The sequence below is a fragment of the Notolepis coatsorum genome, assembly GCF_963971535.1.
Source record: "Notolepis coatsorum genome assembly, chromosome: 6".
Lineage (NCBI taxonomy): Eukaryota > Metazoa > Chordata > Actinopteri > Aulopiformes > Paralepididae > Notolepis > Notolepis coatsorum.
In genome coordinates, this window is record NC_140170.1 from 177,252,823 (window position 1) to 177,324,911 (window position 72,089).

Consider the following 72,089-nt stretch of genomic DNA (forward strand, 5'->3'; position numbering starts at 1 on the left):
GCAAGAAAAGGGCTATTCTTAGGATGCACTCGCGCACACACACACACAAACATTTAGTCTTAAAGGTAGAATCTGTAATGTCGTCCAACAGTGACCTCTATAGGCAACAGATTCGTTTTTGTTTAATCGTTTTTGATCTCAGTGGGTATAGATTAGAGCAGTGGTTCCCAAAGTCAGGAGCCACTGAATTTAGAAGCAGGCCAGGACAGTGTTTCTAGTTGTATTCTAAAATGTGACTATATGGTTTTATATTAACTTAATAAATAAACAAAAACGAAAAATCGACTTATTTCAACGAACATTTCAAACTAAATAACAGATTATGCACATAAAACGCTGAAAACAACCGAGGCAACAATAGTGTTTTAATGAGGCTATTATTATTATCATTATTATTTTGCAACAAGTTAGCCCTCTCATAAATAGCACATATAAATGAATAACTAACTTGAACTAACTTAATAGGATTGAAGTGATATTTGGCTTAAAAAATCGGTCGACTGGCAAAAAAAAAACTGACGCCTTATTTTCTGGGTCCCGGCCTGAAAAGTTTGGGAACCCCTGGATTAGAGGTCAATAATTATATATACAGTAAGAATATATATATACAGCATTATTATTGTACATGCTTTCATACAGAGCTATGGGTTATATGCAGGTGTATCCATATTATGCGGTAAATATAAATGTATATATATGGTATATACAGCACTATTGTACATGCTATCATACAGAGTTATATGGGTAGACTATAGTATGAGGTAGCTAGTTAGGATTATTATGATTACAGTGTAGTTTGTAGACATTGAAAGCAGTAGGTATGTATCAATTGAGTTTAGGCAACAGAGTTCAAAGTTCAATAGGGGAGGAGTTGCTACTTCTGGCCTCAGGCTCTACCAAGAGAGGTCTGGAGAGATTCACAGTATAATATGTTACTAAACTAAAAGGTAAAAGCAAACAAACAAAAGTAAATTATAAAAAATAAATACATAATGCTTATTTTGTATTATTTAAAAGTGCTATAGATAACAGTTTTGAAATACTTTCAACTTACCTTTAAAACATTCACAGAGCTTTTAGAAAGGTGTAAAATAAAAGTGTTGCTTTGCTCCAAAATGAATGTTTACATGTTGCAGGCACATATCCCCTTCCTACTTCCCATTTCCCCCACGTCGAATGCCTCTAGTGGCTGAATGTTATCTATAGCAGTGGTTCTCAACAGGGGTGCCGCAGAGAGCTGCCAGGGGTTCCTTGAGATTAAAAAAAAATATATATATATTCTTTTTGGATTACAGAAAATTATCACTAAAGTGCTATCTGTTGCAGCTGCACTGTTTTCCATGAAAATACCATATTTGGATAAGTTTGACCATTTCTCAAAATCTGAAAATCATTATTTAATAAAACACAGAAAAGGATCACCAAGTTACGCTGGATAAAAAAAACTTTACAGACAACATTGAGACAAAGCTTCCTGACACATCTCCATCCAAACTCTTGTTAGAACTCATTGAAATCTCAGGTGATACCACCTGGAGAGCTCGTTTCAGAGTGTGGTGCTGAGTACCAAGTATCTCATGATGCAGCAGTTAAGGTGTTGATACCATTCAGCACCACATATCTGTGTGAAGCTGGCTTTTCATCCATGACAGCTCTGAAAACAAAATATAGGGCCAAGTTGAGCCTTGAGGATGACATGCGTGTTGCCTTGTCAAAGATCTCCCCACGTATTGACCGTATTATGAGCCAGCAGCAGCAGACCTCGCATTGAGCTAGAAATGTCCACTGAGTGAACGATTTTTTTTTAGAGATAGCACTTTAGTGATCCTTTTCTGTATTTAAAAAAATACATGATTTTCTGTTTTTGAGAAATGGTCAAACTTATCCAAATATGCTATTTTTATGGAGAACAGTGCAGCTGCAACAGATAGCACTTTAGTGATCCTTTTCTGTATTTAAAAAAAAATACATGATTTTCAGTTTTTGAGAAATGGTCACACTTATCCAAATATGCAATTTTTATGGAAAAGTGTGCAGCTGCAACAGATAGCACTTTAGTGATCATTTTCTGTAATTTTATTTAAAGAAATATTCTATTTGATTTACTACTACAAGCAGTGTAATGTAATGTCAACAGTACTAAGCCATTTAGACCTGAAACACCTGTTAATAATGCATTATATAGCCTGCATATACACACAAATGTGTTTCCCGGTTTCTTAAATAAACATTATTTTGAAAGCAAGCACTTTTGTCATCATTGTAGCAAAAAAGACAGGACCGGAAAAGTCTTTATCGTATGTAGGGGTGCCCTGGAATATTTTATTGAACACAGGGGTGCCTTGGCAGCAGAAAGGTTGAGAACCCCTGATTATAGTACCTTTAAACTACTGCCTCAATTTAAACTAAACATATTTACTTTTTAAAGATTGTAAAACGTATAAAACATTATGTAATAATACAGAATATTTGGCCTACATCCCATCCAGCTCTAGTAATAAACATTATCCCCTCCCTCTCTCTCTCTCTCTCTCTCTCTCTCTCTCTCTCTCTCTCTCTCTCTCTCTCTCTCTCTCTCTCTCTCTCTCTCTCTCTCTCTCTCTCTCTCTCTCTCTCTCTCTCTCTCTCTCAGTAAACAGTCTACTTTTCTCTCTAGTGAACTTGTTCCTCCTGCCCTCAACTGAAATCATCCGGAAACCAACTGACGCTGACGTTAGACATAACCTAACCTTACCTGAGACTACACTGTAAAACTATCACCTAACCCTACCTGAAACTACACTGTAAAACTATCACCTAACCTAACCCACCTGAGACTACACTGTAAAACTATCACCTAACCTTACCTGAGACTACACTGTAAAACTATCACCTAACCCTACCTGAGACTACACTGTAAAACTATCACCTAACCTTACCTGAGACTACACTGTAAAACATCACCTAACCTTACCTGAGACTACACTGTAAAACTATCACCTAACCTTACCTGAGACTACACTGTAAAACTATCACCTAACCTTACCTGAGACTACACTGTAAAACTATCACCTAACCTTACCTGAGACTACACTGTAAAACTATCACCTAACCTAACTGTAACTGAGGGGTACAATTCCCTGACTGTATTGATAAGTATGGTATCATTAAACCACTACCGCTTTATGTACTTTAATTACTGGCCATACAGTACACGATATATGAATATGATGAACACTTCCCACAATGAAATCGGTTCCACACAAAGGTATAATCAAGTATTTAATGGAGCAAAAGGTACATAATATACTTTACATTATTCTTTGAATGCACTTGTAAGGCAAAGGAATGTGCGTAGGCAAATCAACACTGAATGTCCATTCTCTGGTTACGCAGGAGGTAATTATACAACCTGAATCTTAGGGAATTATATCTATGGTACACTAGTAATATAGCGGGAGATACTGGAAGGGTCCCCCTGGTTGTAAGCCAGCAGGGGTAGAAGATCTGTCGGTAGTAGAAAGTCTGGTCAACGATGACTAAGGAGACTCCAGGTACAGGAGCCGGTGCAATAGCCTCTTGATCCACAGACGAATACAGCTGTTCTCCGTAGACTGTAGCTCCACAGTGAAGAAAGCTAGTCGGCCTCAGGCTCTCTGAGGCGCCGACTCGACTTGACTCCTCGCGGGGTAAATCCAACACGTGCAGGCGTCGGCGATTATCCGCTCCATAAATCACAGGACCAAAGCAAATATATTCCAGCCGCAAAGGGCTATGTAGTCGTCGGGTAGATTAATCCAGTGTACAGGTCCATACGGTTCTCGTCTAGGTCTCCTCGGGTGAAAGCGCCATGTGGTCAGCCCAGCCTGGATAAGAACTCTAGCTAATACGAGGAAGCGTTGGAGATGCTGGTCACTGTAGAACTTTAACCGCACGATACACTATACACAAATAGACTATTATTGACTTAATAGAAATATGTCGCACTCGACGGTATAGCGCCAAACTCTGACAATTCAGTTATTAATTCGCACGCGGTCTCAATGCTCTATTCTGGGGCCAAACAGGCCATACTTCACCGCACGTTGTATCGTGGGTGAGGCTTCAACTTATTGGTAACTCACTAAGGGGCTTCTGTATTCACCTGCGCCGTATTTATACGCACGGTGAACAAACTAGTGCCAATCTCATTTCTGTCGCGTATCCCTGGGCAAGGCCGAGCATGTCCAGACATGTCTTGACGGTGACTTTGAACCTGACTCCGGAGGCCGGTCCCTGGCGCCGGTGGACCGCTGTCCAATAGGAGAATGAAATATTATGGTCTGGGCTAAAGGGATATTCCGTGTATATGTACAAGGAATATACAAGGGATATCAAACGATATACAAATACTATGCAATATATATCAATAAATAAATATATATATTCGGTTTAATCTGATCCTTTGTAACACTAACCCTACCTGAGACTACACTGTAAAACTCATCACCTAACCCTACCTGAGACTACACTGTAAAACTATCACCTAACCCTACCTGAAACTACACTGTAAAACTATAACCTAACCCTACCTGAAACTAAACTGTAAAACTATAACCGAACCTAACCCACCTGAGACTACACTGTAAAACTATCACCTAACCCTACCTGAGACTACACTGTAAAACTATAACCTAACCCTACCTGAGACTACACTGTAAAACTATCACCTAACCTAACCCACCTGAGACTACACTGTAAAACTATCACCTAACCCTACCTGAAACTACACTGTAAAACTATCATCTAACCTAACCCACCTGAGACTACACTGTAAAACTATAACCTAACCCTACCTGAAACTACACTGTAAAACTATAACCTAACCCTACCTGAAACTACCAACGTAATAAACCTCAACCTCTACTGTCTTTATGAATCTACAAAACACTCCAACTTACCAACATAATAAACCTCAACCTCTACTGTCTTTATGAATACCAACGTAATAAACCTCAACCTCTACTGTCTTTATGAAAGTACAAAACACTCCACCAACGTAATAAACCTCAACCTCTGTCATGAATGTATAAAACACTCCACCAACTCCAGTTACAGTATATGGGTTATCGTCTGAGATAGATTAGATGTTTTTCAAATGTATTGTCATCATACAGCACAAGTACAGTACGACGAGAAAAAAAAATCTAGAGTGCAAATGGAACAGTAAAGTGCATAACAATATACAATGTACAAGTTGAAGATTCTCATGGTCCACTAACATCAACAATATCATTGCCAAAATTAGTAGAGCCATTTCCATCATCAGAAGGTGCAGTCAGAGATAACAATCAAACAAGTAATACCATTAGTCTTATCCCACCTAGATTACTGCTCAGCAATCTGCTCTAGTGCTTTATAACTAGAGCTCAGTGAGATCCAGCTCACTCAGAATAGAGCTGCATGTCTTGCTCGTCCCTGCTCAGTGGGGGCCAGTGTGGAAGGGATGAGGGTAGAGGAGAGACTGACATACAGCCTGGTCTAATGGATGAGGGTAGAGGAGAGACTGACATACAGCCTGGTCTAATGGATGAGGGTAGAGGAGAGACTGACATACAGCTTGGTATAATGGATGAGGGTAGGAGAGAGACTGACATACAGCCTGGTCTAATGGATGAGGGTAGGAGAGAGACTGACATACAGCCTGGTCTAATGGATGAGGGTAGAAGAGAGACTGACATACAGCCTGGTCTAATGGATGAGGGTAGAAGAGAGACTGACATACAGCCTGGTCTAATGGATGAGGGTAGAAGAGAGACTGACATACAGCCTGGTCTAATGGATGAGGGTAGAAGAGAGACTGACATACAGCCTGGTCTAATGGATGAGGGTAGGAGAGAGACTGACATACAGCCTGGTCTAATGGATGAGGGTAGAAGAGAGACTGACATACAGCCTGGTCTAATGGATGAGGGTAGAAGAGAGACTGACATACAGCCTGGTCTAACGAACAATAAACACTATGCAACAACCATCAAATGCACACGCACACACTCACTTTAAACAAACAACTCACTGCAGCACCCACTTTACACACTTTAGAACACCTAAACACACTTTACACTTTATATTTATTGGTAAAGGATTTGCACTACAACTCGTACACCTTACTGTAAATTGTACCTAAATTGTACCTCATCCCATTTCTGCTCTGCACTATAGTATTGTATATTAGTACATTGCATAGTATATTGTATATTGTATGGTAACTCAGTTACTTCTATTCTGCATCGAACATTGTACATATGTCTATACTGAACACTGTGACCTCTATTTTTACTTCTATTTTACATGCTATACTATTTTATTTCATACTTATCTTGTCTAACACAGTCTCTGGAGCGTAACAGTAAGAAGCATTTTGTATAAAAGTATTCTGTACTTCTGTATGACAACTATTAAAGAAACTTGAAACTTGAAACTAATGGATGAGGGTAGAAGAGAGACTGACATACAGTACAGCCTGATTCAATATATAAGAAACACCTGTGCCTTAAGATAACCTACATACTTGTATACACAGATAAGACTACACAAATGATAGACATCATTATCATACAAGACATTTACTAAATGCTTCATGTTACCCAACCAATGCTTTAAAGAAAACTGTAATGTACAGAACTATGTCAAATTGGAACAGACTATACCACTGTTTAACCCAGATTACAAATAAGATCAGTTTTAAAAAGAAATTAAGAAATATATGATGTGATATTCTCTGAGGTAATGGCTGACTATAATTGTGGTGCTTGACTATACGTTAAAATATTATTCGTATATTATTATTATTTTTTCATTTAATTTCAATTGTTTTAATTGATAAGTGTAACTCCGTGAATCTACATCATGTGATGGTTATATTTATTTATTGGACCCCAGGATGAATAGTTGTTTCTAAGGCAACGACTAATGGGGATCCTAAATAAACATAAACATACACATAAACATAAACAAGTGATTAAGTGATATGTATAACAAGCTACTGAGTAACACATGCTAAACTGATGTATGTACAGTTTAATTATGTTTTACAAGAATAGCAGCCCAAAGTTATAGATTTGATATACGGTATATATTTTATATACGGTATATATACAGTATGATAGTATTATTGTACATGGCTATCATATGTTGAGTATAGTCAACATATGTCAGAGTTTGTACATTATGGGCAAGAGAGCCTAGACTGGGTGTAGGCAGTGGGAGTGGGAGGGTACTCAACTGTTATAATAGTCTATGTTTGATTAGTTCTCCTATGGGGTGGGGGGGAATCCCAGAGAGACTAGAAAAAACTTGTTCCAACTACACAACAAAACACACACACTAGGACTACACTCAACACACCCACTGTATATCTCGACCTGTCATTGGTTGCCCCTCCCCTATCCCGCCTCGGCCAACCATAACCCTCTCCTTTGGGGCAGGAACTCTCTTAGCCAATGAGAGTCGAGAAGAGAGTTTGATTGGCACCCCCGGCTCATGAATAATGAATCAGACGGAGCAGTCTGGTGGAATAAAATGAGTTAGAATCATCGCGTCCCTCCCTCTCTGCCCCTGTTCTTTAGCCAGGCTACACAACAAAACAACACAAGATGTCTGAGAAACTTCCCTTCAAAGTCGGTCAGTATTATGTTATATTCGTATTTCGTACATCGTGCATGCTTCTTCTAAGTGTGTTCATATCTGTATAACGGGGTATGGTTTGAGTAAGCTAACGTTTTTATTTAACGCGTGTAGTGTTGTTACCGGTAAAACAAGTCTCGTTTGTCTGTTGTATATTACTACTAGTAATACTAGCTACATTATATATGTGGACATATATATGTAGTTTATTCTCGTTTCAGTTGGTTGCAGGTGATTTCATACTTGCTTAACGGTTTTTACTCGAGAGTTTGTAATCAACATTTCAGAATGAATCGACAATGTAAGCCTCGCTCTCTCTCTCTCCCAGCACGAGCATGGGTTTTCATTCGGAAAGACGTCAAACTTGCGACACGCTGGTCTTTGTAGTCTTTTCTAGGGAGCGCGGTCAGCCGCGGTTAACGGCCGAGGCTTGTTTTGAAAACTACAATTCCCACAGAACCTCTCGCCGCCAGATTTGTGTTTTTTTGAGTGACAGGCGCAGACTGTTAATAATCCATAGTGTACTACTGCCGGCTGCCGCCGAGAGCTGCACCACGTGGTGCACTAAACCCTGCTAACCTTACCGTGGTGTTCTTTTGACATGTTTAGGAATTGAAAGGCTTTAGTTTAAAGTTGTTTGATCAATTCATTCTGAGCTGTGTAGCATTAATCCTGTTTAAGTCTGGTTAGCTACCGGGGTAATAATACATTAAAAAGAACAGTCTGTTCCCAGTAATTAGGCTGGCTAGACTGCTTACTTACTGTCAGTGTTTCTGCAACTTAGTTTTCTCTGTACCTGTGGATCATGATTATAGTAGTGCCAGTATGTTTGTAATGAGTCTGCATCCCAGGAAGATGTTGTTCTCAGTTTGAATCTGGTGAAAACTAATGCATTACGTTTTTGGCTTTATTATTACACTACCTCGGTTGCAATATTGAATATATATATTGATATAATGTTATTCAAGTCGTTTGGAAAGTGCAATGTTTCCAATATTTTCCTTAACTGAGCTATGCAACAGTTGAGACTTTTGCAGAACATGTTGATAATAACTTTACATTAGAGCACCAAATCAATGCAAATACACTGTTCAACAGACGTCCTAGACTCACTCTTGTCTCGTTTAAAAAGGCAACTGCAGTGCATTACATTCAGGAGAGAAAAACAAAAACATTGCAATAGCATCCCTGCTCTGCTAGACCTCCTGTTTAGTTTAATTATAACCACGGTTAAATTTTTGGTACAAATTAACCCAGAAATGTCGGGTTTGTGTTGGAGGTGGTCAGGCAGGCATGTTTAGCCTCCACAAGCTCAGTCTCTGAATAAATTCATAGTCCACTAATACTAATAGTTCCTGATCCTGCTCATTTCTTTATCTGGACAAAATAAAGAATGGTTGACGAGGCCAAACTGGCCAATCACCGATTGATTAATTGATTGAAAACTTTAACAGATTGCAGAATGGGTACAACACAGTACGGCTCAATACACAAAAGCCAAGGTCTCACTCCGTCAGAACATTCAACCTTCTCACGCGTGATCCCGAATGAGAATTGATTGATTGAACATTTTATTAACAGATTGCAGAATGGGTACAATACAGTACGGCTCAATACACACAATTGTTAAGGGGATGCAGACCAGAGAGACTTTCGTCTTGTTTACATCAGGGTCCCCCATTTTCAATTCATCGTAACATTTATGCACGACATGCAGATAAACTGTACTAACTGGGGATCAACCCTAGTGGAGAGACACTGGTTTCCCCACCCACCATCAGCCATGTTCAATGTGAAAAATCATCCACTAACTTCCATCAAGGTCTCTAACTGACTTCTATCAAGGCCTTTAACAGACTTCTGTCTGTCACTGACATATTTCATAATTTAAAAAAAATGTCAGTTGCATTGCCACAGTGAGACATCTGTGAGGAGGAGGGGTTTAGTGGAGAGAGTGATGGTGTAACAGACAGCTGCAGGGTCAAAGTCTATAGCACTACGGTCGGTGTCAGAGTTCAACGAGGGACAGGCCATAAACCCAAGAGTTCACCCACATTATGAATCTGCCAGGATCAGGACACACACATTCTGACAGATCTTGACACTATTTTTAGTTGTGGCCGACATATTTCCAGTGTCGTGTCCAATTTATGAATGACGAACGGGCGTCTTTACCTTTTGTAGTGTGTGACATCATCAAATAACTGTGGTGTCTTTACCTCTTGTAGTGTGACATCATCAAAGAACTGGTGTATTTACCTCTTGTAGTGCGACATCATCAAAGAACTGATGTGGTGTATTTACCTCTTGTAGTGTGACATCATCAAATAACAGTGATGTGGTGTCTTTACCTCTTGTAGTGTGTGACATCATCAAATAACTGATGTGGTGTCTTTACCTCTTGTAGTGTGTGACATTATCAAAGAACTGATGTGGTGTCTGGGACATCGCATGACACTCTAACCAAAAGTCTAGAATGTTTTACCTTTTTTTATTCGAGTGACAATTCCTGCCACTTGTTCTATGACTATTTAGATTCAAATGTATTGTCATTATACAGCACAAGTACTAGGGGTGCACCGATATGAAAATTGGCCACCGATACCGATACCGATTGTTCAACTAACACAATCGGCCGATACTGATACCGATACCGATAATTGTGGCAAAAAATAAGTATTTTTAATTTTTTTTAATTTTTTTTTAATTTTTTTTTTTAATTTTTTTTAATTTTTTTAATGAAACTACTGTATATTTGTATGTGTGTTTGTATTTGTAGGCATCTTTACTTACTTAAAAAAGGAAACATCAAGAAATATGTTTATGGTATCACTGATCCCTCTCCCAGTATCGTCTGGCGGCCTGCAGAGGGATACTATTTTCTCAACCAGAGCTTTCAACCAATGCAATGGAACCATTCTGGCGGCCTGCAGCGGGATACTATTCTCTCAACCAGAGCTTTCAACCAATGCAATGGAACCATTTTGATTGACAGTCGATTCAGCCAATTACGCCACACCGCTAGCACCCACCTCCTGCTTACCACCAAGCGTTTATTCATTTTTCTACTTCGGGGCATGCCGCCATTGATCTGCTTCTGCTTGCGAGAATGCGAGTCAAACTTAGAACCACAACAAGCTAATACGTTAGCTGCCCGGCAGTGCCCGCCGACCAGCGCGCTCCACAGGATGGCCAAACGAGACACAATGATTTTACTGCAACAAATTTTATAATAAAACAAAGCCTTTCTATACATTTGTCTGGTTGAAAACTTTATTAACAGATTGCAGAATGTGTAGTTGGGTACGGAATGAGCAACGGAATGTAACCGAGCTATGCACGGCTTGCTTGCTATCTTCGGGTAAATACTATGCTGATGTAATTGAACGTGTAACTAACTATAATAACATTAATGCCACAAAACGAATGTTTGTGTCATTTTAACAGCAGATACTTTCTTAAATGCCATCCTCCCGACAGAGCGGTGTTGATGGGGAGCTCTGATGGATTCGCTTGGTTGTGTTATTAACATTGAACAGCTAACCGAAAGCTAGGGTTAACTAATGTTAAAGGTAGGGATGTCCGATATTATCGGCCGACCGATATTATCGGCCGATATCGGCAGTAAAATGTGATATCGGAAAATATCGGTATCGGTAAAAAAAAAAAAAAAAACAATAACAATTTTTTTTTTTTTTTTTTTTTAACATTTATTTAACCTTTATTTACCCAGGCAAGCAAGTAAGAACCAATTCTTATTTTATTTATTGTCAAAAGTATGCATGTTGGTTTAAAATGTTCATTTTTACTTTTTTAATGATCATATTTTGCACAGATAATGCTTACATTTAGAAAGCCTTTTGAATGCATCCAGTGAAATTATTAGTTACCTGAAATTATTCCGTTTTTTGGGGGGGAAACCCTGCATATATCGGTATCGGTTGATATCGGTATCGGTATCGGAAATTGGAGTTGGACAATATCGGAATATCGGTATCGGTAAAAAAGCCAATATCGAGCATCCCTAGTTAAAGGTTTAGCCATAACGTTACGTTGGCTAAAGTTGGGGCTATTCTTAATCCAGTAATAATGGCTGCAGACCTGCAAGCAAAGTACAGCAAGTTGGCAAAGGAGTATTCCAACGTAAATCACATTTTCACCAGTAACGTTAGTCTTCTGCCTCCCGGCTATGAACGGACTCGGAGTAATGCCTTGCTGCTATGGGTAATAATAATATGCTGATGTTATTGTCCGTGTAACACTAACTATATAACGTTAATGCCACAAAACGAATGCCTTGTTAATCATAAATAGTAACTTTGATGCAGTAGCTTGTGTGTGTGTGGGGGGGACGCGAGTGAATTTTTTCTTTTGCCTTTTGACGCTACACAAATGGATGGTTAGTTATCGGCGACTGCTATCGGCACATTTGAGCTTATCGGCCGATAGGCCGATAGCAGTCAACAAGGCACTTATCGGCCGATACCGATACCCGACCGATATATCGGTGCACCCCTAACAAGTACTGTACAACAAAAATATTTGGCATCCAACCAGAGTGCAAATGTAACCGTAATATACAATGTACAGGTAATTAAACTGGGTATAAAATATATAAATGAGTAGTACTGAGTTTAGTGTATAAATGGGTGGTATATGGAATGATTATATGCAGCAGGTATATTATTCAGACAAATATGTGTGTATATGTATATAATATGGTCATCATGGCACAGAGTTCAGGGAGATGACAGCTGAGAAGCTGTTCCTGAGTCTGCTTTCTCAAAATGAGAAGTCCAAACCAACCCCCTCCTCCCCCAATATCCTGGAGAACTTCATGCCATAAGGTTTTACGATGCTATGACAACCTAATCTGACATGGTGACCATCGTGAAAGACAAAAATATCATGTAGTCTGATCCCGGCCAACCTCATTTAGCCCATATCGTTATGTTAGATATGTTAATGCTATGTATAAAGACCAATCACATGTTGATGCTATGTATAACAAAACGACCAATCGCGGGGCGGCTATGTGGCGTAGTGGGCAAGACGCTCGCCACGAAATCTGGAGACGCTGGGCTTGCCTGTTCGAGCCCAGCGCTCCACATTTGCTTTCAGTTTAGCTGGTCGTCCGTACTAATACACATTGGCCGTATTAGGGGGTGGGAAACTGATGGGTGGGGATCGGGTGTTGTGGACAGCGACTCCTACAGGTCGGTTGGTGCGCCTGCGGCCCCGCCCTGCGCAGTAGAATCAGGAAGTGTCGGGGGCAGCGTGAGCCTCCCACGCGTTACTCCTCTCCACTGAGAGATCGAGCTGCGCAGGTGAAAAGATGCGACTGCTGTTACCTCAAGTACCGGAGGGGACTTGTGCTATGTATGACTTAGTCCACATTGCAGCCGGCTTGTGGGAGGCAAGAAACAGCGTTCGTGACAGGGGAGGGTTGAATTGGATGATACGAAATTGGGATGGGAGAAAAGATATAGAAAATGGGAGAAAAAGTGGATAAAAAAAAAACTACCAATCGCATGTTGACGCTATGATACAACAAAGACAAACATGTTGAGACGTCCGACACCATGGAGAATGTGGTATTCGTGCACTGGTGTAAAAAAGATTGTATACATTTTATCATTAAAAAGATAAATGATGTGATAGTGTGATATATGTGTATTTGGTAATACCACTCAGCCCTAATGCCATGATGTGATATTTTGACCATATTGCCCAGCCCTAGTTTATCCCATAGCCTAAACTCACTCACTGGTTAATTGAGCGTGCATATGTGTAACTGTTGCCTGAGCCTGTTGTAAGGTTAGGGTAACAGTGGCTCAGGAGGTAGAGCAAGACCTAACAGGCTAGATTTGCAGGCAGCCTCTTGCGGGCCGTAGAAAAGTAAAAAAAGTGCTGTATCTGGGCCGCGAGTTTACGGTCTATTGTTTGTGCCACTGTCCCTGTGCACTGCACACACTGTTGGAACTTTTACGTCATGGATTTGTCTCTGCACCATCACCAAGATGGTCCTGGACAGTCATTGCATTTGGTGAAGCAGCCGGTCAGACTCTAGGTCAGTCAGTTAGTCAGTCGCTCATTGACGCACACATTTACGCTGAGTGAGAAGTCCATCTGTCGCCCATTAAAATATCCTTTAGGTCTGTTGCATCATTCATTCACTCCTGACTTATGGCTAAGTTAATTTCTTACCTCCGGGCTCCAACCATACCAGGGAGTTGGTTGGTTCACTTCATTGTCTGTTAAAAGAAAGTCAATATCATTGCCAGGGTACTGGTTATTCCAGTTGTTCTGATCTGAATGCCAAGGGTGTAGAATTCCTCCTGAGTCTAGGATGTGCCCCACTGAGCCATCATAACTGCAGAGTTCTGACGCCACTAACCTGATCTCCTTCTAACCTAGTAACTGCTGACACTACTAACCTGATCATCTGCTAACCTAGTAACTGCTGACACTACTAACCTGATCTCCTTCTAACCTAGTAACTGCTGACACTACTAACCTGATCATCTGCTAACCTAGTAACTGCTGACACTACTAACCTGATCATCTGCTAACCTAGTAACTGCTGACACTACTAACCTGATCTCCTTCTAACCTAGTAACTGCTGACACCGCTAACGTGATCTCCTGCTAACTCTGTAACGTTGGTGCCAGGTCTGGGCCAGCCCTATGAGTTATCTTCATGTTCTGAATCGGAACCATACTGTCTTCATTAGCCTCAGTGGGTAGAGTCACCTGAGGTCAGGATTGTGTCCCGGTGAACTTGGCTCCCTGATCTAAGTCTGGCTAGTTCTTCAGGACGGGGCCAGTTCAGTCTGGCTAGTTCTTTGGGACGGGGCCAGTTCAGTGCGGTTAGCCTCACTGTGTTTGCAGTCGGCCTGCGGTTTGCTACCTTGGGGGGCGGGATTTGGATGTTATGAGACCTCTGAATCCTCAGGCCAGCGCTGGTTTGGGGTTGGGTAGGGATGCACAGATCATGGCAATGAATGGGAGCCTGACTTTGTGGGCCTATAATATGTTTGCGTGCGCTATTACACAAATATGACTGATTCTAGATCCGTTACCAGGACACTGTCTTCATGACTATATATTTTTATTATTTTTTACTGTTTTCACGGTTTCAATATAATAACATGCCTAAACATAGTCACTATGTGCTTGTTGACCATGTCATGGGTTTAGCAGAGCATGGTACTCTGAGCCTGTGGCAATTAAGACCCTGTTTGCATCCACTATCACAACATGTCCCGCCCCCTATTTCACCCACATGTAGGCTGGATCAAGAGGAAAGGCAATACCTTGGCTTGGTATCACGTTTGACTAGTAATAACCTGTTGGCAGCCATAGCCTGTCGGAGTCAAGGGTTTGAATAGTTTTATTGGGGCTAGTTTTTAATAGTTTCATCAGGGCTAAACGGATAGTTTTTAATAGTTTCATCAGGGCTAAACAGGATAGTTTTTAATAGTTTAATCAGGGCTAAACAGGATCGTTTTTAATAGTTTCATCAAGGCTAGACTGATGGGTTTGAATTAGGGCCCATCTGTTTGTGAAATCCGTTTGATCTTTTCCCATTTTCAGATTTCTCTGATTTTAATATTTTTTTCCTTTTAATAATATAATAAATCAGAAAAAAAATTAAATGTAATTTCTTTCAAAGAGATGTCCTTTAAAGGTTCATGCTTCTCCCCATCTCTGGCTGACATCACCATTGTTATACATGAATAATTCTTTTTTTAAGTTGAAATATCAACATTATCTGGCCATCCTCAGTAAATACTATCAAACTCCTCCGACCTCTCATCTGGTCTTTCCAAAGACCAGAGATGGGACAGGCGCTTGATTTTATGTATAATCTAAGCGAATTCTGTGATAATTCAGAATTCCGTGTTAATATCTAAATTCCGTGAAATCCTCTGACTCCGTGCTCGTGGATTCCATAGGGCCCTAGTTTGAATGGTGCCAGTGTTGAGGGTTTGTAAAGTGCTTTCTTTATAGTAGAAAATCACTATAAATGCAGCCATTCATTCATTAAACACGTTTTCATAGCTTTTTGGATCTGTTCCTGTTTGTATCTTCTCTTATCTGTCTTCTTCCCCTCCTCTGTCCTCTCCCCTTTCTTTCCTCTCCATCCTCTTCTCTCCTCCCTCTCCTCCAGCTGACATCAAAATTTCTGACTAGGATCATTAGGCTACATAGCTGGAATCATATCCCCTAATACCCCCCCCCCCCCTCCTTATTCCTCCATCTGACACATGATCTGATACTGTTGTAGTTTTCTGATGGCTCTGTTTGTATCTGTGTTGTAGCTGACATCAGCCTGGCTGAATGGGGGCGCAAAGCCATCCACATAGCGGAGAATGAGATGCCGGGCCTGATGAAGATGAGGGAGATGTACGGCGAGTCCAAGCCTCTGACTGGAGCTCGCATCGCTGGCTGCCTGCACATGACCCTGCAGACCGCAGTGCTCATCGAGACCCTGACCGTCCTGGGAGCCGAGGTCAGTGTTCTATTAGTGGTCATCATTTTAATGCGTTGATTTTACAAGAGTATCATTTTACTTGTTTGTTTTTTGTTTAGAATTGATGTTTTTAAGTTTAGAAATTTTTTTGGGAGATATTTATCTACTTATTTTACAAGAGTTTATAATTTTATTTAAGTTGATCTATTTCATGAGTTTATAAGTTATGTATTTCTATGTCCGATGTGTGATTTTTGTAGTTTTGTTTTCCCACCAGCAGGATCTTTTTGGCTTTTAACATAAAGAGCTGAGGTTTAGTTTAATCCATAAAGAGTCAGAGCTGAGGTTTAGTTTAATCCATAAAGAGTCAGAGCTGAGGTTTAGTTTAATCCATAAAGAGACCTCGGAGCTGAGGTTTAGTTTAATCCATAAAGAGTCAGAGCTGAGGTTTAGTTTAATCCATAAAGAGTCAGAGCTGAGGTTTAGTTTAATCCATAAAGAGACCTCAGAGCTGAGGTTTAGTTTAATCCATAAAGAGTCAGAGCTGAGGTTTAGTTTAATCCATAAAGAGACCTCAGAGCTGAGGTTTAGTTTAATCCATAAAGAGACAGAGCTGAGGTTTAGTTTAATCCATAAAGAGACCTCAGAGCTGAGGTTTAGTTTAATCCATAAAGAGTCAGAGCTGAGGTTTAGTTTAATCCATAAAGAGACCTCAGAGATGAGGTTTAGTTTAATCCATAAAGAGTCAGAGCTGAGGTTTAGTTTAATCCATAAAGAGTCAGAGCTGAGGTTTAGTTTAATCCATAAAGAGAGCTGAGGTTTAGTTTGATCCATAAAGAGTCCTCAGAGTTTAGGGTTAGTTTAATTTGCACTGAAATAATACAAAAAGGAATACCAGAGTGGCCTCTACAGGGCTGTACGCTAAGCTTTTTCACTAGGGGCACACTTGCCCCTAAATGAGAAATTTAGGGGCAAATAATATTTTTTAGGGGCACATTTTTAAATAACTATTTTACCATTATAGTAGGGCTGGGCGATATGGCCTCTAAATGATATTGCGATATTTTTTGGCCATATCACGATACACAATATATATCGCAATATTTTGACATTTCCTAAAGCACTTAAAAATGCTTGATTTAACCCTTTGATGCATACAGTCACGCCAATATGATGATTATAATAAGTCCCTGCAACATATGTTTGCATTATTAAACCATGAAGATGCTTTAAAAAATAATTTAATGAAAATGTACTAAGAGTAGTCTACTGACACACTAATAAAAAAAATTATTTACATCTAAGACTATTTATATAAAAACTCTTGGGTGCCCTTTTTTTGCACAGTACTGTGTTTTCTATCCACTTTAGCCAAACACACACACACATATATATATATATACTACTGTGAGAAAATAATAATTACACACAAAGGGATAATGGCTTATAGCAGACTTAATGATTTTAGAATATTTCAGATAATGAAATTAAATGTTTATCATCAACTATCCAGTTAGTATTTATACTGTCTGTAACGTTTGGCTACTTTAAATCATTGAATGTAGAGAGAGAGCGAGAGAGAGAGAGGGGGCGAGAACGCACAAGAGAGCCAGCCCCCCCCCCCCCCCCGGGTTTTGTTCTAGGTTCGCGTTTTGATCGTCTAAGCTGCCGTAGGTGATGACGTCACACTCGAATGTAAACAGGAAGAGTCTAACACGGAGATGGAAAGTCACAGTGGTCGATGATATACAGAAACGAATAACTAATAAATATGAAGTTATGTTTAAACTTCTGTTGTCAAGCGTTGTCACTTGTCAATATAACCCACCCCCTTTCCTCACTTTTCCACCGTCCCTGCTTCACTCGGGACCACCAGCTAACGTTAGCCCATTGCTCGTGTCAATTAAATTGCATGTTATTAAATGTCCGCGCTGGTCTGTCTAATGAAATTACAACCGCAACATTATGTCGCCTGTACAGCCCTGGTTGTAGGCTAATGTTAGTGTAGTGAAATGCGAATGAAGGGGTGAAATCACTATTCGCAAGCTTGCGAGTAGATATAATTTTTCATTCGCACCGGCCAAATTAGGGGGGGAATTTGCGACGATCTCGTCGCAGCGTACAGGCCTGCTCTATGTAATGTATGATGTCCCAGTCAGTAAGTAAGTTAACCATCCATCCACCCACTGGCCACCCAGTCAACGGGTGTTTAGTACAGGAAGCAGTCCTGATCCCTGCCTGGGGTCATAGCAGCAGCAGGACCAGATGACCAGGTTTAATTTAGTTTCCCACTGCAGTGTTTGGTTAGATCACACCTGGATGATGCGGGGTTAAAACCTCGTTAATTTCCCACTTCCTGTGTACGTGTAACAGCAAGCAGATTGAGAAGAGGAAGCTTGAGGAACACGGGTTAGAGATAATTTAACAGAAGGAGACCGGTCACCAACATGAGATCAGATGAGGAACCACGTAATGCCAGTTCTGCTAGCACAGAAAATATGCCAAAGTATGCTTTTTATATGAAAATGATGATTATGCATTTATATAGTGCTTTTCACAAGATGCTTTACATTTTGGGATGGAAACGGCACAAAACGACTGGGTCAAAAGCAATAGTGGAAAGGTGGATTTCGAGGGCTTTAAAGGACTGCAGGCTGTTGGTGTTGCAGATGTGGCTGGGGAGGGCATCCCAGAGAGGTAGGAGGGCAGGGCATCCCAGAGAGGTAGGAGGGCAGGGCATCCCAGAGAGAAGTCGGGTTTCCTCCAGAACTGCTGCAAAGATAATCCCTTGAACAGTCTCATATTGGAGGGAGAAGAAGTTTGTTATTTGAAAACAAGAAATAAAAAATAACCATTATGGATTTTTCTTGTTTCTGTTGAAGCGTAACCTCTGTGTAGAAATGCCTAGTTGGGACATATTTTTGAGCCACGACTACGTAGACTATGAACATTTCCTGCAGTGTGTTTAGTGTCTGTTGACATAACCTCGCTCGACACCAAGGCCAGGCTGTTATCAAGTCGGCTGATATGTACCGTGGTCTGTTCGAACTGGTTGTGGCCCGGTATTAACCAGGAGTTCACCGAATGTACCCGACTTCGAACCCCTTTAAAGAGTGAGAGGGCAGTGCATTGTAGGAAGGGAATAGTGTTAAATGAAATTCTTCCCTAAGATGAGATAAGATATTCCTTTATTGATCCCCTTGGGGCAATTCAGGCATCATAGCAGCAAGCAGGGGGGGGGGGGGTACAAGTAGTAGAAAACATGATGCAGGTCATAGAATTATAGTACATTAAAAATAGGCGGTGTAAACAATATAATTTACTCTGGACATGATGGGCAACAAGGTGCAAGATGAGTATGTATGTCCTCAGTTATATTTTGCCTTACAATAAATATAGTTACAATATATATCTAAATATATGCTCTGATGAAGTAAGTATACAGTATACACATAAGGTGCCATAATGCTAATCTGATCTAATATATATAATCTAAAAAAAGTCTACTGTTGTGAAGGATCAGATTAAACCGAATATATATATTTATTTATATATATTTAATTGTATTTGTATATCGTTTGATATCCCCTGTATATTCCTTGTACAATATGCACTGAATATCCCTTTAGTCTACTAAACAGCCCATAATAGTTTCATTCTACCATTGGACGAGAACCTGGCGCCAGGTTGCCATACCCCTAGGTCCAAGTTCAATCGTGCCGCCCAACATGTCGTGGCAAGCCCCGGTTCCGCGCAGGAATATGTCGGGCGAAATACGAATGGTACCATTTGTTCATAGCGCATATATACATGGCGCAAGTAAAGTAGAACTTTCTTTTAGTCCAGTTCTTTACCCTCCAACAGAGTGACAGACGCGAAGCCTCCCCACGACGCACGTGTGGTGTAGTAAGGCCTACTTGGCCTCGGAATAGGCATTGAGATATCGTGTAGATTAATAGTTGAATAGTCATAGTTTGGCACTATACCGTCGAGTTGGACGTATTCTATTAAGCTAATAATAGTCTATTTATGTATGGTGCATCGTTCGGTTAGAGTTCTAAAGTTATCAGTACCCCCATCGTTCCTGACGTTATCTGGACGCTTAACCAGGCTGGGCAGACCCCTAGTGGTGCTTGCATCCGAGGAGCTCCGGGCCAGGGCGACTGGACCTGTATATTGGATTACTCTACCCGGACGACGGCGAGCCTTCCACGGCTTGGATTATGCTTTGGGTGCTTTGATTATTCCATGGATAAAGGCCAACACTGCGGAGTGTTGGAACTACCCCCCGGAGAGGACTCCAGGTGAGACGGCGCTCTACACCAGTGAGGTTGCCTCACGTCTCTCCGTTGTGGACCGGCAGCTACCGTCCACCAGAGGGTCCAGCTGTATTCGTCTGCGGACCGAGGTTCTGTGGGCACCGTGTTCAAGACTTTGAATTCTCCCAAGAAACCGTCGGCCAGATGGGATACCGCCCCCGGCTTCTCTAACCCCCCCCTCCTGTCTTACAACCAGCGGGACCCCCCCCCCCCCCTTAGTGTATCCAGCTATAATCATTTAAGTACCATCGCTATAGTTTCCTAAATATCCAGGTTGTATACTTACTCCCTGCGTAACCAGAGATTGGACATTCAATGTTGATTTACCTACGAATACTCATTTGCCATACAAGTGCATATTTCAAATCATAATCAAATCATAATCATTCAAACAAGTGAACGTTGTATATACCTTTTGCTATATTAAACCTTCGATTTGTACATTTGTGTGGATTCGTTTCATCAGGTGGGAAAGTGTTCATCATACTTATATCATGTACTGGATGGCCAGAAGTTAAAGTACAAGAGGTAGTGGTATTAAATACCATATCTAACAATACAGTCAGGGAATTGTACCCCTCAGTTACATCTACCAACTTGCTATATGTAATATAATTCTGTGTATTATTCATTGTGATGAAGGGTCCTAGTAGTTGGATGTTTGGCAGCGGCCCCTGCCCACTGTTGTGGAGCCTCGTGGCCGCTGGTATGAAGGATTGGCCGAGGCGGTTAGTTGCCCACAATGCCAGGATGAAAGAATGGCTGCCAAACAAAGTAGGATTAGGTTCCAAGTACTTTTGTGAAGGACGGGAGTGTTTCCATTCCCTTGATCCCTCAACTCCCTCCCTTCCGTGAAGGGTATAAAATGAAGCTTTCAGCATGAAGTGTATTCCACCACAATGCTCCACAAGTTCAACCGATTCTAGGGGCATAACGGATACAGGTCGCCCCCCACTCTGCAGCACTCATGTGAACTGTGGATTAATTGCAAAAATATAACTATCATAGTTATATTGCATGATATTCCATCACAGCCCTTCCTCTTTCTGTATGTTAAGAGGGGTTGGAGTTGATGATTATAATAATAAACTGTTATTTGTATAGCATCTTTCATACAAGAATTGTAGCCCAAAGTGCTTCACAGCAACTTTATGGGCATGAAATTAGCATAACATTGACAGAATAAAAGCAATGCAGAGAGTAAGAAAAGGCAACGGCTTCAGTCACTGGAAGCTAAAATCACTGCTCCTCTAGTATTTCCATACTTGATGCATGTTGGAACACAGGTTGTGTGATGCGCTCCCTGTTCCATACAACCTAATGTCCAAAAATCTGAACTATCCCTTTAAGTAGAGGGGTATTGGCTGTACTTGTTTTAATTAGATTATTTTTATTTCTATCTTTTGTGCAATAAAGGTGTTAAAAGTTAGTGTCTCTCTCTCTAGGTCCAGTGGTCCAGCTGTAACATATTCTCCACTCAGGACCATGCTGCCTCTGCCATTGCTAAGACTGGCGTCCCAGGTATAGTCTTTCTGTCTGTCTGGGTCTGTTCAACTAATCCAGTGGTTCTCAACCAGAATTTCCCCAAGGGGATCAAGCTTGTGTTTATAATGTTTGGTTTCTTGTGAAATGCGGGATATTTGAGTCCAAAGCACGACTCCAGTTATCGGTCAAGTGAAACTGTATGAAAAGGGAAACGAATGATCATTATTTGGTGTCAAAATGCACAGTCTGTCTGCTTGACTTGCCAGTTGGTGTTTACAATAGGGGTGACCCACAAGAGATTCTATCTTCTGAGATTAAAAATCTATTCACAAATATACAATCTATAATGCCGTCAAACGGTGGCCATTTTGGAAGAAACAATGGTTGCTATGTGCAAAACACTGGTTGCTATGCGTTTTATATATAAATGGTAAATGGCTGCTTTTTTATATAGCGCTTTTATCCAAAGCGCTTTACAATTTGTTACTTACATATTACCCATATATGAAGAGTATATCAACAAAAATACAATACTTTGGTGTCTTATTACTGGATCTTGTAAATAAATCAGTGAAACAGTAATATCATGCTTTTCCAGTGATTTTTACTTGCTCTACCACTGCATAGGAATGAGGTATATTCTTTTGAAAGTAGTTACCAATGGCTACGACCAACCATACTGGAAGAAGGGGAATGACACAAGAATTCTGTGCAAGACCTCTGTTGTTTTCCTGACCCTTCATTCCTGTGTGTGTGTATAGTCTATGCGTGGAAGGGAATGACCGATGAGGAGTACGTCTGGTGTATTGACCAGACCATTTACTTCAGAGACGGAAAGCCTCTCAACATGATCCTGGACGATGGCGGAGATCTGACCAACATGGTTCACACCAAGTACCCCAAACTACTGGCTGGTAAGTACACGCAAACTACCCTAAACTACTAGCTGGTTAGTACACGCAAAGTACCCCAAACTACTAGCTGGTTAGTACACACCAAGTACCCTAAACTACTAGCTGGTTAGTACATACCAAGTACCCTAAACTACTGGCTGGTTAATCTTTCCCCTCTGGAGTGGTAAAATCCACAAGATCCCCATTCATGTTCTATTGATTTATCCATTCGGGTGTATTCCACGTGGGGAAATGGGAAGTAGGGAGGGGATACATTCCTGCAACAATGTAAACGACGATGTTAATTTTTGGACCCGCAAACACTTATTAAATGATAAATTCATGAATCAATATTTCTTAGGGGGAAAAGCAATACTTTTATTCCACATCTTTCTGTGATTTGTTAGTAGAGTTTGGCTAAATCATCTAAACCTACCAGATCAGTTTATTCTCTCAAGACTACGTTTAGAATAGTTTTAGATGCAGTATGCATGAACCACAGGCCCTGACCAGAGTCTATTATTTATTTGATTGATTTTCTATTAAAATTTTTTTAGTATTTTTGATTCACCAACGTAGTTTCTAGCTCCCATAGCCCAGAAGGACGTTTCCATGGGAATAGTTTGTTTATTGCCTCTAGCTGCAAAGCTGTTTTATAAAAAATTTAGTTTAGATGTTTATAGTAGGAAGCATTGAACCATTATTTCTAGCTAGTTGGCACTGGAGTGTAGTAGCCAGTGTTGTCCACTAGGTGGAGGCATTACTCAGTCTATGGGTTCATATAGAACCACATCATGGCTGCTTCCAGTACTCTATGCTGTAAAAAATCACAAGCTGATTAGATTAGATTCAAATTTATTGTCATACAGCACAAGTACAGTACAACAAAAATAAGTTTGGCATCCAACCAGAGTGCAAATCTAACGGTAAAGTGCAATAGTAATGTACAGGTGATTTAAACTGGATATAAAATATATAACAGCACGACTTTGACTGTTGTTTTTATAAAACATTTCTACAATCACCATGTATTAGTTGAGCGAAAACAGATCACTTTGTACAGGTCTACACATGTTACCGCTGGACGGCTGAATTTGTTTTACCTTCTTGACCGAAGGCTGCCTTTTTGTCATCTTCTACAAGTAACCAAAGGGGGGGGGGGAGCGCACGGCACTGAACCAATGTGAAATGAACAGTTATTAATAGAACACCTGTGCCTGTACATATGTCCCGGTGCTGTTATACTGAATATCGGCACTCGTGGAATGCCTCTTGTCCAATCAGAGGACTTGGTTGGAGCTAACTGTTGTGTGCATCTGTTCACCTGACCAGGTATCCGCGGTGTGTCTGAGGAGACCACCACTGGGGTTCACAACCTGTACAAGATGCTGAAGAGCGGGGACCTGAAGATCCCAGCCATCAATGTCAACGACTCCGTCACCAAGGTAACCACTCGTCTCTGTCACGTCAGAGATGTGGTATTTATTTACCAGGTATATATACGAGTCACCGGCAGGCTGGCGAGGGAGGCCACTTGGTAAACTTTTCAATTGAGCTGGACACATTCATGACCCCTTGCTGGTTCCTCGCTGTTTATGCATTACTATGCTTTGCTTGCTTCATATCACAGTTGGGCAAATGAACATGGACTGAAATTATTATATTTTATATCACCTGAACATAAAACCTGGGCCACTTATTTGTCAAAGTACACTTGACGTGAAGTGGTCCAACTTAAAAATGTCTGTCTTGTTTACTTGCCGTGATGAAGCGAATGCGACTTGGGGTGAAAATAACGTCCTAATCAAGATGCAGTCGCCATGACGAACTGTCGCCATGACGAACTGTCACCCAGGAGATCTAAAGTTTTGGTCCAAGTTTGTTTGCCCGGCTGTGATATGAAGCGAGCAAAGCCAACCCCTAGAGGAAGAACTTAGATTGTCATGACTCCATCAGAGTTCCCCCCCCCCCCCCCCCCGGTCTCCATCCCTCTACAGAGTAGTTTTGACAACAGCAGCTAATATTAGTTCTCTCTCTCTCCTCACCTTCCCCAGAATAGGTTTGACAACTGTATCTAATGTAGGGGTGCACCGATATGAAAATTGGCCACCGATACCGATACCGATTGTTCAACTAACACAATCGGCCGATACCGATACCGATACCGATAATTGTGGCAAAAAATAAGTATTTTTAATTTTTTTTAATATTTTTTTTTTTTTTTTTTTAATTTTTTTTTAATTTTTTTAATGAAACTACTGTATATTTGTATGTGTGTTTGTATTTGTAGGCCTCTTTACTTACTTAAAAAAGGAAACATCAAGAAATATGTTTATGGTATCACTGATCCCTCTCCCAGTATCGTCTGGCGGCCTGCAGAGGGATACTATTTTCTCAACCAGAGCTTTCAACCAATGCAATGGAACCATTCTGGCGGCCTGCAGCGGGATACTATTCTCTCAACCAGAGCTTTCAACCAATGCAATGGAACCATTTTGATTGACAGTCGATTCGGCCAATTACGCCACACCGCTAGCACCCACCTCCTGCTTACCACCAAGCGAATATTCATTTTTCTACTTTGGGGCATGCCGCCATTGATCTGCTTGTGAGAATGCGAGTCAAACTCAGAACCACAACAAGCTAATAAGTTAGCTGCCCGGCAGTGCCCGCCGACCAGCGCGCTCCACAGGATGGCCAAACGAGACACAATGATTTTACTGCAACAAATGTTATAATAAAACAAAGCCTTTCTATACATTTGTCTGGTTGAAAACTTTATTAACAGATTGCAGAATGTGTAGTTGGGTACGGAATGAGCAACGGAATGTAACCGAGCTATGCACGGCTTGCTTGCTATCTTCGGGTAAATACTATGCTGATGTAATTGAACGTGTAACTAACTATAATAACGTTAATGCCACAAAACGAATGTTTGTGTCATTTTAACAGCAGATACTTTCTTAAATGCCATCCTCCCGACAGAGCGGTGTTGATGGGGAGCTCTGATGGATTCGCTTGGTTGTGTTATTACATTAGCATTGAACAGCTAACCGAAAGCTAGGGTTAACTAATGTTAAAGGTTTAGCCATAACGTTACGTTGGCTAAAGTTGGGGCTATTCTTAATCCAGTAATAATGGCTGCAGACCTGCAAGCAAAGTACAGCAAGTTGGCAAAGGAGTATTCCAACGTAAATCACATTTTCACCAGTAACGTTAGTCGTCTGCCTCCCGGCTATGAACGGACTCGGAGTAATGCCTTGCTGCTATGGGTAATAATAATATGCTGATGTTATTGTCCGTGTAACACTAACTATATAACGTTAATGCCACAAAACGAATGCCTTGTTAATCATAAATAGTAACTTTGATGCAGTAGCTTGTGTGTGTGTGGGGCGGACGGCGGGCGTTGTGCAGGTAGGTCGCGAGTGAATTTTTTTTTTTTGTCTTGACGCTACACAAATGGATGGTTAGTTATCGGCGACTGCTATCGGCACATTTGAGCTTATCGGCCGATAGGCCGATAGCAGTCAACAAGGCACTTATCGGCCGATACCGATACCCGACCGATATATCGGTGCACCCCTAATCTAATGCCGGTGTTCTCTCTCCACCTTTCTCCCTCCCTCCTCTCACCATCCGTCCTGTCTTTCTCTTCATCCGTCCTGTCTCTCCCTCCATCTATCTCCCTCCTCTCTCTTCATCCGTCCTGTCTCTCCCTCCATCTATCCCCCTCCTCTCTCTTCATCCGTCCTGTCTCTCCCTCCATCTCTTCATCCGTCCTGTCTCCCTCCATCTCTGTCCTCTGTCTCTCCCTCCATCACTCTTCTTCCGTCCCGTCTCTCCCTCCTCCACATCTCTCCCTCCTCTCTTCATTCGTCCTCTCCGTCTCTCCTTCCATTCTCTCTCTCTCCGTCCCCAGAGTAAATTTGACAACCTGTATGGCTGCAGGGAGTCTCTGATCGACGGTATCAAGCGTGCGACAGACGTGATGATCGCCGGTAAGGTGGCCGTGGTGGCCGGCTATGGTGACGTGGGTAAGGGCTGCGTCCAGGCCCTCCGAGGGTTCGGAGCCAGAGTCATCGTCACAGAGATTGACCCCATCAACGCTCTGCAGGCGGCCATGGAAGGTGGGTGTCTGGTCGCTGCTAGTGATCAGTTGGTGTCTGGTCACTGAGGGGACATGCTAGTTATTAGTTGGTGACTGGTCACTGAGGGGACATGCTAGTTATCAGTTGGTGACTGGTCACTGAGGGGACATGCTAGTTATTAGTTGGTGTTATGGTAGAAATTGTATGTTGTCCCAACCACCCCCCCCCCCCCCCCCCCCCCCCCCCCCGCCAGGGGCTCATTGGGTCAAATCTCCTATTTTTACCTAATAAATCGAACTACCAACTATTGACCAGCAAATTATTTCCTCCGGTATTCACGGCCCTGTCTTTCTCACCGTCTCTCTCTCACTCTGTCTCTCTCTCTCTCTCTGTCTCTCTAGGTTATGAGGTAACTACTATGGAGGAAGCTTGTAAGGAGGGGAACATCTTCGTTACCACCACTGGCTGTGAGGACATCATTTTGGGACAGTAGGTTTTGCACACACACGCACACGCAGTTAATTTGTTGGGATTATTGTGGTGTATTTGCTTGTTCATAACCTTGTAGCTATGCAGGCCAATGCATGATCCAGTCTTGCCACTAGGGTTGGGTACCGAACGGTACTACAGAGTACCGATTTAACGTTGGATCAATCGGTGACACATTTCGGTATCCTTGAGATGAAATGGATTCAGACCCACCCAGTTAGAAAATGGATCTTTCTCTCTCTCTCGCTCTACATGCCAAATGTTGCACTATAAAAACGAACTGGATAGTTGATGATGATAAACATTTAACTTAATTAGCTGAAATAATCTAAAACCATTAAGTCTGCTATAAGCCATTCTCTCTTTCTGTGTGTAGGCACTTTGAGCAGATGAAGGATGATTCCATTGTGTGCAACATCGGACACTTTGACTGTGAGATCGACATGAGCTGGCTCATCGCCAACGCTGCAGAGAAGATCAACATCAAGCCACAGGTACACACACGCGCGCGCACACACACACACACAGTGGATGATGACCATGGCACGTGTCAGTGTTGGGTTTTGGTGAAAGGGCTGAACAGGGTCAGAGGATGAAGCGCTGCAGCCACAAGCCCTTCCTGCCTCCTTCAACATAGAATAGAGGTTGTTGTTGTTGTGAAATAAAGTTTGTAGTACTTGTTGTAGTGAGTGAGGTGTGTAGTATTTGTAGTAAAGTTTGTCATTTGAAGTCTAAAGCCCTCCAATTAGTATCAAATGGAATATGATCCAAAACGTTCCTATAAGCGTGGTTCAATTCAAAGCGTTTCTAAGACTATCCAAAGCGGTCAGAAAACTGTATGCTCTTTCCTCGTCTACACCCCCCAGCTGATTCCCATTACTCATTTATGTCCTCAGCTGCGCCGTGACTGGTTCACCTGTCAGGCGGACCAGCCACAGTACCACTGAATTCATTCAATTGGCTATACAGATAAATCATAACATTCCCATAAATCATATCCTTCTATTGGAAATAATAATAATAACCAAAACACTCGTATGGCCTTTACAGTCATGTTTCTTAATCATCGCAAAGATCCTCTTTTTAATTCTCTCTCTCCCCTCTCTCTCCCTCCAGGTGGATCGGTTCCGTATGAAGAGTGGTCGTCACATCATCATCCTGGCTGAGGGGCGTCTGGTGAACCTGGGCTGTGCGATGGGGCACCCCTCCTTCGTCATGAGCAACTCCTTCACCAACCAGGTACTGTTGGCACTGTGTGGTCTGAACATCTGTGATTTCTCTTGTCTGTTATGTCCATGTTAACTGACACGTGTCCGTTGTCTCCTCAGGTTCTGGCTCAGATTGAGCTCTGGAAGAACACCTCCAAATACCCCCTGGGCGTCTACTTCCTGCCCAAGAAGGTCAGAGGTCACACACACACAACCACACATCACTTCCTGACTGAGTCAAACATAGTCTCTAGGATGATTTTGAAAGAACACGCTAACCAGGAACAATGTAGCATTGATGGATGGAAATGTTTGACTGATGTCAGTATGTACCGGTGGATGGAGAGACTAGAGTGTCTGGTTATCAGAAGGTCACAAGTTTGATCCCCCCCCCGATAACTGAACAGCAGAACATTACTGTAACCTCGGAACTGAACAGCAGAACATTACTGAACCTCAGAACTGAACAGCAGAACATTACTGTAACCTCAGAACTGAACAGCAGAACATTACTGTAACCTCGGAACTGAACAGCAGAACATTACTGTAACCTCAGAACTGAACAGCAGAACATTACTGAACCTCAGAACTGAACAGCAGAACATTACTGTAACCTCAGAACTGAACAGCAGAACATTACTGTAACCTCAGAACTGAACAGAACATTAATGTAACCTCAGAACATTAATGTAACCTCAGAACTGAACAGAACATTAATGTAACCTCAGAACTGAACAGCAGAACATTAATGTAACCTCAGAACTGAACAGCAGAATATTACTGTAACCTCAAAACTGAACAGCAGAACATTAATGTAAACTCGGAACTGAACAGCAGAACATTAATGTAAACTCGGAACTGAACAGCAGAACATTACTGTAACCTCAGAACTGAACAGAACATTAATGTAACCTCATTACTGTAACCTCAGAACTGAACAGAACATTACTGTAACCTCAGAACTGAACAGCAGAACATTACTGTAAACTCAGAACTGAACAGAACATTAATGTAACTTGGTACTGAACAGCAGCACATTACTGTAACCGTGGTACTGAACAGAACATTAATGTAACCTCAGAACAGAACATTAATGTAACCTCAGAACTGAACAGAACATTACTGTAACCTCAGAACCAGTTACAGGATTATATAGAGCGTTTCACTAGAGTTCTGTTGCTAGGGAACAAGTTTGGATCCAGTCAGTTATTGGTTTATTAGCCAACATTGCAACGGGAAGTAAACCTGGGTCTATTTAGAATGTTTCTGTTGTCAAGATGAAACGGTCTATATGACTTACCTGTTCCCCGTCTCTCTCTCTCTATCTCTGTCTCTCTCTCTTTCTGTGTGCGTCTCTCTATCTCTCGTCTCTCTTGTCTCTGTCTCTCGTCTCTATCTCGTCTCTCTGTCTCTCTCTATAGCTGGATGAGGAGGTGGCAGCAGCCCATCTAGACAAGCTGGGTGTGAAGCTGTCCAAGCTGACTGAGAAGCAGGCTAAGTATCTGGGTCTCCCCCGTGAAGGACCCTTCAAGCCAGACCACTACCGCTACTGAGCCCCTGCCCTGGCCACCGGGCTGCAGGAGGAAGAGGAGGATGAGGGGAGCGGTGTGAGGAGACATGGATAGCTTGGTCACATGGTTCCTGGATGGTGCCAGTATAACATTAGGACTGGATAATGCTGCCAAAAATCTGATCGCCAAATACTGTCTTCAGTCTGTCAATAACATCCAGAACTGATACATATTCAGTATTACTCCAAGTCAATAACATCCAGAACTGAATTCATTTAAAGGCCAGTTTCTGTTTATTACTTCATAAGTGCCAGGGGTTGAATGTGGTTGATAATAATAATGGCACTTATAATAGCACTCAAAATGTTATCTTTTTTTAATGTGGTACAACTTGATCAGGATAACTTATTATTATTGCACTTGTCTAAATTGTCACAAGACCACATGGTACTTTGACTGCCATCGGTCGGTTGATTGACTGAGATGTTCTCCCCGCCTCCCTTTCTGTCTGTCCTCCTGTGTGACACGCCCCCCCCTGTGACATCAACAAGTGCTGTTGTGTGTCTTCTGAAGGTGCTGCTCTTGTTATAAAAACCATTCCCTCTTTCTCATCAACTCTGCTTTGGTAGTCCCCCCCTCCTTAACTAGAGTGGAGAAGCAACAGAATGAGTTGTTCGTTGTTCTCTTGTCTTAATGAACAGATGCCCTGCTCTCCGAGAAACCACCAAACTACATATTTCTTTTTCTTACAAAAACAAACGAGTTATGTGTTCTTTAGTTTCCTTGGGCTTTGCGTCACTAGTTGAGAACACGGGGACGGTGTGGAACAGTTTAATGGCTTCCCCCTGCGTCCCTTTTCAGTCTGTTTACCTGTTTTTATAATGCTTCCTCTGGCCAATGGTATTCTTCAGTCACCTGGCATAAATGGAATAGGGGGCGTGGTTTAGATACAAGCCGCATTTGTAAACGGTTAAATCATGTTGTTAAAAATACAAATTAACCCCAATGTTGCCGTCATACATGATTGAATCTTGTCACATGATGCAATAAATGCGTACAGGGTTAACATTGTGTGATGGCTGATTTGTGTTTATTTATTCATAAGAAATGTTCCAAAGTACATTGCGAGTCTCTAAAGTACTTTATCGACCACAGGAAGAATGTACGTTGTTATAGTCATAAGTAATATATTTACGTTTCATATTGGCGAAAGTCCAAGACGAGCACCAGACCGGGAGTTGAACCAACAATGATTGTGCTCACCCACCCTGATGCAAACACTGCAATACTATTATTCATTTGAATGTTTAACAGCTATGGTTAAAATGGAAAATTGGGGTTAGGATTATGGTTAGTTGAATGTAGCTGGTTAAGGTGTAGTCTTGAGGTAAAGGCACTTGCGTCCCAGGTTTCTTCCCCAGCAGGGAAACTCGAGGTTTGTTAAAAGCTAACAAAAGAAAAAGATTACATGTAATACGTACACATTGTACATTTTTGTAAATACATAAATAAACTTAAAAAGATACGTGAATAAAAGGATGGGGTTAGGGGCGCTCAAGTAGCACACCACAGCGCCATCGAAATCACACTGGTGGCCTCCCAGCTCCAAATGGTTTAGAAAATACATTTGATTACTGATATCAACAGGGTCTTATGTGCCTAGCAACAAACGTGTATGGATCCCACGTGCCGGGAGATTGAAAGGAGGGTGTCTGTATCGTCAGGCCCACAGGCTCCCCTTTGAACCCGCCTGTCATCAGTGATTTTCCGTCTGTCACCAATATCCTAGACCCGCTTTGCAAATCCAAGGGCCTTCATTTTCTACACATAAATACTCGAAGTCTTCTCCTCAAGCTTCATGATTTCCGGATTATCTCCAGTCAGAGTAAAGTATCTATAATCTGCTGCAGTGAAACCTGGCTGGATGACTCAATAAGTTAATAACTCCGAAATTGAAATTGAAATAGAAAATTGTATTGTTAGGAAAGATAGGAACCGCAAAGGCGGTGTTGTCTGTTTATGTTAAGGCAGATTTTAATGTAAGAACGGACCTAAATAATGAGTTGATTGAGGCGGTGTGGTTGGATATTACGCTTCCCAGGAGTAAGCCTGTTTTATTGGGAGCGTGTTATCGTCCACCCAACCAAAACCATTTCTATGAGCGACTAGAAGAGGTATGTTCAAACGGTCAAGGTTTTGCTAAGGCAGAAGTTATCATTCTAGGAGATCTGAACACGGACATTATCAAGAAAGACACTGCAATCTTTAAAGCCTTTGTTAATTTCTGCAGAATGTTTGATCTTCAGATAATAAGAGATCCCACGAGAGTCGCAACCCAAACTATTATAGACCTTATTCTGGTGTCCGACAGGCAGTGATGCCACAGATTACTTGTAATAATAATCTGGTTACTGATTACTCCTTTAAAAAGTAATCTAGTTACTTTACTGATATGAAGTCGTCGTCATCCCCCCTGCTGCTGCCACAACATAAGAATGACAACAGTTTTTTTCTTGGGCCATATAAGGTCACAGCTGTCCACTGCTCAGGCACTCTAGGACAGTGGTTCCCAAACTAAATAAAATAGAAAATGTATAATATAATTTTAATTAAAAATAAAATTGTAAAACCGTTGTGTAATATAAAACATGGTATTATAGTTTGTTATGTGTGTGTGCGTGCACGAGCGCACGTCCCATCTCCGGTCTAGCTGACTGTACCCCTGGCTCTCTTATCATCAGCCTTATGAGATAGTAACGCACAGCCACTTGGAAAAGTAACTAATCAGATTACTGGCTTGTAAAAAGTAACAAGTTAGATTACTAATTTTACTGAAAAAAGTAGATAACTAGTTACTGTCATCACTGCCGACAGGAGTAGGATTATCAACAGTGGCGTGGTTGATTATAGCCTCAGTGACCACTCTATGATTTTCGCCACCAGAAAGATCCAGATTTTTTTTTTTAATTGCCATAATTCAGTACAAATTTGATCGCTGAAAAAGTATAGTAAAGACTCTCTCATTGAGAATATGACCAAAGTAGATTGGTCTAATGTTCTGAATTGTGTTGATGTCGACAAGGCATGGGTCAACTTCAAATCAGCTTTTTTTCTTTTTAAATAGTAGATAGTTTGAGATAGTTAGAATCAAACAACGTACAGAGCCATGGGTAACTGATGAGATTTTAAAGTTGATTAAGTTAAGGAATTTAAGTTTTATTCATTTTAAGAAAACTAGGGATGAGACAACTCTTAATGAGTTTTAAAAAATAGAAATGAAGTGAACAGGACAATAAAACTAGCTAAGAAATCCTTTATGTGTGAAAAGCTAGTAGAACATAAAAATTATACATGCAAGCTGTGGAAATCCCTGAAAGAGTTGGGTTAGAGCAAAACAATTTAAACAAAACCCAGCAGCTTTAGCCTGGATATAAAAGGTTCTACCATATCTGATAAGGTAGAAGTGGCAGAATGCCAGAATGACTATTTTACTTCTGTGGCAAGCAACCTGGTTAAGGAGCTCCCTTGCCACTCTGGCACATATAGTGCATTTATTGTCAACAAGGGCTTCAAGCCAACTCCTTTCATTTTATCAGGGTAATGGAGAGTATTGATTGATTGATTGAAAACTTTATTAACAGATTGCAGAATGGGTACAATACAGTACAGCTCAATACACACAATTGTTAAGGGGATGCAGACCAGAGAAAGACTTTCGTCTTATTTACATCAGGGTCCCCCATTTTCAATTCATCAGGACATATATGACATACATGACATACAGATGTACTGCTACATGACATCTATACATTTATGACATACCAGATTTGCAAATACAGTACTGTTTGTGATACAAAGAGTCCATAAAAGAGAGTATATACATTTGACGTAAAAACTGTACATTGGAGGAGGTTGGGTGGGGTTGGGTGGGTGGGGGGGGGGGGGGGAAACACTGTACAACTGTACAAGCAAAACTGTACATTGGAATATTGACAAAACCATACTAGTTAATTTACTGTACATTGGAGGGGGTTGGGTTAGGACATTTACAGGGGCCAGTTTCGAATTGCAGTCTCCCGTAGGTGTTCTTTGAGAGTGGTTTTGAAAGTGGGTAGTGATTCACATTCCTTTACAGCTTTGGGTAGGGCGTTCCACATTGATGTGGCATAATTGCGAAACGTGTTTAGTCCCTTGTTTGAGCCGAATCTGGGTTTAACATGATTTGTGGAGCTCCCTCTGGTGTTGTGATCGTGGTATTCACTGACCTTTGGGAAGTATTTTGACATGTACATGGGTACCTTAGTCATGTAGTGTATCTTGTAGACCAGGCCCATTGCAAGTTGCTGTACTCTGTTGTCTACTCTAAGCCATCCTAGGTTGTCAAAGTGGGCAGGGGTGAGGTGGGTTCTAGGAGTAAGGTCAAGCAGTAGTCTGACCAGTTTGTTTTGTGATGTTTGTAATCTTGATTTTAGCGCCTTTGAGGTGCTTTGGTACCATGAGGTGCAAGCATAGTCGTAGTACCCTTGAATGAGTGCTCCTGCCAGAGTCTTCAGGGTATTCTTGTTTACCAGAGAGGAGATCCGGTACAAGAATCGAGTTCGTTCGTTGACTTTTTTTTATTACATTGGATGCCATTTTGTCACAGGAAAGATTTGCCTCTAGGATGGAACCTAGGTATGTAATTTCATCTTTCCTTGTGACAATATTGTCACCCACTGTAACTGAGAAGCCGTCGGTCTTGCTGAGTTTGTTATTTGATCCGAAGAGAATGGACTCTGTTTTACCCAGGTGTAATGATAGTTTGTTATCAGCGAGCCAGGTGCAGATTTTGCCAAGTTCTGAGCTGAGGGTTTTTTCAACCTGTAACTTGTTCTTGTCAGAGACCAGCAGGGCTGAGTCGTCCACGAACAGGAACAAGTTGCAGTCACAAGCTGACGACAATTTGCATAAATTAGGAACAGTAGCGGTCCTAGTATGCTTCCTTGTGGAACACCACAGCTCACTGGGAGGATGGGGGATAGGGTACCGTTTACCTCCACCATCTGTTCTCTCCCCTCCAGGTAGGATTGCATCCAGCTCACTGATAAACTATCAAAACCAATTGCTTTTAGCTTGTCAATCAGAATGGAGTGATTGACAGTGTCGAAGGCCTTTTGTAGGTCCAGCATGACCATGCCGCAGTATTTGCCCGCGTCCACCTCGTGTTTGATGTGGTCGTTTAAATAGAGAAGGCATGTGTCAGTGGAGTGGGATGTTCTGAAGCCAGATTGGAATTCGTAGATTTGATTTTTTTTACGAGAGGTACTTTTCTACCTGTTCGTATACTATTTTTTCCATGACTTTCAAGATGGAGGTCGAAAGCTACTTCTAGTAGCTTATCACAACACCAGAGGGAGCTCCACAAATCATGTTCAACCCAGATTCGGCTCAAATAAGGGACTAAACACGTTTCGCAATTATGCCACATCAATGTGGAACGACCTACCCACAGCTGTAAAAAAAATTGAATCCCTACCCACTTTCAAAACCGCTCTCAAAGAGCACCTACAGGAGGCTGCAATTCTAAACTGGCCCCCGTAAATGTCCAAACCCACCCCCTCCCAATGTACAGTTTCCTCCGCCTCGTATGTATATATTTTCTGTTAGGATCTCTGTTTAACAGTACTGTATATTTGCATATCTTGTATGTCACAAATGTAACAGTACTGTATATCTGTCTGTCATAAATGTCATGATGTATGTTGTGTATGTCATAAATGTCATTATGAATTGAAAATGCGACACAGCGACCTGCACGTGACTAAAGAGGAGACCCATGTCGTTCCATTGAACCCCATCCTTTTTTATTTTTTTATGTTTTTGGTAGATTTTAATTGGCTTTTTACTACCGGGCAGGTCCGGTAGAGAGAGAGAGAGGAAGAATGGGGGATAGACGGGGGGAAGACATTGGGCAGGGGTTGCCGGGTCCGGGAGTCGAACCCGGGACGGCTGTGTTGCGACGCAGCGCAGTACGTGGTTGAATGACTGATTGAATTGATTTGACAATCAAAATTACATACAATACCGGTACGCAACATGTACAGCCATCACATATAATCTAAAATCGTCGAGGATTAAAACACAATAAAACCTTACGGTTTATTTCCATTGTGGTCCTCACAATAGACAATGGACAAGATCACTAGTATCCACCATGCACAAATAAGACATATAAATACAATACAAAAATAAATGCAATAACACAAACAAAACACAAAGTCTACAGCACACCCCCATATATCATCATCCTACGTGACTAAGCCATTTCTTCATATCTTTTTAAAAATTTCTTTCTGAGACAATCATTTTTATGGACACTGGCAGTTTGTTCCACTCACAGGCTGCAGAGTACCGAAAGGTATTTTCCCCCATTGAGCTACTGAAAATGCACAGTTTGATGTCAGTTAAACGGCCCCTGGTTGCATAGGAGTGGGTGTCCCTAAAGCATATAAAATAATTTGAGAGATATGAGGGGACCCTATTATATATTATTTTATGGGTAAGGCCCAACTTGATTTGAATAACCCGTTTTTCCACTGGGAGCCAGTTAAGTTGTTTAAATATGGCCACATCCAGGTGAGTGCGGGTAGGAAGCTTCAACACTACTCTAATCATTTTGTTTTGGGCAGACTGAAATGTATTTTTTATTTTCTGGGGTGTACTACTGTACCAGAAGGAGGCAGCGTAGTCAAAATGACTCTGGATCAGGGCACCTGACAACATCCTAAGTGTTTTTCTATCCAACATCTCAGACTTACGTGCTAGGAATTTTGTCCTTTGGCTTATCCTAGCCAGGGCTTTCAAGGCCATAGCCTCCCCTGTGAGACATTCGTCCAAGGTGCATCCTAAATATACTACAGAATCATTACCAGCAATGACCGACTCTCCTGCCTGGATCTTCAGCCCTGGGGACCTTCGCAGCTTTACTTTGGATCCAAAAAGTATGGCCTCAGTTTTCCCAAGGTGGAGAGACAGCTTATTGCCAGCCATGTTCCCAAGCTCCTTACTTAAGGTCTTCTCTACCTCTCCTAGGTCTTTGTGAGACACAAGAATGGCAGAATCATCGGCGTATAAAAACAGGTCAGACATACAGGCAGATTTCATGTCATTAATATATAATACAAAAGAAGAGTGGCCCTAGCACACTCCCTTGAGGCTAACATTCTTGGGGGAGGAAAAGGTACCATTTATATCGACCATTTGGGTCCTTCCCGAAAGGTAGGAGTTTACCCATTCAATTGACAACCTGCTGAAGCCTATGGCCTTTAATTTCATTAGCAGGATGCCATGGTCGACCGTATCAAAGGCCTTTTGGAGGTCGAGCAAGACCATTCCACAAAAGTGGCCTGTGTCAACCTCTTTTCTGATGCGGTCCGTTAAATAGAGGAGGCGTGTTTCCGTAGAGTGGGATCGTCTAAAACCTGACTGAAGTTCGAATAAAATATTGTGACCTGTTAAAAATGCATTCATCTGCTCGTGAATAATCTTTTCCATGACCTTGGATAGAACACTTAAAACTGAAATTGGTCTGTAGTTACCCTTTTCAGATGTTTTTCCCTTCTTATGGAGGGGGATGACTCTAGCACTTTTAAAATCAGAAGGTACCTTGCCCTGTTCTATGGAGAAATTAATTATATGAGTTACCGCAGGTGAAATGCACTCAGCTGCATCCCTTAAGAATCTGGCCGGTATATTATCTAGACCTGTGGCTTTGTTGTCTTTTAATTCATTTAGCCTCTTGAGAACAGTACTCAGTACAAACTCAGCAAGACCGACGGCTTCTCAGTTACAGTGGGTGACAATATTGTCACTAGGAAAGATGAAATTACCTACCTGGGTTCCATCCTAGAGGCTAATCTTTCCTGTGACAAAATGGCATCCAATGTAATAAAAAAAGTCAACCAACGAACTCGATTCTTGTACCGGATCTCCTCTCTGGTAAACAAGGATACCCTGAAGACTCTGGCAGGAGCTGGGGAGTGCGGTTCCACTGTGATCTATAGACCTGGGGAGTGAGGTTCCACTGTGATTTATAGACCTGGGGCGCGAGGTTCCACTGTGATCTATTACCTGGGGAGTGAGGTTCCACTGTGATCTATAGATGTGGGAAGTGAGGTTCCACTGTGATTTTATAGACCTTGGGAGCGAGGTTCCACTGTGATTTATAGACCTGGGGAGTGAGGTTCCAATGTGATCTATAGACGTGGGAAGTGAGGTTCCACTGTGATTTATAGACCTGGGGAGTGAGGTTCCACTGTGATTTATAGACCTGGGGAGTGAGGTTCCACTGTGATTTATAGACCTGGGGAGCGAGGTTCCACTGTGATTTATAGACCTTGGGAGTGAGGTTCCACTGTGATCTATAGACGTGGGAAGTGAGGTTCCACTGTGATTTATAGACCTGGGGAGTGAGTTTCTACTGTGATTTCTAGACCTGGGGAGTGAGGTTTCACTTTTCACCCATTGAAGATCAAACCGTATTGTGTAGGTTCATAATATTTGATGGAGGTATATATTATTTAATTCTTATACTGTTACAACCAATAATGGTAAATGATGTTTTAACTTAATCTTTGAGAAAATGTGTCGGAATCTTTACTAATTTCCATGGTAACTACTACAGTACCTGTTGTGAAGGGCCAGATTAAACCGAATATATATATTTATTTATATATATATATTTAATTGTATTTGTATATTCTCTAATATTCCCTGATATCCCTTGTATATTCCTTGTACAATATGCATTGAATATCCATTCTAGCCTACTGAACATCCCATAATAGTCTCCATTCTACTATTGGTCGAGACCTTGGTGCCAGGCTGCCATACCCCTCAGACCCAGTTCAAACGTACCGCTCGACATGTACGAACAAGTCCTAGTTCCGCGTAGGAATTTGGCTACCGCACCACTAATGGGACTATTTGTTCATAGTGCGTATATATACTGCGCTACTAAAGTAGGACTTTCTTTTCAGTCCAGTTTCTTACCCTCCAATAGAGTCACAGACGTAAAGCCTCCCCGCGATGCCACGTGTGGGAGTAAGGCCAAGTTCGGCCTACCATCGGTATTGAGACATCGTGTATATTAATATTTGAATAGTCATATTTGGCACTATATCGTCGAGTTGGACGTAGTCTATTAAGCTAATAATAGTCTGTTAATATATAGTGCTTCGTGCGGTGAGAATACTACCGTAGTCAGTACCCCATCGTTTCGGGCAGAGAACTGGCTGCTTACCCAGGGTGGTTGACCCTATGTGAAGCTGCACCCGAGGAGCCCCAGAGCCGACGAGCGAGTGGACCTGTATACCGGATTATTCTACCGACGACAGCCCGCCTTCCCAGGCACGGATTATGCTTTGGATACTTTGATTATTCTATGGATAAAGACCCCCGACACTACCGTGTGTTGGAACCCCCCCCCCTGGAGAGGACGCAAGGTGAGGAGACGCTCTGCAAGACGAGGTCTCTCCACATCTCTCCCCCGTGGACCGGAGAGAGCCGGCCCACAAAGAGTCCACCTGCTTTCATCTGTGGTCCAAGGATCGCCGGCGCATTGAACGGCACTACAGTGGGTTCACCTGGGATGCCCTTGGCCGGACGAGGCAGCTGGATTCTACCCCCCCCCCCCCTCCTACTCCTGTCGGCTTACAAGCGACCGGATTAACCCCCTCTAGTGTATCCAGCCTATAATCATTAAAGTATCATTGCTGTTATTCCTTAACTATTCCAGGTCGTATATTTACCACCTGCGCCTTCAGAGATTGGACATTATCTATTGATATACCGACGAATACTCCTTGCCATAAAAGTGCATACTATTTCAATTCATAAATGTAATTAAGTGATTAAGTGTTTATTCTACACACCATCGCTGTGTAGGAAATAAAGACCTGTTTCTAATTCGTACATTTGTGTTGGATCCGTTTCATCTACGTGAGAGTGTTCATGATAATATATTTATGCCGTGTACTGGGTGGCCGAATATTAAGTACAAAGGTAGTGGTAGTAAGTATCATATCTAGTAATACAGTCAGGGAATTGTACCCCTCAGTTACAATTGGTCCTTCGAGCTGGAGGGTAATTAGTGTAATATTAATATAGTGTTATTAATATTGAAATGGCCTATGATGAACACTCCACGAAACGATCCTCCTAACCAACGCCCGCAGCGCGAACGACGGCTCCCTCAGTACTTAGAGGCTTACGCTGTCAGTCAACAACCTAGTCTTCTACTAACAGTAAACGCGGTAAAACTAGAAAGTAAAAGTATGTCTAACCCCAACGCCCAGACTACCCCGACCATAGAGGCCCCTACGGGCTCTAATGTAACTGACCAAGTTCACGGTGGGGACCAGTGGGAACCAGACATGACTTCACACCCCGCCAGTACTGAAGAAGTAGTCCCCGATGAGTCCCGGGAGGAATACAACGCTACCGAGAGAGAACTCGGCACGGAAGAAGACGGGGAGAGCACCGTGGAGATAGAGCTCCAAGGCTCCGCAAGGAGTACCCCGAGGGAAGGCTCCCCTATACAACCGCCTTCTCCCAGCGAGGCAGAGAGGACCCTACAGCAGGCATTCCTCGTCAGCCTGAAAGCCTCTACTGAACGCGATAGACTCCAGGGTGAACGCGATCGATTGCAGCTACAGCAACGGAGCGAAGAAGAGCACATACGCCTGGAAATAAGACGCATTCAGATGGAAGAGAATGTGGCCCGAGACCGAGCAGACAGCCAGCGAGCAGCTGCTGGTGCTCTACGGGACGCAGAGCGCGACAGACAGCAAGCGCAACTAATAGAACAGCTGATCAGACGGACAACACCCTCTCCCTCCGCCAGAGGCTCCAGGAACTCGTCTAGACACACCTCCAGGGCGGCATCCCCTAGCCGAGTAAACAACCCTGAACTTGACCAACAGACGAGGTCTATACCCCCCACAGACCACCTCCCCCCACCGGTCCAAGCGAGACCTAGCAACCGGGAAGGAGCAGCATATCCTGTGGAGAGGCTAAACCAGAGACTACAAGCACTGGATGACCTAACTGAAGACGAAGAGGAAGAGGAGGAGAACCGCGCCCGAAGACAGCACAGTACTCTACCGGACCAGGAGGTCCGGTACAGCCCAGGCTATACTCCCGCGGAGCTGCGCTACAGACCCCCGACTCTATACACGGGTGAGCACGACGCACGACCCGCACCGAGGAACAGCACCTGGACAAGCGGGCCATGGTACACTGCCGGTACCAGCCCATACCAAGGAGCGGGAGGAGACTCGCCTAGGAGGCCTCCCCCCCAACGCTCGCCGATGTATCCACAGTCAGCGTCATACATTGGCACGCCTATGGTACCCGACTTCACCCAAGAGAACCGGGCCCAGTATACAGAACTCCGCATGTGTCTGGAGACCATGTTGGTGGATGTATTGGATGAACGCCACAAATACGCCATCCTACTGCAGCACTTAAAGGTGCCCCGCGCACATAATATAGCGCTCGCCTACGCGACTTCCACCACCCCATACACAGCAGCGCTGGTAGCATTGGACCAGAGGTATGGGCGCATATGGGATTACGTGATCCAGGAGATCCGACACATCGACCGCTTACCCCCAGCAATAGACAATCGAGCACTGGACGACCTGTCCATCAGAGTGCAGTCCCTGGTAGGGATGTTGGGAGCGCAAAGAGAGAAGGGGAAGTATGAACTTTACGCCAACTCAAATGTGGAAAGGATCCTGGAGAAGCTGCCGCCCGCTCGTCAGGAGCGCTTTAGGCGGCAGAGGGACCACAGAGACCCGAATGGCCCCGAACCGAACCTCCTCGATCTAGCAGACTTCCTGGCGAGAGAAGTCAGCAGCCTACGGCTAGATACATTCGGACGGAGCACCCCTGGCTCCAGAGAAGGAACCAGACGACTAAATGATGGAAGAAGATCGGTGACTGTGATGCACCAATCGGAGTCAGTACCGAGCAGCAGGAGCCACAGTACCCCCTCCAGAACGGAGAAGTGGAAGATAGTGTGCCCCTACTGTGAGAAAGAACACTGGCTAGCGCAATGTGACTCCTTCCCCAAGCTGAACGCGGAGGAAGCAGGTCAATGGATAAAGTCCAACAAGCGCTGTTTTCGCTGTGCGCGCTCACACATGGCAGCCGAATGCCGCTTAAAGAAAAGGTGCACCAAGTGCGATGGAGCCCATCTGGACATACTTCACGACAGTAACAGACGGCGCCCTTCACCTGCACCATCCAGCCGCAAAGCGAGCGTCATGTACATCGATCCCGCCAGCAGCAGTGGAGCCCGAGTACTCCTAAAAGTAGTGCGTGTGACACTAAGCTACCAGAATAAAGTCCTGGACACTTACGCCGTCCTCGATGACGGGTCAGAGAAGACCCTGCTGCTCGCCTCCGCTGCGGCCCAGCTAGGGCTGCGGGGAAGCGAAACCCAAATGACAATTCGGACAATAAGACGAGATTTGAAGACGATAAAGGGCGAGAATGTCTCATTCTCTATCGCAGCAAGCGGCCAGCCTGAGCGACGGTACCAGATTGCAGACGCTTTCACCAGCCAAGAAATAGGACTGTCGCGGTACACATACCCCGTCGCCAAGCTGATGGAGAAATATGCACATCTGCGCAAGTTACCGATCCCGCTCATAGACAATGCTATGCCGACCCTGTTGATAGGCTCCGACCATGCAGACCTCATTGTCCCGATAGACCGGGTTCATACCGGACCCGAGGCTGTCCTGCAGCAGTCGAGACCCGTTTGGGATGGACTCTCCAAGGCCCGCTCGCCAAATCTCTCAACCGAAGTACAGCCACTAGATGTCTCCACTCCCGAGTCACAGAGGGAGAAACCGCACTCCTGCAACACGTAGAGCGGCTATGGAGCTTGGAACAAATGCCCTTTAAGAATGGAAAGAAAGACATTCGCTCTAAAGATGACATTTACGCCATTCACCTCCTCGAGACAGGGACCAAGAGAGTCCCGGTCAACGGCGTGTTGAGATACGCCACGCCACTCCTGCGGCGAGAAGGAATGCCTACTTTCCACGCCAAGACAGACGCCATAGAACGGTACCTGCTGAACACGGAGCGGCGCTTAGCCAAGAACCCCGCCCAAGAGAGTGTATACCGCGCTGAGATTGAGAAGCTCATCACAGCGGGACACGTCACAAAGATGGACATTAAAGAGGCTGACCAGACCACTGAATCGTGGTACGTGCCCCACCACAAGGTCCATCACAACGGTAAAGACCGCATAGTATTTAACTGCAGCTACCAGATCGGATCCCAAAATCTGAATAAAGAGTTACTGCCCGGTCCCACACTCGGCCCCTCCCTACTCGGCGTTCTACTCCGCTTCCGCCAGGAAAAGGTGGCCATCAGCGGGGACATTAAAGGAATGTTCCTGCAGGTGAGATTAGTAGAGGCGGACAAGCCCCTGTTACGGTTCCTATGGAGAGAGAAGCCAGGAGATGAGCACCCAGCCATCTACCAATGGGAAGTCCTCCCCTTCGGAATGACGTGCAGCCCCTGCTGTGCGACATTTGCACTACAGAAACATGTAGCAGAGGACCCAGCAGCGGACGAAGAGATCCGACACAGCGTAAAGAACAGCTTCTACGTAGACAACTGTCTACAAAGCCTTTCAACCCAGGAAGAAGCCGAGGCTCTCCTGATTAAACTCCGCGCCTCATTGATCAAAGGCGGCTTTGATCTCAGGCAGTGGGCCAGCAGCGATCCGCAAGTACTGCGCAGCCTCTCCTCCGAGGACAAGGCAGCCAGTAGCGAGACCTGGATGGCTACAATCCCGGGAGAAGCCCAGGAGATGACCCTGGGATTGGTGTGGCGATTCAAAACAGATTCGCTTCACTACAGACACAAGCCCCTGACTACGGAGCAGGGAAGGCCGGCGGCGGCGCCGACCACCAGACGGAGTGTGTACACAACACTCGCCCGACAATATGACCCGCTAGGATGTATTCTACCGTACACCACCAGGGCAAAAATGATTGTACGAGCATTGTGGGACAAGGACCAGGGCTGGGACGACCCCATTCCCGCACACCTTGCATCCACCTGGAGAGAGTGGGAGATGGAGCTCCACTCACTCCCAGGCGTTAATATGCGCCGAAGCTACTTCCCACCCAAGGTGAGGCCAGAGACATGTAAAATGGACTTGCACGTCTTCAGTGACGCCTCAGAGGTCGCATACGGATCAGTAGCCTACTTGCGGGCCCAAGACCAGGGGGGAGAGATCTACACAGCATTTGTCCTCGCCCGCTCGAGAATAGCCCCACGCAAGCAACAATCTATCCCACGTCTAGAGCTCTGCGCAGCCCTAGCCGGAGCGCACCTAGCCACGCTCATCCAACGTGAGCTCACCATACCGGTGTCTAGAAAATCCTGTGGTCAGATTCCACGACGGTACTCGCCTGGATCAAATCGGACTCATGCAAGTACAAAGTCTTCGTGGGAGTCAGAGTCACCGAGATTCAAGACTTAACCGAAGAGTTAACCGGAGAAACAGAGTGGCGCTACGTTGATACAAAACAGAACCCAGCTGACGTCATCACCCGGGGGATGCCCCTGGATGACCTCACCCGTCGCAATGTCTACAGTGACGGCCCCGCATTCCTAAGACTCCCGGAAGGACAGTGGCCCATGCCTATCCCGAGGGAAGCAAGTCCAGAGGAGGTGGAAATTAAGAAGTCTGTGTTCTGTGGATTGAGCACCGTAGCCTCCACCGACCCTAACATAAACGATTGCACGTCCATGGAGAGTGCACAACAAAGAGCATTCCTGCGGTACCACCCGGAGTGCAAGTCCCCCGCTGATATGTCAGCGGCTAACTACGAGGAAGCAGAATTGCTTCTACTGCAGCGAGCCCAGAGAGACTCGTTCCCCGATGAATTGGCCTGTCTACAGGGAGGAAAGCCCGTCCCATCCGACAGCAGATTAATTCACCTGGCCCCCGAGAGCGACGCTCACACCCTCATCAGAGTGGGTGGTCGCCTACGCAGAGCCCCCAATCTACCGGATGACATTAAATACCCGATCGTATTGAACAGCCGACACAAGGTCACAGAGCTGATTATAAAGAAATACGATGAGGATGTACATCACGCAGGAGCAGAAAGAGTCTTCGCGGAAATCAGACGTCGTTACTGGATCCTACAAGGAAGAGAGGCGGTACGACGCTTCCAACGAACATGTCTAGACTGCCGCAAGTGGCGCGCGCAGCCCAGCATACCAAGGATGGCTGACCTTCCTCCATGTCGCCTCCGAATCGGTGACAAGCCATTCCACTCAACGGGTATGGACTGCTTTGGCCCGCTGCACATAAAGAAAGGAAGAGGAACCGAGAAGCGGTGGGGTATTGTATTCAAATGCATGACCACCAGAGCGATACACATCGAGCTTCTCCCGACCATGAGCACAGACTCATTCCTTATGGCCTTCCGTAGATTCATATCACGGAAAGGAAGACCGTCTACCCTATTGTCCGATCATGGGACAAACTTTAAAGGCGGCGAAAGAGAGCTGAGAGAGAGCTTCCAAGCTATGGGCCCAGAACTTAAGACCCACCTCGCTCCAGCACAGGTTGATTTCCAATTCAACCCCCCAAACGCACCCCACTTCGGTGGCACTTGGGAACGAGAAGTGCGCTCCATAAAGACAGCCCTGTACGCAGTACTTGGGGCCCAGACTGTGGCGGAAGAAGTCCTAATGACAGTCCTCACGGAGATTGAGGGAGTACTTAACTCGAAGCCCCTCGGATATGTCTCCAGTGATGTGGCGGATATCGACCCAGTTACCCCCAACACACTCCTGATGGGGCGGCTAGATCCCACATTACCCCAGACAATGTACCGGCCTGAAGAAGCGAACGGCCGACGAATGTGGAGGTACAGCCAAGTATTAGCCGACAAGTTTTGGAACAGTTTCCTACTGCACTACCTACCGTCTCTACAGACCCGCCAGAAGTGGGTAAAGGAGAGAGACAATTTGACAGAAGGAACAGTCGTCATGATTATTGATCAATCACTGCCCAGAGCTATGTGGCCGGCCGGCCGCGTAAGCAAAGTGATCACCGGTGCCGACGGCAAGGTCCGAGCAGCTGAAGTGCTCGTCCAGGGTCGCACTTACACCCGTCCCGTGGCAAGGCTCATAGAACTGCCTCGACTCCCAGACACAATCGATGATGACCATGACCCTACAACCCTATGACTTTGTGAAGTTGACTGACCCCTACAGCAAACCCTTATGTGTAAATAGACAACGCGATTAATCTGTCTCCGTTTAACTGATTAGGTCTGGGACCTATTCAGGGGGTGGCTGTTGTGAAGGGCCAGATTAAACCGAATATATATATTTATTTATATATATATATTTAATTGTATTTGTATATCCTCTAATATTCCCTGATATCCCTTGTATATTCCTTGTACAATATGCATTGAATATCCATTCTAGCCTACTGAACATCCCATAATAGTCTCCATTCTACTATTGGTCGAGACCTTGGTGCCAGGCTGCCATACCCCTCAGACCCAGTTCAAACGTACCGAACAAGTCCTAGTTCCGCGTAGGAATTTGGCTACCGCACCACTAATGGGACTATTTGTTCATAGTGCGTATATATACTGCGCTACTAAAGTAGGACTTTCTTTTCAGTCCAGTTTCTTACCCTCCAATAGAGTCACAGACGTAAAGCCTCCCCGCGATGCCACGTGTGGGAGTAAGGCCAAGTTCGGCCTACCATCGGTATTGAGACATCGTGTATATTAATATTTGAATAGTCATATTTGGCACTATATCGTCGAGTTGGACGTAGTCTATTAAGCTAATAATAGTCTGTTAATATATAGTGCTTCGTGCGGTGAGAATACTACCGTAGTCAGTACCCCATCGTTTCGGGCAGAGAACTGGCTGCTTACCCAGGGTGGTTGACCCTATGTGAAGCTGCACCCGAGGAGCCCCAGAGCCGACGAGCGAGTGGACCTGTATACCGGATTATTCTACCGACGACAGCCCGCCTTCCCAGGCACGGATTATGCTTTGGATACTTTGATTATTCTATGGATAAAGACCCCCGACACTACCGTGTGTTGGAACCCCCCCCCCTGGAGAGGACGCAAGGTGAGGAGACGCTCTGCAAGACGAGGTCTCTCCACATCTCTCCCCCGTGGACCGGAGAGAGCCGGCCCACAAAGAGTCCACCTGCTTTCATCTGTGGTCCAAGGATCGCCGGCGCATTGAACGGCACTACAGTGGGTTCACCTGGGATGCCCTTGGCCGGACGAGGCAGCTGGATTCTACCCCCCCCCCCCCTCCTACTCCTGTCGGCTTACAAGCGACCGGATTAACCCCCTCTAGTGTATCCAGCCTATAATCATTAAAGTATCATTGCTGTTATTCCTTAACTATTCCAGGTTGTATATTTACCACCTGCGCCTTCAGAGATTGGACATTATCTATTGATATACCGACGAATACTCCTTGCCATAAAAGTGCATACTATTTCAATTCATAAATGTAATTAAGTGATTAAGTGTTTATTCTACACACCATCGCTGTGTAGGAAATAAAGACCTGTTTCTAATTCGTACATTTGTGTTGGATCCGTTTCATCTACGTGAGAGTGTTCATGATAATATATTTATGCCGTGTACTGGGTGGCCGAATATTAAGTACAAAGGTAGTGGTAGTAAGTATCATATCTAGTAATACAGTCAGGGAATTGTACCCCTCAGTTACAGTACCCATATGCCTCGTCAAGCTTCGACCAATCACAAGAGCACAACTACTTTGACTTTTGTGTCATTCCGGGTCATTCTCGTTTGTTTACGCCGCCATCTTCGTTTTCATTGTAGCTATGAATAAAAACGTTCAAAACATGAAAACTACGGCGTTTAAAAATAAACAAGTCAGGTAATCATGAGTATATAATTACAATAGTGTGTATTCTGTCTCTGTTGTTTTGATAATTTTGGTTTCGTAACATCGTCCTCTCAGGCTCAGCTCACAGCATTCACTCGCGACTGGTCTTCAAATGCAGAGGCATATGGGCGCTGTAGTAGTTACCATGGAAACAACTAGAGATTCAATTGCATTAGGTACACAGTCTTGTACCCAAATCTCAAATGTAAAAACATGCTCAACTCTGCTCCCGTCAGACCAACTGAATAAGTGGAACCATATCAATCTTAAAAGGATAATGTGACTCCCCAGGTCTACAGTGTTACACTAGCATAGCAAAGATGGCAGAACAGCAGCAGTAACCAAACAACCAGAGCCCAGGGTCAGTACAGTAGGCCTTTGTGAACGTTGGGATCTTGCCATAAACATTACAGCTTTCCTCTGAATCTACTGCACAATGCTTCGACAAATCGCACAATGTGGACAAGAGGTTTGTTACTAAGGAATAAGACAACAAATGTGGAGGTCTGTTTTGAAGTATAAGCAGCGTCCTTGAACAAGTGCCTATTTGGAACATCCAATAAAAAAAATATAAAAAAAAGTGTTTGTCCATGACACACTGTGTCCCACAACTACAATGCATGTCATTTTCTCCAACGCATTCCAACAATGGTGTCATGGCCAATGCTAACTTCTTCATTCAGACTCAGAGCTGAGAACCAGATGGAGGCAGAGCGTGTGAAAGTACTCCGCGTCTTTCTCTTCTCGTACAGATGTGCAACTTTTGCAATAACTTTTTTTTTATCATGTCCTCTCTCTTGACACAAAGAAAAAGGATGTGTGTCAGAATATCCCGGAGCGCGCGGCGGCGCGGTGAGGAGCTAGTCGGCTGCGTGGCGTGGCCCGAGGTCCTCAGCAGCGCGGGTTGCCCATGCGGCAGAAGCAGACGGTCTTGAAGAGCCGGCACTGGCAGAAGGCACAGAACTGGCAGCAGACGTCCCCCCCGGCGGACCGGCAGCTGCCCCACAGCGGCACGCAGTTGGCTGGAGGAGGGGGTCGCTTCTTCTTGACCGCCACTTTGTTCTGGGGGGGGGGGGGGGGGGGAGACGCATACAGGCATATGTTTATGGATGGAATGTTTATTTGGTATTGCATGTTTCATACAGACGCAACCGTATACTTTATTTGAAATAGATCAAAGGGAAATAGCATTACTTTTTTTATCATGAAAACCCCAAAACAAGAAAAAAGTCAAAGTGCAATTAGCATGATTCATTAACACATTGTGCGCCATAAACGGCGTAAGTCGTTATTGCCCGCCATGCGTTGGACGCCAACAAGGCACATATATACGCATGCAGGCATATATTTATGGATGGAATGTTTATTTGGTATCGCATGTTTCATACAGACGCAACCGTATAGTTTATTTGAAATATATCAAAGGGAAATAGCATTACTTTTTTTTATCATAAAAACCCCAAAACAAGAAAAAAGTCAAAGTGCAATTAGCATGATTCATTAACACATTGTGCGCCATAAACGGCGTAAGTCGTTATTGCCCGCCATGCGTTGGACGCCAACAACGGCGTAAATCGTTTTTGGGATCAATATTTCATTTTTTCGCCTTGGCATTCATAATTCATCCATCCTCCCTCCGGACTGCAGCGGCACCCTGTCTGAGATTGCAACGCCTCAATACCGGCGCCTGGTGGATGGTCAGTCGAGTTACACTCACGCCAAACCGGAAGTGGCGATCGGTGCATCGAGGAAATCCCTCCGGCAGTCATATCTTGTTACGTGGGTCCAGACAAACACTCGAGTGCATGGGATCGCTTTTTCGAAATGCAATAATTGATATGATTTCGGCGTTTATTACGCCATACAAACCGGAAATGGATCTGTTGAAGGCAGAGGTTCTGTGTAGGATTGTTAGTAACTGTCTAACTGCATATATAACTGTTTACACTAGTAACTGTCTAACTGCATATATAACTGTTTCCACTAGAGGGCGCTCTAGGCGGAGACACTCAGGAACACCACCAGGTGGCGAGTATAAATAGAGGTGTCTCCTCCCACTTCTTTCTCTTTCCCCCAGTCTCTCAGTGAGAGAAGACCTGTAGTGTTACTGCTCTGCCATGTTGTGACGTACCTGTGTACGTGGGTTGGTCATTACCATTATTACTGTATTTATGACACCTTCTGAACATCAGGTTAGTATATTTAATGTGTTGTTTTGTATATGATGTGTGTGTGTGTGAACATGAGAGCTAATGCTGTCTCTTCTCTCCCTGTCAGGTGCTGCCCATCCCTACTGAAGAGTGCTGATTGCCTAATGAGTGACAGCTGATGGCAATCAATCTCGAGAGGGATGGGTAGCCAAATACCTGACAGCACACACACGTCTCGGCGCCTCATTCTCAGTCAATTGCTCAGTCTTTGAGTAGAGTGAGGTTGCCATTGTGCTTTACATGTTTGTGGGAGATATATATATTGTTGGCCACCTTGGATTCATCCTGCACATGGGTAGAGTGGTGTTTCTATGTTTAAGAAGGTGAGCTTGTACGTTTAAGTATATGTATGTAGATCTTGTTGGCTTCCTAGATTCATCCTAAGCCGTGAGCTGTACGGTTAGAGCGGTGGTTCATCCCACACTCCATGTGATAGGAGGTGGATTGGTGTTCATCCTAAACTGGAGCGGCATGGTTAGAGTGGTGGTTCTTTGTGTTTGTCCAGACTTGTTTACTATTATACTTCCCTTGTTTGTTCTCCCCTTATATCTCCCTGTTTGTTAATTGTTGTGGGTTGAAATCCCCACCGACGACATCCCCTTTTCCCTTTGGGAAAAGGCCGTGGGTTGAAACCCCCACATTCCAATAAAACCTAATTTACCATTTGAAAACGTTTTGTGTTTGTTATTTCCTACCTGCCCGGGACCATTTTGAAAACATTTACTGAGAGAGGCTGTTTCTGTTCATGTACAGCCTGCTCCAGATACTCTTTGGTGCGGTCGTTTGACCTTCGTACATGACATGGGGGCTCGTTAGTTTGCACAATTGTATAGTTCCTTGTTGTTATGTGACATGTGGACTTGTCGATTGGAGCGTGTCAGGTAGGTTGCGTTGTTTCATTTGGTAAGTTATATTATTATTATCCATTTTTCCGTGCTGCACACTTGACTGTTGTAAACCATTGTTGTAAGTTATGCTCTTAACCATTCTATTTTTTTCCACATAGGTAAAGGGTGGATCACCTGCTTGTTAGGGGGAGGGGGGCACGCGTCGTCTATTCCGGTGGAGTGCGCAATGAAATCGGTAAGCGACTGAAGATAGGTGTAGTCTTCATTCCGCTAGGGAAGTAGTTTAGACGGGGTAGTTAGTGTTACCCAGTGTGATCCTAATTAGGTGGTTAGAACCGACATTTATTGTTTTCATGAATGTTAGATGTGGATATTGAATCGAATTGGTCAGGTTGTCATACTGCATAATGTGGCTGTTGAGTGTTGCACAGGGACATTATTGAGTACCATAGGTGAGTGGTTATTTTATGGGGCTTATTGAAGTCTGATTCGGTGTAGTAATGGGGTAGTATTGTGTGTTGCTACGGGAGTATATTTTCTTTCATAACTATATTCTGCAGAGTACAGAGTACAGAGTGCATCCTGGCTGATGTCTTGCCGCTAAATGAAGACTCTTACTGTCAGTCTAGTGCGATGGTAAGAGGTATAGAAATTAGGTGTATGCGCATGCCGTTACATAAGGTGCATGTACAGTCAGATCTTATCACAGGTTGTTTTCCGGTCGCCGTTCGCCCATGTTTCTCTGTGGAGGGCGTTGAGTTTATCATGGGGAACGATATGGCTGGGGGAGAGTGTGATCCCTGTGTTGGAGGTTGAAAACGCTCCATTAACTGACTTGTGTTGTGATGTATTGATTAATAATCACCCCAATGTTTTTTCTGCTTGTGTTGTCACCAAGGCACGGGAGAGGAAGCAAACTCAGGCTTTGACGTTGAGTGACTCTATCTGTGGCGAGGCTCTGGCTGGGGACAGGTGGCCATCTAGTGGCACGATGGGGGAGAGTGTGAGTGGTGTTCAGAGGACGCGGGTGGAGTCAAAGTTCCCTGGCGTGCCCTTGCCACTGGCACGTCAGGCGTTGATTGATGCCCAGCGGAATGATTCTTCGCTAACAAGCTGTTTCGCGGCAGTAGCCAGTACTGCTGATAGTAAGAAACACACCTTTTTGATAGAAAAGGGAGTGTTGATGCGCACCTGGGTAGCTAGGCCAGGTGTGACAGGCTTGCAGTCTGGAGAAGACTGGAATACAAAGCGTCAAATGGTGTTGCCGATGGTATGTGGACATTACATGTACATGGTGGCACGTTGACCATGTGTGGTCTGCTAATTTGGGTATTGCTAGAACTTTTACTAGTGGGGACGCCAAATCAGGGGGTGCATCCGGCTCCCCTGCGCTCCATTCCGGACATGGGGGAACCTTTTGAACATGTGTCTGTCATGTGCCTAAAACAAGGGCGGAAAATCATTACATGTTGACAATTATATGTGGTTCCATCCGTTTCCCGGAGGCGATACCTCTGAGGAAAGTCATTGTTCCAGTCGGTACCAAGGTTCTAATTTGAGTGGCATCGTTTTGGATCCTGACCATGTTATTTTTGTGACTCAACAGGAGAGAAGATTTTCCCTGTGTGCTGTCCTGTTGAGCGTGATGAGATGATTTTTTGTGTTTATTTGTTTTTCCAGGAAGTTCCAGTTTGTTGTCTCCTGTTGACAGGACGTTATCGGCGGTGCGGCCTGTCAAAGTAGAGGTTGTTGTTGTTTTGGTTTTTCCTGGTGGGTGGTACTAATCGGATGTTGGGTAATAAGTAATAATGTTTTGCTAACCCTACAGGTTCGCTCTTATGGGGGGAGGTGTGACGTACCTGTGTACGTGGGTTGGTCATTACCATTATTACTGTATTTATGACACCTTCTGAACATCAGGTTAGTATATTTAATGTGTTGTTTTGTATATGATGTGTGTGTGTGTGTGAACATGAGAGCTAATGCTGTCTCTTCTCTCCCTGTCAGGTGCTGCCCATCCCTACTGAAGAGTGCTGATTGCCTAATGAGTGACAGCTGATGGCAATCAATCTCGAGAGGGATGGGTAGCCAAATACCTGACAGCACACACACGTCTCGGCGCCTCATTCTCAGTCAATTGCTCAGTCTTTGAGTAGAGTGAGGTTGCCATTGTGCTTTACATGTTTGTGGGAGATATATATATTGTTGGCCACCTTGGATTCATCCTGCACATGGGTAGAGTGGTGTTTCTATGTTTAAGAAGGTGAGCTTGTACGTTTAAGTATATGTATGTAGATCTTGTTGGCTTCCTAGATTCATCCTAAGCCGTGAGCTGTACGGTTAGAGCGGTGGTTCATCCCACACTCCATGTGATAGGAGGTGGATTGGTGTTCATCCTAAACTGGAGCGGCATGGTTAGAGTGGTGGTTCTTTGTGTTTGTCCAGACTTGTTTACTATTATACTTCCCTTGTTTGTTCTCCCCTTATATCTCCCTGTTTGTTAATTGTTGTGGGTTGAAATCCCCACCGACGACATCCCCTTTTCCCTTTGGGAAAAGGCCGTGGGTTGAAACCCCCACATTCCAATAAAACCTAATTTACCATTTGAAAACGTTTTGTGTTTGTTATTTCCTACCTGCCCGGGACCATTTTGAAAACATTTACTGAGAGAGGCTGTTTCTGTTCATGTACAGCCTGCTCCAGATACTCTTTGGTGCGGTCGTTTGACCTTCGTACATGACACATGTGAATAATAAACCACGCCAGTTAAGGTAAGATAGAAACCATGCCTCTTGACCACATTATTGTCGCCCTATAGCCGAATTCTGTTAACAGGATCTAGGAGATCGACGTCAAATAATTGGGATCTTTTTCCTCCAGTCTCATCGTCGACCGGTAAGAGGACACTAACATTATTTTCAGCCCGATTGTCCATTTCTTTGTTTGCAATCAGTCTGATCAATATATCAACCCATACTAAATAAAGCTGTTACTGACGATCAAGGAATTATAAACAACCCCCCCCCCTTTCCTTCACGCATGATGAAGCATAATGTATACATTTGAATTTTTTAATATAGCGTGTATAGGAAAGAAACGCCAATCGATAATCTATCATATGCGTCAGGGCCTATAACTAGCGTTTTTGGAATTACAGCAGAAAAGCTTATAAACATACTTATATTCTCGACGGTATTAACACAACAATGTATGAATGAAAAAATATAACGTTCCCACATCCGGAACGATAGATAATCGATGTTGAATGGGCCATAGTAATGCAGATATAGCTATAATATTTAAAAAGTTATAGCCCTGCAAAGAAGGTAAACATCTCCATAGGCTTACAGCGGTGGCAGACTGGGTATAATGATGGGCACAATGCCCGGCGCACAATGTGTCAATTAACTGAGTTGATCAACGGACCAATTAATTTATCACAACAATTAACATAGTTAATTAATATAACAATTGACATAGTTAATTAACAGAGCAATTAACATTGATTAACATTTCAATTAAAGGCAAAGGTGAACATACAAGTTTTTTGTCTATTTTTAAGTAGCCAGATTTGAGACAGACAGAAGGCCTTCCAGAAGTTTTAAAATTATGTTAAATAGTTTAATTGAATTGAATCAAGGGAATGATATATTATGACATAATATAATATATAATATTAACATAATAACATAATATTATGTCATGTTCTATAATACAAACTTGGTTTGGTCATTGTTTTTTTCCCTCTTGTGGTCGTTTTGAGTATTGCACTAACTTTCTTTAGCTTTTTCTAGCTTTGATGCTATTGGCTGATTTAGTCACGTGACATGGCCAGGTCAGCTATTTTTCTCTCCAGAAAGTGTTTTGCTATGAGGTTTGTACAAGCATCATATTATAATTTGTTTATAGATTTGTGAGTCATCTGTTTAAGAATGCTCAGTTAACATGTTTGCTTAGTCTTGGCTACATTATGTGTTAGCTCCTGGTTAGCCTACCTGTATTGCTAATGCTATGCTAATTCTCAGTCGACTCAAAGGACAATTTCTGTTTCATATTTCAGTTTAGTGAACTTTGTACATATTGTACTTTATTTAAAGGGCACATTCACATCAGCATTAAGTGACATTTGTAACTTTAGCTTTCCTTTGTCATTTTACATTCTACATTTAGTTGATGTAATTTACACATATACTGTATTTGTATTGTATACTGTAATGCAATGTCATTGACAACAATTTTGTAATGTATTATCTTTTGTGTATTTCAGTTTTACACAATTGTACTTGGAGAACAGACAAAGACAATGGGCTTTGCTCCAGCTTCTGGATCTCTGTTACTTTTGTTCACTACCTGTTGATTTATGTAGAGTAGACAGTAGACTTGAGGAGGGCGAGGAAGATCATGGCAGACCCCGCCCACCCGGGTCACAACCTCTTCATTATGCTCCCCCACGGCAGGCGGCTACGGCTGCCCAAGACATTAAAGTCCCGCCATAGACCCAGTTTCTTCCCCTCAGCAGCTCGCCTGGTAAACGAGTCAGGTGTCCCCGTGCTCCCCCCCCCCCCCCCCTCCCCCCTCTATGGCGAGCTGCTAGGGCTGGACCTCTGGACTTGAACTGTGCTGCACTGTATCCATGTCCCCAACCACTGCACTTTTACAGTCTTATTGTTGTCTCACTGTTCTGTCCTGTTTTGCACTTATTTATTATTCGGTTATTCTTATTTGTGAAAAGATCATGCACTGTAATGTCGAATCACGTTCCATTTGTATATACAATATGGTGAATAAAGTAATCTGAATCTGAATCTGACTAGACACACACCGAGGGCAGGATAATATAACATTGTTGATGATGTTACAACACATTCAGATTCTTTACCTTCTTTTGTTTCTTTGTTTTTTTGTTCTTCTTCACTGCTTTGGGTAACTCTGAAAATGAGAAGATTCAACATCTCTGAGATGCTCATATACAGTCATTATATAACAACATGTCATCAGCATACATGATGAGATACGTTCCTGAAATAATATTTCAATTTGGTACATTGATTTGTCGTTTGAAAGATTATTTCTGATGGTTTTGTCTGGATGATTAGACATTATAGGACCGTTAGTTCAAACGTCCCGTTGTGATTGGCTAAGATATGTTCCAGTGAGCGCCAACATATCCCCATCATGGATTCTACTTGGTTTACTTTCAGAACAATTGATCAATCACAGCAATAATACATTCATTTGTAACCTAGCAACACCTTTTTTTACTGCAAAATATTTCCATTCAGTTTGCCAAACGATAAACAAATAAGCGTTTATTGTTAATAACTATTATTAACTGTAATACTATTGTTGTATAATTGCAATAAGACACACCGTCGTGCCTTACAGAGATGATGTCACTGCTGTTTGATCTATGGCTGATCTACGGCCTGTGACCATAGCACTTAAAGGGATATTTCACTTTAGTAGAACTTGTCAAAAATAAGCAGCCTTACATCTACACACTATCTAAAGTAATCTACTAGTAAGCTAGTGACCACTGCTGTCCCTGTCATCTGCTGTCAACACCACCATTCCTCCCAGGTGTCAGGCTCCTCATTCACTTCCATTCATTTTGGGGACCAAGTCTAAATATCACACTTCTGAAGTATAATACAAACTACTGCTGTGCAGATTTCAATAAAACAGACAGTTCTGAGTCAGTAGGTGTTGAGTAATGTATAATGATAATGTATAGCTCGGCAAGGCACCTCGGTATTCTAAACTCTGTGTCTGTCAATTATTTTGCGACAATGACCGAGTATAGGCTATACATTATCCCGCTTATTACATGGCTAACTTACTAACAATATACCTAATTCATTTTACACCATCGACAAGACGAGATCAAATGCAGACGCAGTTGTTCTGTGGCTCTGTCAGCCCAAATAAAGTTATTATTATTATTGCTGTGTGTGTCAGTGGGCTTGATTGCTCCAGCTGCGAACAGCGGTCATTATTGCTCGGTTGCACTGATGCAGTGTGTGTTAGTGGGCTTGATTGCTCCAGCTGCGAACAGCGGTCATTATTGCTCGGCAGCGGTCCGTTATCGAGTAATAACGGACCAATGCTAGGGGCAACCGAGCGCTATTGACCAATCACAATCAAGCATTTCGGCTAGGGATGCTCGATATTGGCTTTTTTTTTTTTTTTTTTTTTTACTTTTTTTTTTTTGCGTTTATCGCTTTTCTGGTCAAGCATGACCGACAGTTGTAGGGTGAAACGGGAGAGAGAGCAGGGGGAGACATTCGGCAAATGACGGCGAGTCCGGGAATCGAACTCGGAGTCAACCAGATCCGTGACGCAGCACGGAGTCCCGCGACGCAGCGCGGTAACATGGTGTGCTACTGGAGCACCCCGGCTTTTTTACCGATACCGATATTCCGATATTGTCCAACTCTTAATTTCCGATACCGATATCAACCGATATCAACCGATACCGATATATGCAGGGTTTCCCACCCCAAAAAACGGAATAATTTCAGGTAACTAATAATTTCACTGGATATATATATAACAAATATTGTTATTGTTTTTTATTTTTTTTAAACCGATACCGATATTTTCCGATATCACATTTTACTGCCGATATCGGCCGATAATATCGGTTGGCCGATAATATCGGACATCCCTAATTTCGGCGAATGTTAAAACGCCATGTAATAACAGCAGACAACAGGGACACCAATGTCACCAAGTGCCCGACAGAACGGATAGACGAGAGCCAGGTGTTGATTCTCAAACATAAGAATGTTTATTCACTGTTTTGCGAGATATCAAAAAGACCTACACGCCGATAACGAGGAACAAAGAAAATGGGAGACTACTCTCGTCTCCAAACAGGGAAAATAAAGGAGAGACAAACACTGTCTCCAAAACACGTTATTGCGTAAAGACTAAAGACGTTAACTGAACTATATACAAGGGGGAGAAAACACTGTCTCCAAAACATGGTACGAAAACAAAACACGTCGGGCGACGGTGCTACATGAGCACATGACGGGGTATCCAAAAGAGAACGCAAGACACGGCAATAATATCAACGGCACACTAACTTATCCTCCGAGATGGGAGCGATAAGCGTTTCTTCACGAAAGTGTGCTCACGGTAATGTTCAGTGACGACGACTGAATCTGAGTAGTAAACCAGGGGAGCATATGAAGCAAGTCAACTATACACACCAGGTATCGATTAGGGCAATCAGGGCAGGAAGACAGGTAATTACTAGGGCTGACCCCTATTAATCGATTAGTCGACTAATCGGTCGAAAGGAGCCGTAGTCGACTGGCCAACCTCTTAGTGGAATATAATAAAAAATATATATATATATATTAGTGCTGTCAAACGATTAAAATATTTAACTCGATTAATCGCATGATTGTCCATAGTTAACTCGCGATTAATCGCAAATTAATCGCATTTTTTTTTAAATTATTTTTTTACCTTAAACAGATCTTTTTCAAGTTCCAAGTTTTAATACTCTTATCAACATGCGAGTCAACAAATGCTTGCTTTGTGCAGCCATTTAACACAAAAGGATGACCCTCATGCATTGCAAATTTGCATCAAATTCAAAACAGAGTGATGCACAAAATAACTTAAAAGAAAATAATAATTTAAAACAATGAATAAAGTGTGCATGAAATAATAGGGGAAAGAAAACGTTAGGAACTTGTTACATTCACACACACAAGGGCTGATTAATCACACACCCCCCTCTCTCCCTCACACACACACTCTCCCAGCTCTTTTTCTCTTTTGCCCCTTCCTCATCTCTCTCACCCCCCTCTCTCTCTATATCTCACACACACACACACACACACACACACACACACACACACACACACACACACACACACACACACACACACACACACACACACACACACACACACACACACACAGAAACAAACATAGTATCAATGAGAGCATCAATAATACACCTGAGTGAAGTCTAGTAAAAAGAAAAAAGAAAAAAAAAATTAGTTAATCTTGAGTTAAAAAAATTAGTGGCATTAATAGAATCGGGAGTTAACGCGATATTAACGCGATATATTTGACAGCCTTAATATATATATATATTTATATTTTTTTATCATTCTTTCCAAAAGAAAAGAGGCCTAGAAGCGTGGCTAACGCTAATGGCACGCATACCAGAGGCTAACTGCCTAAGAAAACAGGCACAGAGGCACTGAAAGAGGATTTCACCCATCTAATGAACACACTAGACTAGACAAATATCAGTGGACCAATTGCATGCTTTTGCAGAGGACAAGAAGCCTTCAGTCGACTACTTCAGACATTAAGCACCCCCCACAAAAAAAGGTTTAAAAATATTATTATTATTATTATTATTATTTTTTTTAAGTCGACCAATAGTCGACTAACGGCAAATTTTGGCCAATCCTAGTCGACCATCCAAATCCATAGTCGGGGACAGCCCTAGTAATTACCATAGGGCAACGCCAGGGCTTTTGCTCCCAGGTGAGAGCAAAATCCCAAACGTTACACAGCAGGTGTTGACACCATGGGACAGCAGTGGTCAGCAGTTTACTAGTAGATGACTTTACATAGAGATAAGACTGATGGAACTTTACAAGTTCTACTAAATCGCATAAAGGGATAAGAATCCCTTTAATTATTTCTTAGAGGTTCCTAGAGGTTTAACAGACTGTTGCACTTGTACTGTAAGTCACTCTGGGTAAGAATAATGTGATGAATGCCTACAATGTAAATTGTCTGTCTATCTAACCAGGATCCAGGGGAAGATAGAGAGGGTGCTGTCTGTCTGTCTGTCTGTCTGTCTGTCTGTCTGTCTGTCTGTCTGTCTGTCTGTCTGTCTGTCTGTCTGTCTGTCTGTCTGTCTGTCTGTCTGTCTGTCTGTCTGTCTGTCTGTCTGTCTGTCTGTCTGTCTGTCTGTCTGTCTGTCTGTCTGTCTGTCTGTCTGTCTGTCTGTCTGTCTGTCTGTCTGTCTGTCTGTCTGTCTGTCTGTCTGTCTGTCTGTCTGTCTGTCTGTCTGTCTGTCTGTCTGTCTGTCTGTCTGTCTGTCTGTCTGTCTGTCTGTCTGTCTGTCTGTCTGTCTGTCTGTCTGTCTGTCTGTCTGTCTGTCTGTCTGTCTGTCTGTCTGTCTGTCTGTCTGTCTGTCTGTCTGTCTGTCTGTCTGTCTGTCTGTCTGTCTGTCTGTCTGTCTGTCTGTCTGTCTGTCTGTCTGTCTGTCTGTCTGTCTGTCTGTCTGTCTGTCTGTCTGTCTGTCTGTCTGTCTGTCTGTCTGTCTGTCTGTCTGTCTGTCTGTCTGTCTGTCTGTCTGTCTGTCTGTCTGTCTGTCTGTCTGTCTGTCTGTCTGTCTGTCTGTCTGTCTGTCTGTCTGTCTGTCTGTCTGTCTGTCTGTCTGTCTGTCTGTCTGTCTGTCTGTCTGTCTGTCTGTCTGTCTGTCTGTCTGTCTGTCTGTCTGTCTGTCTGTCTGTCTGTCTGTCTGTCTGTCTGTCTGTCTGTCTGTCTGTCTGTCTGTCTGTCTGTCTGTCTGTCTGTCTGTCTGTCTGTCTGTCTGTCTGTCTGTCTGTCTGTCTGTCTGTCTGTCTGTCTGTCTGTCTGTCTGTCTGTCTGTCTGTCTGTCTGTCTGTCTGTCTGTCTGTCTGTCTGTCTGTCTGTCTGTCTGTCTGTCTGTCTGTCTGTCTGTCTGTCTGTCTGTCTGTCTGTCTGTCTGTCTGTCTGTCTGTCTGTCTGTCTGTCTGTCTGTCTGTCTGTCTGTCTGTCTGTCTGTCTGTCTGTCTGTCTGTCTGTCTGTCTGTCTGTCTGTCTGTCTGTCTGTCTGTCTGTCTGTCTGTCTGTCTGTCTGTCTGTCTGTCTGTCTGTCTGTCTGTCTGTCTGTCTGTCTGTCTGTCTGTCTGTCTGTCTGTCTGTCTGTCTGTCTGTCTGTCTGTCTGTCTGTCTGTCTGTCTGTCTGTCTGTCTGTCTGTCTGTCTGTCTGTCTGTCTGTCTGTCTGTCTGTCTGTCTGTCTGTCTGTCTGTCTGTCTGTCTGTCTGTCTGTCTGTCTGTCTGTCTGTCTGTCTGTCTGTCTGTCTGTCTGTCTGTCTGTCTGTCTGTCTGTCTGTCTGTCTGTCTGTCTGTCTGTCTGTCTGTCTGTCTGTCTGTCTGTCTGTCTGTCTGTCTGTCTCGCTGGCCTCTCCTTGTCCTTGTTGCCATGGTGCCGCTCACAATAGAGGCCTTGCATGGAATGTTGGTGTAGTGGTATTTCTTCTTTATTTCTCAAAACCTTCTCCTTTATATCTCAAAACCTTCTTTACATTTCAAAACCTTCTCCTTTATGTCTCAACACCTTCTCCTTCTCCTTTATGTCTCAAACCCTTCTCCTTGTTGTCTCAAAACCTCCTTTATTACTTAAACTTAAAATAAAGGTAGTCTACAATGGATATTCCTGACTTCTGGAGTCATTTACGGAAGCTGAGAACGGCAGCGTCTTTATCATTTTATTGCCGTTTTCTTATTATTTCGTTATCTCGATATAACAAAGTCAGTTTTCTCATGATAACGCATTCATTTATTTCATTATCTCGATATAACTGATAATTATCCAGAACCGTGTGCAGAACTCGGGATGATTTCGGAACTCTGGGATGATTTCGAGCTGGTTCGTGTGATCACGCCGTCCTGATTTCAGCCTTCAAGAGCTGCCACTGGCTGTCTGTTGCTGCACTGAACAACTTACTGAAATGAATCAATCCGTTAAAACAACTTCCTCAAACTAAACAGTGAAAAGTCTGAACTATTCCTCATTGGCACCAAATCCACCCTCAGCACACTCACTATCAATGACTCAACCATCACCCCCTGGTTCGCAACCACTGCGTCATCCTGGACCCCACCCTCTCATTCGACCCCCATGTCCACTCCATCATCAAGACCTCATACTTGGGGGGGGGGGGCAGGTGGCGCACGGAGATTCCGTTCGTCACCAACACCGGGAGACACTAGGATTCGCGTGTTCGAATCCAGCTCCCGGCGTTGCTATCAGCTTGGCTGTCCTCTCGCACTGATACAATTGGCTGTATCAGGGGGTGGGAAGCTGAAGGGTGGGTCCTGGGCGTTGTGGACAGCGACCCCTACAGTTCGGTCGGGGCGCCTGCTCAGCGAGGGTTGGATCTGAGGAGAGATAGTGTGGCCTCCCACACGCTACACTCTCCCCAGTGAGAACCTGCGCGGCCAGGTTGGCCTGCCCCAGGCTGCACATGCGTCGGAGGAAAGCATGTGACAGTCTCCGGTCTCCCGGACCAACAGTAGGGGAAAGTACGCAACAACCAGGAAGGGTGGGATGGGAGAAAAATCGGGAAAAAGGAGGGGAAGAAAGATAATAATAAAAAAAAAAAAAAAAAACTCATACTTTCACCTCTGCAACATCGCCAAAATCAGACACTGCCCCCCCCCTGCCGCTGAATCCCTCATCCACGCCTTCATTTCCTCCCGCCTAGACTACTGCAACTCTCTTCACACTGGCATCACCTCCCGCTCCCTCTAGACTCCAGATGGTTCAGAACTCTGCTGCTCGCCTGCTCACAAACACCAGGTCCCGTGACCACATCACTCCTGTCCTACACTCTCACCACTGGCTCCCGATTAAGGAACGCATTAACTCCTTAACAAATTACTACTCCTCACCTTCAAAGCCCTCCATAGCCTCCCCCCCCCCCCCCCTACCTGACTGACCTCCTTCTCCCTTACCGCCCTAACCGATCCCTCTGGTCCTCTTCCACTGCTTCCCTCATGTCCTGTCATCTAAATTAAAAAGGTTTTGGAGACCGAGCATTCTCACGAGCTGCACCCCGACTTTGGAACACCCTCCCTGAGACCATCAGAGACTCTCCCTCACTCTCCACCTTTAAATCCTGACTCAAAACCTACCTGTTCTCCCAAGCATACAACCTTCCCTACCCAGAACCACCCTCCTCCAACCTACCACCTCCCTTTCCCCTTCCCTACTTTCTCTCCGTCTCCTGCCCCTCCAACCCGCGTTATTTTTTTCCGTAGCCGCATTTCTGGCAAGACGCTCTCTGATTGGCCGACGCCTGTTTCTACACTGGTTAAGCTTAGGCACTTTTTCGAAGTTGGTTAAGGTTAGAGTTTGTCTTAGAGCGTGACGGTTAAGCTTAGGCACTCTTTCGAAGTTGGTTAAGGTTAGAGTTTGTCTTAGAGCATGGCGATAGAACGCCAGGTAGTTTGCAGGCTGTTCGACGCGGAAATGGGCAAAGACAGACAGCTCGTCACGCGATTGGGCAAACATGTCAGTGGCCAATCAGAGAGCGTCAGTCAGTGGCCAATCAGAGAGCGTCTGCCAGAAATGCGGCTACGGAAAAAAAATAACGCCTCCAACACCCCCCCTCAGTTTCCTTACTTCCCTGATTGTCACCGCTACTGGCTTTTGTATTTGTTGTTTGTTACTTGTGGTTCTATGTTTCTGTTCTTTGTTTTGCTTATTGACTGTCAGTGTCTTTGGGTTATTGAAAAGCGCTAGATAAATAAAATGAATTATTATTATTATTATTATTTATCTCTCCCCTCTCTCCACTGTAAATCTTCTTTTTAAAAACGAACCACATTCTACCAAATCAAATCCCTTTAATATGAAACGTGAACAGTGAGGGAACTCACCTACAATGACAACAGGTGGGGAGTCTGAGCGCATGCTGGCAGACAGCGGGTTGGAAGTCGGGTCGAGGGTCGCAAGTCGAAGCCTATTGGTGGAGAGGCGGTCCTCTGGGATCATGTGGGCGGAGACCAGGAAGACCAGATAGGCCAGTAGCACGCAGAGATACATCCTGTACAGAGAACACAGCATCTCTTCGTCAACTCACTTTACAATCACTGCAACCCAGATAGAAAGAAACACGTCTTTATTATGTCACAATTTACAAAGGCATTTACCCCTGACAGCTATATGCATTCTAAACACTGGTGTCTGGTAGCATAGACATATATAAAGGCTAGATGACTGACCCGTGCTGCTGGCCAATGGAGACCGATGTTGCCACATGGCGGCCATGTTGCCACAGGCAGCACGCCCACTCATAACAGGAATGTCTACGGTGCATGTACTACTATTGAAATAACCATAGCTTGCTAAATTTTCAACCGATTTTCAAATGGCTTGGTTTGTTATAAACGTACTGCATACTTATAATGGACTTTCATATGAAAATAATTTCAACATGTCAATGTCCAAGCATCCTGAATCATAGCCACTTTAATAACGTTTGTTTGTAATAAACCAAACCGTTTGTTATTTCAATAGTACATGCACCATAGACATTCATGTTATGAATGGGCGTGCTGCCTGTGACAAGATGGCCACCGGTGAACTACGCTGGAGACTCCGCCTTGCACCATCTAGTTATATATATCTATGTCTGGTAGGGCATTCCTGGGAAAATAATCGGACACACAGGAAGTGATGCGTTTTACATCACCAGCAGCAACGGCAGTTTGTTTGTAATGATTATAACTCAGTAGTTAACGTGGATTTTCAAGATGAAAAGCAAGTCATTACCGTGCAAAAACGCAACAGCAATGATCGCTTATCACCAATAGATTTCGCCAAAAGCAAACACAGGATCTTACAAATTACCACTTTAAGGTTGAGGGTTACGTTAACTCTTTCACTACCAGACTACAGACGTTTACCACACTACAGAAGGTTAACCTTTTCACTACCACACTACAAAGGGTTAAGGCTTTCACTACCACATGACAAAGGGTTAACTCATTCACTACCACACTACAGAAGGTTAACCCTTTCACTACCACACTACAGAAGGTTAACCCTTTCACTACCACACTACAGAAGGTTAACCCTTTCACTACCACACCACAAAGGGTTTAGGCTTTCACTACCATACTACAAAGGGTTAAGGGACAGGTTCATTCTATTTAAACAAGTACAGGCCATCCTTTTCCTGATGGCTTTAGTATTGAGACACTTGGCTGGGCTTGATCCTCTCACCAGGCTCCAGTAAATGGTAAATGGCTGCATTTATATAGCAGCTTTTATTGAAAGCGCTTTACAATTTGTTCCTCACATTTGACCCATTCACTCACACATTCACACTGAGGGCGGAGGGAAACCATGCAAGGTGCACACCTGCTCATCAGGAGCAGTTAGGGGTTAAATGTCTTGCTCTACCTCCCGAGCCACTGTCGCCCCCTCCAGTCCAATGGGATCAAGTGTTTTAGCTTCAGAAACGACGACACATAAACAGGAAGCTCACAGTAGAATCAGACGTGTCTTCAAATGTTCCACTGAGACTGTTGTTGCAAACTGTACATCCTAGCCGAGGCCAGTTACACGTGGTGTACGTTTCAAGTTTTGTTTAATTTGTCACATATAAGGTACATTACAGTGAAATGCTTGGCTCTGTATTGAGCCCCCCTGAGAATGTGCTTCATACAGTAAAAAAGTTAAAAGAATAAACACCAACACTGTACAATTGATACAATATACAACTAAAGTACAAACTAAAGTACAAAATAAAGTACAAAATGCAAACAATGAAGTACAAAATGGAACGTTTTTTTAAAATGCAAAAATGCAAGAATGAGGTAGGGATGTAGTGCAAATCTTATAATAGATTTATAATAGATAGATATATCAAATATGCCGTGGTGTTAAAAAGTGTTTAAAGTGTCTAAAGTGAGTGTGTGCATGTGGATTTGTGTGCAATGAATGTAGATGGAGACTAATGGTGTAATAACCGGGCAACGTAGTACAAGGCCTATGAGTCATTCTAACCTTTTCGACAACAACCACATCGGCTCAGGTACAAAAGTAGGACGTTTAAAAAAAGGTGAAAATGAGAGCAGAAGTTAGCTTACCGCCTTCTCCATAGAGAGATAAGAAGATAGATACCAGTGGGGCGGCTACGTGGCGTAGTGGGCAAGGCGCTCGCCACGAATGACGGAGACGCTGGGCTTGCCTGTTCGAGCCCAGCGCTCCACATTGCTTTCAGTTTAGCTGGTCGTTCATACTAATACACATTGGCCGTATTAGGGGGAGGGAAACTGATGGGTGGGGATCGGGCGTTGTGGACAGCGACTCCTACAGGTCGGTTGGTGCGCCTGCGCAGTAGAATCAGGAAGTGTCGGGGGCAGCGTGAGCCTCCCACGCGTTACTCCTCGCCACTGAGAGATCGAGCTGCGCAGGTGAAAAGATGCGACTGCTGTTACCTCAAGTACCGGAGGGGACTTGTGCTATGTATGACTTAGTCCACATTGCAGCCGGCTTGTGGGAGGCAAGAAACAGCGTTCGTGACAGGGGAGGGTTGAATTGGATGATACGAAATTGGGATGGGAGAAAATATAGAAAATGGGAGAAAAAGTGGACCAAAAAAAAAAAGAAGATAGATACCAGTTTGAATGGATTAGCCTAGGCATTGTCCAACTAACACCTCTCCCGAAGGCTAACCGGCACTGTCCGCTTCCATTCATTGTGCTAAGCTAGGCTAACGTGCAGCCAGATAGCTTTCTACTGAACGCACAGAGAGGAAACTGGTATCTATGTATATATCTATATATGTAACTGTCTGACATATATAGTATATACAGCATTATTGTACAATGCTATCATCCAGGGTTAAATGAATAGAGCAGCTTCTCGTGTCACAGTGCCAAGCAGGCGCCACAACAGAGAGTTGTTGTTTGACTCAAATTGATGAACGAGTATGAATCCTGACAACGCTGGTTTGGGGGAATATACTTTAGCTATGAATCACCGACGCCTGCATCAGAGAACATCTGGAAGCTGCTTTGGCACAGAACAGGTGGTGCAGTGATGCGACACAGATCCTCTCACTGCAGAGAGACGGACCTGGCATACGTTTTATGACGGATCCTCGAGTCTAAAGAACGCGACGACTAGGCCGCTGAGTCAACCTGCGACCTGGCATATGTTTTATGATGGATTTAACTTCCTAAAGAACGTTTACCACCAATAGCATGTGCCCAGCTGTGTGAACGCTAGCCGCGCCTCGTCTCCAAACAGACTCTAATTCAAGTCTACTATTTGCATAAGTAGCGAGGCTGTCAGTTATCTTTATCTGATCTGTTCTGTAGACTGTTTCATGGAGTAGTTTCTGTTCTGCAGACTGTTTCATGGAGTAGTTTCTATTGGACTTGGACTGCAGACTGTTTCATGTAGTAGTTTCTGTTCTGCAGACTGTTTCATGTAGTAGTTTCTGTTCTGCAGACTGTTTCATGGAGTAGTTTCTGTTCTGCAGACTGTTTCATGGAGTAGTGTCTATTGGACTGTATTTGTTCTGTTCTGCAGACTGTTTCATGGAGTAGTTTTTATTGCATAGCAGCAATAGAACAGCATAGTTCAAGTTCAAGTTCAAGTTCTTTAATAGTTGTCATACAGAAGTACAGAATACTTTCATACAAAATGCTTCTTACTGTTACGCTCCAGAGACTGTGCTAGACAAGATAGTATCAAATAACATAATAACATAATATAGCATGAATTTAGAAGAAGAAAATGAGGTCACAGTGTTCGGTATAGACATATGTACAATGTTCTGAGTTACCATATAATATACAATACACAATACTATGCAGTGTACTAATGTACAGTACTATCTAGTGCAAAGCAGAAATGGGATGAGGTACAATTTTAGGTACAATTTACAGTAAGGTGTACGAGTTGCAGGGGAACTATGTGAGAATGCTGTTCATCGACTACAGCTCAGCATTCAATACCATAGTCCCCTCCAAACTCATAGCCAAGCTCAGGGACCTGGGCTTGAACTATGACCTGTGCCAGTGGGTCCTGGACTTCCTGACGGGCAGACCCCAGGTGGTAAGAGCCGGCAACTGCACCTCCTCATCCATCACGCTCAACATAGGGGCCCCCCAGGGCTGTGTTCTGAGCCCCCTCCTCTACTCCCTGTACACACATGACTGCGTAGCACAGCGGAACAACAACACCATCATCAAATTTGCTGATGACACAGTAGTGGTGGGCCTGATCTCTGCCAACGACGAAAGGGCCTACCTGGAAGAGGTAGAGAACCTGTCACAGTGGTGTCAGGAGAACTGCCTCTCCCTGAACGTCAGCAAAACAAAAGAGATGATTGTGGACTTCAGGAGGTCGGGGGTCAAGGACTACAGCCCCCTCAGCATCGACGGGGCACCAGTTGAGAGAGTGAACAGTTTCAAGTACCTCGGAGCCCACATATCCGAGGACTTGACATGGACCACACACATTGACAGTGTTGTGAAGAAGGCACGACAACGCCTCTACTTCCTCAGGCGCCTAAGGAAGTTCCAAGTCAGTCAGAAGATCCTTAGGAACTTCTACTCATGTACAATAGAGAGCATCCTGACCGGCAACATCACCTCCTGGTTTGGGAATAGCACTGCACAAGACCGTAGCAGACTACAAAGAGTGACACGTTCAGCCGAACGCACAATTAGAGGGGGGCTTCCCACCCTCCAGAACATTTACAACAAGCGGTGCAAGGGGAAGGCTAAGAGAATTATTAAGGACTCGAGCCACCCGAACAACTGCCTCTTTGAACTGCTGCCGTCAGGCAAGCGATACCGGAGTCTTATGGCGAGCACAGAAAGACTCAGAAGGAGCTTCTATCCCCAGGCCATCAGGCTGCTAAACGAACAATAATCGCTAAACGAACAATAATCACTATGCAACAACCATCAAATGCACACAGCACACACACCCACACGCACACACTCACTCAAACAAACAACACACTGCAGCACCCACTCTCCACACTTTAGATCACACAAACACACTTACACTTTATATTTATTGATAAAGGATTTGCACTACAACTCGTACACCTACTGTGAATTGTACCTAAACTGCACCTCGTCCATTTATGCCTTGCACTATATAGTATTGTATATTAGTACACTGCACAGTATTGTATATTGTATGGTAACTACGTCTACGAACATTGTACATATGTCTAAACTGAACACTGTGACCTCTTTTTTTACTTCTAATTTTTACTATGTTTTTATTTCATACTTATCTTGTCATGCACAGTCTCTGGAGCGCAACAGTAAGAAGCATTTTGTACAAAAGTATTCTGTACTTCTGTATGACAACTATTAAAGAAACTTGAAACTTGAAACTTGAGTTGTAGTGCAATAATAATAATAATAATAATTTAGGACCTGCTCCGAGGTCACCATTTGGCACACATGCGAACCATGCATACAATGCGTATCTGCGATTAACCCATCCCGTCGTCCTTCCCCCCCAAGGGCAGCCGGGAGCAGACAGGCGCCACGTGAGCCGCGCCAGGGGACCAATCCAAGTGCTCCTGTCCGTCTTCGTCAAGGACGCCACAGCGTTAGCGATCTTGTTGTTGTGCATGTTTTTCCATTGGGTTTATCTTATCGGGGGGGGAAACCCTTGCGAGCACGGGGAGAACATGCAAACTCCACACAGAAAGGCCTGGGAGATACCCCACCTGGGTAACTGGCATCATGGAAACCTGGTCCCCAAGCGGGATTCGAACCCTGGACCTTCTTGCTGTGAGGCGACAGTGTTAACCACTACACCACCGTGCCGCAATCCTTCATCCATAAATATAAAGTGTGGGGAGTGGGTGCTACAGTGTGTTTGTTTAAAGTGGGTGTGTGCTTATAAGTGTGTGGAGTGGGTGCTACAGTGTGTTTGTTTAAAGTGAGTGTGTGCGTGTGGATGTGTGTGCTATGTGCGTTTGGTGGTTGTTGTTGTGTAGTGTTCATTCATTGTTCGTTTAGCAGCCTGATGGCCTGGGGATAGAAGCTTCTTCTGTGTCTTTCATAGCAGCAGACTACTGTTTTATTATAACTGAACAGCACAGCAGCAGACTACTGCTTTATCATAACTGAACAGCACAGCATCAGACTACTGTCTCCATGTGGTGGATGAACTGTCTCCATGTGGTGGCTGCACTGTCTCCATGTGGTGGTGGCTGAACTGTCTCCATGTGGTGGCTGCACTGTCTCCATGTGGTGGTGGCTGAACTGTCTCCATGTGGTGGCTGCACTGTCTCCATGTGGTGGTGGCTGAACTGTCTCCATGTGGTGGCTGAACTGTCTCCATGTGGTGGTGGCTGCACTGTCTCCATGTGGTGGCTGAACTGTCTCCATGTGGTGGCTGAACTGTCTCCATGTGGTGGTGGCTGAACTGTCTCCATGTGGTGGCTGAACTGTCTCCATGTGGTGGTGGCTGCACTGTCTCCATGTGGTGGCTGAACTGTCTCCATGTGGTGGTGGCTGAACTGTCTCCATGTGGTGGCTGCACTGTCTCCATGTGGTGGTGGCTGAACTGTCTCCATGTGGTGGTGGCTGAACTGTCTCCATATGGTGGCTGAACTGTCTCCATGTGGTGGCTGAACTGTCTCCATGTGGTGGCTGAACTGTCTCCATGTGGTGGTGGCTGAACTGTCTCCATGTGGTGGTGGCTGAACTGTCTCCATGTGGTGGCTGAACTGTCTCCATGTGGTGGTGGCTGCACTGTCTCCATGTGGTGGCTGAACTGTCTCCATGTGGTGGTGGCTGAACTGTCTCCATGTGGTGGCTGCACTGTCTCCATGTGGTGGTGGCTGAACTGTCTCCATGTGGTGGTGGCTGAACTGTCTCCATGTGGTGGCTGAACTGTCTCCATGTGGTGGTGGCTGAACTGTCTCCATGTGGTGGTGGCTGAACTGTCTCCATGTGGTGGCTGAACTGTCTCCATGTGGTGGTGGCTGCACTGTCTCCATGTGGTGGCTGCACTGTCTCCATGTGGTGGCTGAACTGTCTCCATGTGGTGGCTGAACTGTCTCCATGTGGTGGCTGCACTGTCTCCATGTGGTGGTGGCTGCACTGTCTCCATGTGGTGGCTGCACTGTCTCCATGTGGTGGCTGAACTGTCTGCATGTGGTGGCTGAACTGTCTCCATGTGGTGGCTGCACTGTCTCCATGTGGTGGCTGCACTGTCTCCATGTGGTGGCTGCACTGTCTGCATGTGGTGGCTGCACTGTCTCCATGTGGTGGTGGCTGAACTGTCTCCATGTGGTGGCTGAACTGTCTGCATGTGGTGGCTGCACTGTCTCCATGTGGTGGTGGCTGAACTGTCTCCATGTGGTGGTGGCTGCACTGTCTCCATGTGGTGGCTGAACTGTCTCCATGTGGTGGCTGAACTGTCTCCATGTGGTGGTGGCTGCACTGTCTGCATGTGGTGGCTGAACTGTCTCCATGTGGTGGCTGAACTGTCTCCATGTGGTGGCTGAACTGTCTCCATGTGGTGGCTGAACTGTCTCCATGTGGTGGCTGCACTGTCTCCATGTGGTGGCTGCACTGTCTCCATGTGGTGGTGGCTGAACTGTCTCCATGTGGTGGCTGAACTGTCTCCATGTGGTGGCTGAACTGTCTGCATGTGGTGGCTGAACTGTCTCCATGTGGTGGCTGAACTGTCTCCATGTGGTGGCTGAACTGTCTCCATGTGGTGGCTGAACTGTCTCCATGTGGTGGCTGCACTGTCTCCATGTGGTGGCTGCACTGTCTCCATGTGGTGGTGGCTGAACTGTCTCCATGTGGTGGCTGAACTGTCTCCATGTGGTGGCTGAACTGTCTGCATGTGGTGGCTGAACTGTCTCCATGTGGTGGCTGAACTGTCTCCATGTGGTGGCTGAACTGTCTCCATGTGGTGGTGGCTGAACTGTCTGCATGTGGTGGCTGCACTGTCTCCATGTGGTGGTGGCTGAACTGTCTCCATGTGGTGGTGGCTGCACTGTCTCCATGTGGTGGCTGAACTGTCTCCATGTGGTGGCTGCACTGTCTCCATGTGGTGGCTGAACTGTCTCCATGTGGTGGTGGCTGCACTGTCTCCATGTGGTGGCTGCACTGTCTC

General features: G+C 44.1%; 2 protein-coding genes across 2 annotated transcripts; one reads left to right on the top strand and one right to left on the bottom strand.

The window, feature by feature from the left end:
- Nucleotides 1-7,524: 7,524 nt before the first annotated feature.
- On the top strand, nt 7,525-31,168 carry ahcy (adenosylhomocysteinase). Its single transcript, XM_084317791.1, has 11 exons — nt 7,525-7,641; nt 15,969-16,159; nt 21,885-21,960; nt 22,686-22,838; nt 24,150-24,262; nt 26,740-26,947; nt 27,310-27,397; nt 27,774-27,891; nt 28,514-28,636; nt 28,726-28,797; nt 30,027-31,168. The coding sequence occupies exons 1-11, from the start codon at nt 7,614-7,616 to the stop codon at nt 30,156-30,158; spliced, it is 1,302 nt and encodes a 433-aa protein (XP_084173917.1). The 5' UTR covers nt 7,525-7,613; the 3' UTR covers nt 30,159-31,168.
- Nucleotides 31,169-48,995: 17,827 nt separating this feature from the next.
- asip1 (agouti signaling protein 1) lies at nt 48,996-64,028 on the bottom strand (the record flags this gene model as incomplete). Its single annotated transcript, XM_084315848.1, has 3 exons — nt 48,996-49,166; nt 56,042-56,091; nt 63,842-64,028. 3 exons carry the CDS (start codon nt 64,026-64,028, stop codon nt 48,996-48,998), a joined length of 408 nt encoding a protein of 135 aa, XP_084171974.1.
- Nucleotides 64,029-72,089: the final 8,061 nt, after the last annotated feature.

Excerpts from the sequence above, each read along its gene's own strand:
- ahcy (XM_084317791.1), top strand. The coding sequence starts at position 7,614 with ATGTCTGAGAAACTTCCCTTCAAAGTCG. Across the intron at positions 7,642-15,968 it reads GAAACTTCCCTTCAAAGTCG|CTGACATCAGCCTGGCTGAA; the intron begins GTCAGTATTATG and ends TCTGTGTTGTAG. Across the intron at positions 28,637-28,725 it reads GCAACTCCTTCACCAACCAG|GTTCTGGCTCAGATTGAGCT; the intron begins GTACTGTTGGCA and ends TTGTCTCCTCAG.